Source organism: Chionomys nivalis, chromosome 3 (genome assembly GCF_950005125.1).
Source record: "Chionomys nivalis chromosome 3, mChiNiv1.1, whole genome shotgun sequence".
NCBI lineage: Eukaryota > Metazoa > Chordata > Mammalia > Rodentia > Cricetidae > Chionomys > Chionomys nivalis.
Window position 1 is genome coordinate 107,874,941 of NC_080088.1, and position 72,089 is coordinate 107,947,029.

The window sequence follows — 72,089 nt, forward strand, 5'->3', positions numbered from 1 at the left end:
TCTGATATGGAAACACCTCTGACTCATAACCTCTGTGTGTTTCCCATGTTGAAGGAGTATGGAGTTATTCCTTGCTCTGTATTGGTAGAGCTCTTCCAGAAAAAAATAAGAAGATAAGAGAGACAGAAGCAGTGCTGAAGCTGAGCTCAATCAGTAAAATGAATGCAAGGTAAGCATGCGACCTGGAGCTTGACCCAAACAACCCATGTAAAAGGCCCGGCATGTGCTGGAGAGTTGACTCAGTGTTTAAAAACACTTGTTGCTCTTCCAGAGGACCCAGGTTCAATTCCGAGCACTCGTGTGGCCATTCATAAGCATTTACAGGTCCAGTTCCACAGAATCTGATGCCGTCTTCTGACTTCTGTGGGCACCAGACATACACGTGGTATACAGACCATGCAGGCAGAACATATACAATAAAATTAAAAATAGTTGTTTTTTAAAGTCAGGCATGGTGGTGCAGGCTGGTAATCTGAGCACTGCAGAGCGGGAGCCAGTAGGATGGTGCCTTGGACTCACAGGCTGGCCAATCTAGCCTAGTTGATGAGCACCAGATTCCAAACAAGACTCTGTCTCGATAAACAAGACAGAGGACTCCAATGAAATGACAATACAGGTTGACCTTAACTTCGGTGTGCTCATACATATTCACAGGTACACATGCATACACACACAGGCACAAGCATGGGCACACACATACATGCAATAGGAAGAAGCCTTCCCAATTCTCACTGCATAGCAGAGCAAGTACGACAGGCTTGCTCCTACAAGCCATCATGGAATGACAGGTGCCTCCCAGCCCCAGCCATTTTCATTGGAGACATAATTTATCTCTAAGGTATTTCCCCTCAGATGCTTTGTGCTGCAAGTGCACCAGAGCAAGAACCTGAAATTCGCTGGGCACCGTGGTTGTTTACAGTGCTGAACGGTGCAGAACTTGCCAGTCCTCGAGGTCTCAGGTCAATCTGTACATAAATACAGGTATTTGGCACAGTGGGCACTTAAGGAAACAGTAAAACTGTCCAAATAAACCCAGAGAGCCTGCCTGGGTGTCATTTTCCCTTTCTTTCTTGCTCGGCCTCTTTTTTGGACACTGTCACCGAAGGGTGGAGAGGCAACACCCTTGGCCTCACCCTTTCTAGACACAAAACTTGGAGGCCACAGCCTCCTGTCCTGGCGAATAATGAGCATACTTACATGGCAGCTGCTCTGCTGGGCTCACATTGGCGGTTATCATGAAAAACTGATACTTGAAACACTGGGGAAATCCGAATGTGGCAACCAGTCTCCAAGCTCCTCCACCTTTAACTGATAAGCACCAAGCAGGTATTAATTGTCCTGCATCTCTTGACAAGCTGATGGTAATCTGGGGACAGAGAGACACACCGCTGAAGTCTGCTTTCAAGGACAGGAAAGAATGGCAGACACACTGCTGCTGGGAAATTCAGGGTTGGGAAATCGCTGGCGGTATTCATTTGTTTCTTTTTCTTTCTTTCCCTGGCCTCCAGATCATAAGAATTAAGTGTTTAACTAAATAGGATTCTTCTCAACAAGTCCTTAAGACATCGCTCTCTTCTTTAACCTCTGCGTGCCATTAACAAGTGATGGGAGGGACTAGGAGTCAGTCCAGTGGGTGAGGAATGTGCTTACAGTACAAACAAGAACCTGAGTGTGGGTCTCCAGCACCCACGTAAAAAGCCTGGAGTGATGATAATGATGACGTGTGTCAGTAGTCTAAACTGGGAAGGCAGAGACAGGAAGACTGGGGCTTGCTAGGCAACCAGGATAGATGGGTTGGCAAGCTCTAAGTTCAGTGAGAGACCCTGTCTCGCAAAACAAGGTGGAGGGAAACTGAGGAAGACATCCAACATTGACCTCTGGCTTCCACATGTGCACTCACATGTGCATGTGCAGAGAGAGAGAGAGAGAGAGAGAGAGAGAGAGAGAGAGAGAAGATGATGTGATACAGTAAGAATACCACAGCAGATTAAAGGAAGGATTGCACCTAGTTTATACATTATTATATCTAGGTACAAGAAAGGGGCTTATATAAGTAGACAGTCACTAAATATTCTAGAAAGAAATGAATGCTCTAGTGTTCCATAAAGATGTCCTTTCACCACAGCTGTTATTCCCCAGAAGGCCCCTGAGCGTAGCTGGCCTGGGGAACTACATTTCCCAGGAGCCCCTAGCATTCCAGGTAAAGGCTGCCCAGGCGCAGAACGTGGTGTTTGATGCACGTGCGTGGGGGACCCTTTAAAAGGCTGGACCGCCATCTGTTCGCTCTTTTCCCTTTCTCTCCCGAACGCTGCAATAAACCTCGCGTGCAAAACCACAGAGAAACCCTGTCTCGAAAAACCAAAAAATAAAATAATAAATAAATAAATAAATAAATAAATAAATAAATAAACCTCGCGCACCACGTGGATTTTGTTGTTTCTTGCTTGCATCCTCCTTTCGCAGCGAAGAAGAAGAAGAGGAAGAGGAAGAATAAGAACAACAGCAATGGCAGATATTTATTTAATAATATGTTGAAGGTGTTTTCCTTAGTAGATCATAAATATCAGCAAAGACCCAAGCTGTCTTCACCCATCAGGTCCTCCAACCACAGCACCTTATGGTAACATGATGGCTGCCACAAATCCAGCCATCAGCTCATCACAGGATAGGATAACACAGAACAAAGACAAATCTTCTTGCCTTGTATTTCTTTTTAATCATGTAAGAGAAGTCTAACAATTTCCAGAGAATTCCTTGATGTTTCTTAGAGGCCAAAACTAAGATCCACGTTCCATCCCAGACAGATCACTGACCCTAAGGAGCAAAATCACACAAATGCTCTTGACCAGTCATGACATGCTCTTTGGGGTTAATACTGTCTGTTTCTGGATGCATCCAGTGATGCCATAAATCAAATAGGAGAAACAGAAATCTTAGTGTCATATGGAAAACCAGACTTCATGGATATCTCAACCCATATAACTGGGGTCCCGGAACTCTGACTAGGATGAAAGAGGGGTAAAGAAGAGACTCGCGTGCAGGAAGCCTGGGTATGCCCTCTGGTACAGTGCATCTTCTATGGCCAGTAGTGTGGAACCTTGCTCTATTTATCAGGGATAGCACAAAGGAAGGGGCTAACTAGTTTCTGTAGAACGTCTCTGTGAGGGGTGGTCACAATCTGTGTACATCCCGGAGGAGGAAGTTACAGGTGCTAGACTTTGCACACACTGGCCACTTGCTTGCACTTGGACTCCTGAATAAAACCATTGCCATCCCTCTTGAGTCTGACCACATGGAGAAACAGCCTTGTCAACTCCCTAGGTGCCCAAGGCCTTAGAGTCCTCAAGTGGCTGTGCCCATATCAACAATATAGATTCACTCAGGACTTCACTCACTCAGGGATTTCCTCAATCCCTATAAGGGGAATTAAAATGACATAAGTAATGTCTCCAACCAGCAAGGAAGCCATAACTTTCCATCTCATGTTGGGTATTTTCCTTAATTTACTTTATATATTTTATTTATGTGTCCCTGTGAGTGTTTGTCACATGTGAGCATGCATCCTTGGAGGTCAGAAGCCATCAGATCCTCTGCACTTGTAGTTACATGCGATGGTAAGCTACCTAATATGGGTTCAGGGAGCAGAACCTGGGTCTTCTGCAAGAACAGCAAGAGCTCTTAACTACTGAGCCATCTCTCCAGGATGATTTGTTGAGATTTTCTAACTCCTCTTCCTGTTTCTGCATCTATGAAACCCATCAGACACTGCCTAGCCTTCCTTCTCTCTAAGAGGAGGCAGGATTCTGTTGTAGAATAATCTTTTTGTACACTGTGAAGACATGTCACTCTGATTGGTTTAATAAAAAGCTGAACAATCAATATCTACGCAAGATTTCCAGGCACCGAAGATGCTGGGAAGAAGAAGGCAGAGATGTCAAAGGGGACATGAAGGAAGCAGGAAAGTTTCTGGAGCAGAGTCAGTTTTCTTTAACGATGTGGCTCCTATAGGTCAAGTGACCTCCATGGCAGTCCCCACATACAAAAGTAGTCAGGAAACACAAACTGGACCCCACAGACTGGAAGAAGGGGGAGAAGGAAAAGAAGTTGGAGGAGGGGTGGTTGGAGGAAACTTAAAGCTGTGTGGGGAAGGAAGTGGAGGTGGATCTGGGAGGAATTAAGGAAAGGGAGACAAATACGACCAAAAGACATTGCATGACATTCTCAAAGAATTAGCAAAATCTTATTTAAAAATCACTCACACTCCCATCATGCTGATTGCAATGCTACTCACAACAGCAGAGAAGTGGAATCAACCCACTCATCAACGGATGAATAGAAAGAAAACATAGAACAATGCACAATGGGATACTAGTCAGTAGTGAAAACAAAAGAGGTGAAATCCTGTCATCTGTGACGTTAATGGAGTACGGGTGTCGCTTGAAAGAAGCCAGGTGCAGATGGGGGTACCCTAAGTGATTTAATTTAATAGCATAGGGAATTTGCACAACTGAGGCTTTGAAGTGGAGTAGAATGGCTGCTATTAAGGGTGAAGGAGCCTGTAGGGATTGGGGAACAGCAGGGAAGCCTTAGTTAGTGATACAGTGGTGGCCGGAGTGAATTGGAGCATCCTCCTATACATATGGTGGCTATGGCTCACACGTATACAGTACACTAATAGAAACACGTAGAAGACCATGAATGCTCTCACCACAAACAAGTGATGAATGTTTAAGAGGATTCTGAGTTCATCACTATAACATGTAGCATGGGGGCCGGGGCTGGAGAGGTGACTTGGCTAAGAGTACTTACTGCTCTTGCAAGAGTACAAGAGTTCCATTCCCAGCACCTATATCAGGAAGTTCACAATCACCTGGAAAGATACAGTTCCAAGGGATCTGATGCCATCTTGTGGTATCTGCCAATATCTGCATTCATGTGTATGTATAAACACACACACACACACACAAATAAAACTAAAATAAATTTAAAATGTGTTATACAATGTATGCCAAGCTATTACACTGTGGCCCATGGGTGTATGATTATTAGTCAATTAGAAAATAAATTTTAAATTTAAATGTAAATATAAGAAGGTATGATTAATTCCAGGCTGATGCGGGAGGATTGATGTGATTTGAAGCCAGCCCAGATTACAGTGTAAGACTGTCTCTAAAACACAAAATAAGAGCCAATCATGTCTTTAATTCCAACACTCAGTAGGCAGAGGCAGGCAGATCTCTGTGAGTTCAAGGCCAACCTGGTTTACATAGTGAGTTCTAGGACAGCCAGGGCTACATAATTAATTGCAGGCCATCCATGGATACATGGTGAAATTTGTCTCAAAATAATAATAATAAGAAGAAGAAGAATGTCTCAAAATAATAATAAAAAGAAGAAGAATGAAAATAAAAAGAGAAACTAAGATAGACAAGAAGAATCTAAGTACAGCAGCTTGCTAGTACTGGTTATAATGTGTGCTTAAATTCTTTTTTTTTTATTAATTAATTTATTTAATTATTAAAGATTTCTGCCTCTTCCCCGCCACCACCTCCCATTCCCTCCCCCTCCCCCAATCAAGTCTTCCTTCCTCCTCAGCCCAAAGAGCAAGCAGGTTTCTCTGCCCTGTGGGAGGTCCAAGGACCACCCACCTCCATCCAGGTCTATTAAGGTGAGCATCCAAACTACCTGGGCTCCCACAAAGCCATTACGTGCAATAGGATCAAGAACCCATTGCCATTGTTCTTCAGTTCTCAGTAGTCCTCATTGTCCATTATGTTCAGCGAGACCGATTTTGTCCCACGCTTTTTCAGTCCCCGGCCAGCTGGCCTTGGTGAGTTCCCGATAGAACATCCCCATTGCCTCATGTGTGGGTGCACCCCTCGCAGTCCTGAGTTCCTTGCTCGTGCTCACTCTCCTTCTGCTCCTCCTTTGGATCGTGAGACTTCAGTCCAGTGCTCCAATGTTGGTCTCTGTCTCTGTCTTCTTTCATCGCCTGATGAAGGTTAATATTCAGGGGGATGCTTCTATGTTTTTCTTTGGGTTCACCTTCTTATTTAGCTTCTCTAGAATCACGAATTATAGTCTCAATGTCCTTTATTTATGGCTAGAAACCAAATATGAGTGAGTACATCCCATGTTCCTCTTTTTGGGTCTGGCTTACCTCACTCAGGATAGTGTTTTCAATTTCCGTCCATTTGTTTGCAAAATTCAAGAAGTCATTGTTTTTTACTGCTGAGTAGTACTCTAATATGTATATATTCCATACTTTCTTCATCCATTCTTCCATTGAAGGACATCTAGGTTGTTTCCAGGTTCTGGCTATTACAAACAATGCTGCTATGAACATAGTTGAGCATATACTTTTGTTGTATGTTTGGGCATCTCTTGGGTATATTTCCAATAGTGGTATTGCTGGGTTGAGAGGTAGGTTTAAATTCTTACAGTAAATGGAAGGGACTTTCCATTTATAGTATAGTAGCCATTTCCTCTAAAAATACACATTTAAATTAAATGTGTATGTTGGGAGATAATTTAATTAAGTAAAAGTTCTGTTCCGGTTGCAGAATAACAAATATTGAGTTATCAAAAAATATAACCAAAAATATGGTGTCACATAAGGGGCCAAAAACGAGCCCCTATTTAAGAAGTTAGGAGTGGAAGTGTGGGAATGGCACAGGCTTCCCGGAGCCCTAGCACTCAGAGGGAGGATCCAGAGGTAGTATGCAAGGTAACTGCTCCAGAAGAAGAGGGACAGAGGCCTGAGTGACTGTATGAACTCGCTCCTCGCCTCGTCTCCTACCGTGTGAAGAGAACCCATTGCCAAATCCCCAGTCAAATGGACTTTCTCATTAGCAGACATTTATTATCTCCTCATTTTCAAATGTCACAGCAGCCTTTCCCACTGGCTCTCTCGCCGCTAGCTGTTGTCACAATTACACTTCTCTCAGAAAATGAGCTGAGCTACTTTAAGTCATGGCAGGGGGTATACTGATTTCCTGACTTGATGCTTGTGTGCGCATGTATGTACATTCCTGTATATGTGTATGCATATTTTTGTTTTCAAACGTTTGTGTAATTTGTCTGTGTGTGTTTTGTGAGCATGTGAACAGGTTTTTCTGCATGTGTGTTAGCATATACAAGTGTGGATATGAGCATGTGCATGCGTGCATTGTAAGCATGCACCTGTGTTTGAAGTCGTGTATGTCTATAAGAGTATGAGTATAATTTTCATAATTAAAACTCTGACCATTTGCCACTGACTATGGCACTATCTGTTAAAATCACCTGTCTGTACATAAAATGAGCATGCATGTCCTGGTATGTGTGTAATGTCCATTCATGTGTGTGCACATTTCTGCACGTGTGCATGCATGTTTATGTACATCCACATGAGTATATCTGTTAGCATATGTATGCACTCATGAATATGTCTGTGTGTGTGTTTATCTACATTTGCATGTATGAGGTCATGTGTGCATATCCATAAGAACATGTGAGGGTATGTACATATGTGTATAATTCTGTATGCTTTTGAGCATTTTTATATGTGTATGAGCATGTGTGCATCTGCATATGGGAGTCTGTATATGTGTGCATATGAATGTGTGTCTGCATATATATTTCTGTGCATTTGTATGTGTGTATACAAGAGTATGTGTGCATTGTGAGCATGCATCTGTGTTTGTGTGTGTTCATGTGTAAGTATAATTTTCTTAGTTAAATTTTATCTTTACCATTTTTATGTTGTTTACTTCAAAATCTGCTAAATCCTTTTGGCTTTGCTAAAGAATTCCCATGTCCTAGCGTTATTTTTTATGTCAAATCTTTTGCCTAGGTCATGTTATATCAATGTTAAAAATGTGAAGGTGCCCCAGGGGGCTATGCATGGGTCATAGGTGATCCCAACAGGCTTTAGAACACAGACTGAAGAATCCAATTTCTTTTGCACTTCTTTTTTCTGTCCTCTCTGTTCTAACAAGGAAAACAATTTCCACTCTGAGGGCATAAAAGCTTTACGGCCCTAACATTGGCTAATATCCATTCTGAACCCAGAAGGACTTGGCCTCGTGCCCAAACCTGTAGATAGGAATCAAATTCCAACCAGGAACACCCCTGTGTTCACTGCAGCCTTGCTTTGTTTCACTCCTGTTAGGCAAATCCAACCACCTATGCTATTAGGAAACTTTTCAATCCCCCACTGAAAGAGAAACCCGCAGAGGACAGCAAAGATTTCCAGCCAGGGGTCTCTATATCCCTCTGGTAGTGTCTGTCTGTCCCCCTGTGGCTTAAAATAGGCACCTGCAAAATTCCACCCTCAGGTATCCTCCCCCCGAACATGAAATGAGGTGGGTTGGAGCAGTTACCTTTCTGCACACAGCTCTCTCAGCCCTTGGAAAGAAGCTGCATTTCGCAGCAAGTGTCCAGCAACACAAAGAGACCCATGCCCCTGGCCAACGTGAAGAGAATAAGAGGCTGTTCGGGGATGCTCTGCCCTAAAATGGACGTGTGCATCACACCCCACCACCCAAGGTTCAGGGATCAAATCGGAAGAGGGCAGAGAACAGTTATAAGAGCCAGAAAGAACAGGTGACTGTGGCCAAACAGAATGTGCCAGACACAAAAGAGGCTTCACACATATGAACTCACGGCAGCTGTGACCACTTAGACACTGCCCAAGACCAAGGCAGCAAGAATTCCAGCATTCATAGGGAGGAGCTCAGAAAGTCTCGCCAGTTTAAAAAAAAAAAAAAAAAAAGCACATGAAGTTGGGAGGGGTAGTGGAGAGGAATTAGAGGGGAAGGAATAAAGGACGGATTTGATCGATACTCATTATATGCATGTATAAAATCCTCAAACAAAAATAAAAATTGAATCAGACTACATTAAAAGGTCAGATGATTGAAGTAACACTTGGGAGGTTCACCCTCCCAAGACTAAGGCACAGCTGGACAGCAGAGGGAATGCTGGGTGGATGTTTGGGTGAGCATCTGGTGACTTCTCTTTCTTCTCAAAGGCATGTTAACTGTTATATTATTACCACCAAAGACCTCATTGTCACTGTATTTGTTAATTTCATTGCTCTGTCTCTGGGACCAGATTTTTCCTTGGGTCACCAGAGCAACTCCACCCCATGATGGCCATGGTCACAATAAACCCTTAGTGGACAGCTACCCCACGCTCTCAGAAAACCACATGCCTGTACCTCACTGCCATAAGCAGGGCTAGAGAGGCAGCTCAGAGGTTAAGAGTGCACAGCGCTCTTACAGAGGACCTGAGTTCAATTCCCATTGTATGCTTGTAACTGCCGCTCTAGGAAATCCAGTGCCCTCCTCTGGCCTCTGTGAGTACTGCACTCATGTGCGCATACCCGTCCACCCTACACATACACATGCATAAAAATAGAATTAAATCTTAAAAATAAAGTGTAGCCATCGTATTAAACAAGTTCTCCATGAGAAACTGAGAAGATGCCATTTTTGCAGATTAAGCGATCCGAATCTGAGGCTTCTACAGGATTGACAGCAATGAACAATGTCAAACTAGATGGGAAATAACAAATGCCTCCCCACACACACACAGAGTTTCAGGAGTGCGTGTCTCCTCCAATAGTGGAAAAGCGACAATAGAACTGAGTTTCATTTAGCGTGATAGACAACTTGAGAACAAAAGGGGAAATGTGCCTATTTTTCAAATGAAATTATAATTTATTCAGAACTCACCCCCAAACTCTCCAAGATGCCCATGGGAATGAGTGTGCACTGCTATTCCCTTCTGCTTGAGACATCATACTGAGTGGTTGCACCTAACAGTGAGCTGGGATGAGAGGTCATGAGGGCTGACCTGAGGGTTGCCTCTGAGGCTCAGAACCTACTGCAGCATTACGACTTCCGTAGGTCTCAGAGCCTCTTCTCCACTCTCCTCGGTGGATGAGCCTGACGGTTCTACACTAGTCTTCATAGCTGTAGGCAGGTGTCGATGGGAAAATCAGATCTCACCTCAAATGAAACAAGAGACGGTTTATTCTGGAGACACATGGGAGTGACCATGGCCTGGGAGTCAAGACTCAGATTGTCTTAAAAGCATGTTCCAATGTGGTACGGTTTCATGGCATTATTATAATAAAGTAACAAAAGAAAGTCACAAATCAAGGCACTTTAAAAACACACGGATGGACATCAGGTAGGGTGGTTATGATAAACTGAAGGAAATCTGCTGTTGGCATCAATGTATCTGATGGGCATTCTTAGCTTTGGGGTTGGCTGAAGCTAAAGAGTCCATCTTTCAACTGCAGAGGGATTTACTTTGAAGTTACCAGGATGCTAGCTCACAGCCAGACGTAGGCGATAACTGGCTATTTAGGGGGCCGAATACAGCCCAAGATAACTTAGCTCCAGATCTGCAGCAGCCTAACTCTCCACACCCTCAGTGTTCTAAGCAATAAGTCTTGTAGAATGTTCCCTATACTTCAGTTTAGAGAAGACTCTGGACTCAATTCAAGATGTTGCCTATGAAGTTTTAATTAACTGGCATACTGAAAATAAGCCGTAGTCCCTCCTCCATCCACCGTTTCCTAGGTAACGTGTTGAATAACATGCAGCCTCAAACTCAGGACAGGGCAGCCCTCCAGAAACAAACAGGAGTGAGGGCTTTGTCACTTGATGCTCACTGGGGAAAGCTCCAGACCCAGGATGACTTCTGTCCTGACTACAGAGCCCCTGAGTTAGCTCAAGGCAGGCCTGTATGTGGCACCTTCTTGGCTTCATCGTCCCTAGGTCAATGCTATCTGTAACCTGGTCCTCACTGAGAGCTTTGAGAACATTCAAGGAGAGGAGATGTATGAAGAGTTTCTAAGTAAGACAAAACATGAACCTGCCATCCCCGGCAGACCCTGCCCCTCTCCTTTCTGAGCTCAGTACACAGGAAGACAGGACTGGGTAAGAGGAGAAGGCCGTGACAAAAGCAAATTTCTATCTTGTTCCTCTCTTCCAAGATGGTTTTCTTCCTAAGGTCTAAGCTGCTGTCTCGTGGTTATAAAATAGCCAATATTTTGGTCAATTTAGATCCTGATCACTGATCATTCATGATTAATTTCCAGAAGAGGAGCTGTCAGTCTCAGTCGTCACCTTGATATAGCTGGGAAGAAGAAACCTCTACTGATAAATTGCTTTTAACAAATTGGCCAGTGGCCTGTGCCTGGGTCATTTTCTTGACTAATGATTTATGTGGGAGGGACTGAATCACTGCGGGCAGGATCATCCCCTTAACAGGCGGGCCTGGGTTGGATGGGAAAGCAAGTTGAGCAAGGCTTGGGGAATGGACTAGCAAGTAGTGTTCCTCTATGGTCTATACTTCAGTTCCTGCCTCCAGATTCCTGCCTGGAGTTTTTGCCCTGCCTTCTCTCAAAGGTGGAGTGGGACACACTTTGAGAGAGCTCTGCTACTGACAGAGATTGGGCGCCATTGTGTGGAGAGTCCTAAACCTCCACATTGGTCACTTCAGTGAAAGAAATCTCTGGTGTGACTGGCACTGTCTGCTCATTCCTTCTGGGGAGCCAGATTCCTGTAGAGGAACTGAGCCAACAAGTTCAAAGGTCTGTGATAGTCTGTTTTTAAAAAGTCAAAATTTATATGAAATTATCTGAGATGAACAAAATCTCGGTATTTTAGGTAAGGACAGAGTAAGGTTGGGGGAGACCACAGCCCTAGAGACAGTGCTGAGGGTGGCTTGCAGGTCGGGGAAAACCCAGACCCATGGATATCTTCCTCTAACCAACTCTGTGAGCTGCTCGCTAGAGCAAACAAAGGCTTTGCTCAGATAATCACTCTGAATATTATTGCACTATAAGTTTAGAATTAGATGTGGCTGTTGATCCAATTATCTCCGTCTGCAATCAGCCTCTCCTACTGAGCACTGGAGAGCTACTCTGAGCATGCCTTGGTTGACATTCTAGTCGTCACAGAAAGGAAAAACTACTTAAAGTAGATTTCTCTAAGACACTCAGGGATATGTGGGAACCCAAAGCCATGGGAATCAAAGGAAAGTCTGACTGTTCATCAAGTAATTAAACTGTCAGTGTAGACATAGTGGTTATTAAGTACTCTACAAAATCAGTGTTGATTTTTGACCAAATGATAAAATCTAACCCATCAATTGAATATGGGAAGCTGGTTAGAATATTAATTCCAGCAATTTTTGTATCTTGTGATTGTCATACAAAGCCCACTACCATGTGTGTGAAGAGCTCCAGCTTTGTTCTTCCGTGGCAGATGCAGTTATCTGTTGCCTTCTGAGTCAGAGCAATAAGATGTGGAGTGCATGGATGGAGATGGCTCTGCTTGTGCTGGGAGGAAAGCAAAAGCAGGAATAAGAAGAAAGCAGTGAAGAAGACGGGTTCACAGCACCGAGGCCGATGTGGGGTTTTACGTTTGTGTTCAGTGGATCTGGTTTCTTTGGGGGAGAAAGCTCTACGGGATATGGCAAATACGTGGTAAGATGGTGCAGTAAGATGGTGCATACTGCAATCAATACACAAAAGGAGTCCTAATCCCAAGCAGGTGTGGTAGCTCATGCCTGTGTGTCCAGCTTCATGAAAAGACAGAGACGGACAGATGCAGGGAGCTCACTGGCCAGTCAGCCTGGAGCTCCAGGTTCAGTGAGAGACCTTGTCTCAGTAAATGAAATGTATGGGGCTGGAGGAATCGCTCAAGGACTAGAGTACTGGCTGCTCATGCAGAAGAGCTGGGTTCCATTCCCAGCACCCACATGACAGCTCATAATGGCCTGTAACTCCAGATCCAGTGGGATCTGAGGCCCCGTTCTGGTGTTGGCAGAGGCACACATGCAAGCAAACAGGTGTACACAGAAAATAAAAAGTAAATTTAATTATAAAATAAAATAAAAGATAGTGATTGAGGAAGACACTGATGTATACATGTATAAGAATGAATGTACCCCCACACACAAATACATGCAAGCACATGTACACACATGGACACACAAGACAACCCGTGCCCTCCCAGATATTTTATAAATATGACAAGAGAAACTCTCTGTGTAATGACCCCAAAGTAGAATCAATGTAAAAGTCCATCAACAACTAAATAAAAAGTTACATTACCCATGTACAACAGACCATTAATACCGAGAAATTTTTGGGAACCAAATGTTGAGACTAAGCTTCATTACACTGAGTGCATCCAGTCAGATTGAGACACTGTACTGTTCACAATAATAAGTTATGGACTCCATGAGGCATCTGTCAAAAGAGGAGTGGACACAGAAAGCATGTATCTGTGTAATGGAATTTTGTTCAGCTATAAGGAAGAATGAAACTGAGCCATTTGCTGGAAAGTAGATGCCACTGAAGATCATTATGTTATCCAAATTAGGTTAGACTTCAGAATAGAGTATCATGTTTTCTTTATTCATGGGTCCCAGATCTTATGTAGAGATAAAGCCATGTGTGAGTACATGACATGAAAGTAGAAAGAAAATAAAGTTGTTTAAGGGAACAAAGGGGACATCAGAAAGAGGAAGACAGAAAAAAAAAATGAAGGGTGCTGGGAGGTGGCCAAAGCATGGCACAGACTTGCATGAAAATGTCCGTATAGAACCCAGTTCTTGGGCTGGAGAGGTGGCTCAGTGGTTAAGAGCATTACCTGCTCTTCCAAAGGTCCTGAGTTCAATTCCCGGCAACTACATGGTAGCTCACAACCATCTGTAATGATGTCTGGTGCCCTCTTCTGGCCTACAGACATGCACATAGACAAAATATTGTATACATAATAAATAAATAAATAAATAAATAAATAAATAAATAAATAAATAAATGAATGAATGAATAAAGGAATAAAGGAATAAAGGAATATTTTTAAAAAAGAACCCAGTCCTTGTACAATGATTGCACACTGTGAGATAAAGCGAGGAGCCAGGAGGCTGCATGTGCCTTTAATCCTTTAAAGCATTTCAAGTGTCAGGATCAGGATCTCTGTGAAGTTCAAGACCAGCCTAGTCAAAATAAATAAATAAATAAATAAATAAATAAATAAATAAATAAATAAAGATAGAAAGGTGATGGAGGAAGGTCATTGGTTAATAGAGTAGACAGAATAGAATGCTGGGAAGAAGGGAAGTGAGGTCAGAGACTCCATAGCTCTGTTCTCTGAGGCAGATGGGAAGAAGCTCTGACCCAGGATGGACATAGGCTAGAATGTTCCTGGTAAGCACACCTCGTGGTGTTACACACATTAATAGAAATGGGCCAAGCAGTGTTTATATGAATACAGTTTGTGTGTTGCTATTTTGGGGCATAAGCTAGCCAGGCGGCTGGAAGCTGTGTGGCAGGAACGCAGCCCCGCAGCTCCTTCAACAGGAAGGAAGAATGAAAAAGAAAGTTTTGGGTAGCTGGAGAGGTGGCCAAGAGCACATATTGTAGGGTGGAGAGATGGCTCCGCTGTTAAAGGATAGGCTCACAGCCAAAATTATAAGAATGCATATTGCTCTCACAAAGGACCTAGCTTTAGTTGCCAGAACCCACATGGCAGCTCACATCTTTCCCCTCTAGCAGCTACATGGCCCCTCTTCCAAAATGACTCTAGTGCAGCAGGGACTCTTGAACTGCCTAAGAGTGGCACAAGGAAGCAGAGTGCAAGCAAACAAGCAAGCAAGTATGCATTTGTTTCTCTCTGCTCTTTCCTATGGATGTGATAAGACTAACTGCTTCAAGCCCTTGCCTTGACTTTCCCACAGTGATGGACTGTGGAATTGTGAGCTAAAATGAGCCCTTTTCCCCCTAAGTGACCCTCGTTAGGTGTTTTTTCATAGTAATGGGAGTGAAACTAGAAACAGGATGAGAATTAAGCCACAGTTTTTTTTCTTTATGTGCTGCACTTGAACTCCCCAAGTCACTGAAGGTAGAACTCTGTAGTAGGAGGCACATGGAGCCATGCTACTGATGTCTCTCCCATTCTCATTTAAGACTCTGGTTCCCAATCACCTGGACACATTAACATCTCCTCCCAGATGCTCGCTGACTTGTTTGAGGGCCAGGAGAGGAGGAAGGCAAGCTATTCTAATGTTATTTTTTAAACTCTATGTATGGTTTGCACATTGGTAAATCTTTTAAATTCAGTCTTCAGCAAATATTGAAAAGGCTAATACAAGACAGCCCACACCTAATAAAAAAAAAAGACAATTTGTGTTCCTTCATGTACCATGGTATGTGGCAACGTACAAGACACCGGCAGGTATTTTTGTGTGTGATCCATGCAACATGATAAGAGCAGGTCTGTCTTTTCATGAGAATGGGTTGAATTTAAGTTGTAAATAATAAATAAAATGTAACAAAGGAGTTGAGGACTAGAACTCAGTCGGCAGAGAGCTTGTTGGTGTGCACAAAGCCCTGGCATCCATACCTAGTACTACATAAACCAGGCTTGGTTTACCATCCCAGTTTGACATTGTGGATAAAAGAAGGAAGATCAGATGTTCAAGGTCATCCTTGGCTGTGTGGTGAGTTCAGTCACCCTGGGGTACTTAACAGCCTGTCTCAACAGCAGGGACCCACTGATTGCTCAGTAGCCAAAGGATTGCTGCTAAGCCCATGACCTGGGATCAAGCCATGGAATCCATGTGGTGGAAAGAGAGAACAAAACCCCACAAGTTGTTCTCTGACTTCAGTATGCACTCTGAGACATTCATATATGTACACACAAAAATCCAATTAATTAATTCGTCAATTAATTAATTAGCAAAGAAATGTGAGTCCTAAGAGCAGATTCTAGAGAGAATTGTCATGTCTGCTCAGCTTTCTTTTATGGCTCAACGACTACATGCCAGGACACACAGGCCTGATCAGAGGCCTCCCCTACATGCAGGCAACATGAACTTGAGCCTAAGGTCAACCTTCAGACGGTTGTGGTCCAAGGACTGGCATCACTGCCCTGCAGGCTCAGATGCAACCACTCGAGCAAACTGACCCCAAATCTGTTGACCCATGGACAATAACTTCTCATTATGTGTTATTGTTCTCAGCCTCTAGATGGAAAAAAACATTCAGAAGGTTTGTTATGCAGCAACAGGTAATTAATATATACATCTGGCCTGTCCAATTATTGGTTGAAAAATCAGTTTGACATCCCCCCTTTCTTTAACGCTTCATGGGACATCGCAAAGGAATCCTAAGGTACTTAGTAGAAAGTCACACTTGAGAGGACACTATGTCCATGATTTCTTTAGTGACCGGTGGCAGTTGTTGAGTATAAGGAACAAATGGTCACACAGACAGAAACCTCAGGATGTAGAGCTTCACTCCTAGCCACAGCCATACTGCTGCTGAGAAACTATACACAGAAGAAGAAGCAGCCACCCAGAGTTTATGCTGATGACTGCAAGGATGTGAAGGAAAATAAAATGAAGCAAACATAGGCACTGTTTGCTTTTGGTGGGACTGAACAGATCAATTAGCAGTCCACAGACATGCAATAGAGTCCTGGTGTATCCTAAGCAGAATGTCAGGATTGCAGAGAGATTGAGGATGGGGAGAATGACTCATTTTGAGAGCAGTCGATACATGGGTACTCTCTCATCTGAATGCATCACAATCCAGACAACTTTTCTTTTTCTCCATCTAAATAATGGTTATGTTATCCCTTCTCCATGTAGACAGTGTAAATGGCACTTAGCCCAGATAGCATTCTCCCCTGTGAAATGAGTCCTGTACTATGTCATATAGATCTTGTGTTTGTGAAGGGAACCATTTTAAAGGCACATTGAAGGGGTATGCTAAGATACAGTGTTCTGTGCATGTTATATAAGAAATAAGCTGACCTGTTGAAGGGCATGAGGTAGGACTCTGTTTAAATAAAAGTATGCACCAGTGAGAGATGACTGTTGTTTGAGACAATTGCAGGCAGTACCTGATGGGTTGCCATGCTGTAGTGGAAAGCCCTAAATTTACACACATGGGGACAACACTAGTGTGTCTCAGTGGGAGATGATAGATGATAGATAGATAGATAGATAGATAGATAGATAGATAGATAGATAGATGATAGATAGATAGATAGATAGATAGATAGATAGATAGATAGATAATAGATAGATAGAGAGATAGATAGAGAGATAGATAGATAGATAATAGATAGAGAGATAGATAGAGAGATAGATAGAGAGATAGAGATAGATAGATAGATAGATAGATAGATAGATAGATAGATAGATAGATAGATAGATAGATAGATAGATAGACAGACAGACAGACAGACAGACAGATAGATAGATAGATAGAAAGTAATATGAAGCAGGCTTAAACAGCAATCACACCCACTAGGCTGTCTCCTCGGACCTTAGGATACTCCATAGTCTCTATTTAACAGTTCCTGTTTTAAAAGTTTGCATTCATCCTGTGTGCTCTTTGCCCTGATTTGTCCATTCTTTGTGATTTTCATAACAGCTAAGTCTTGTCCTCTGGAGAAGCCAGATTTCTTTGTGTGTGTGCATGCGCGTGGATTTTGAAGAAAGCTACTGCTTTCATGCCACAGTGCACCTGATAGCTTTGTCTCTCCCAGCATCACAGCTACGACCATTTGATGGATGGATCTCTGCATGCAGGGAAATGGATTCATTATTCTCTGGTTCTGGGATATTGGCAACTTTGATAGAAAGTTGTTTCCCAGGCAATTTCTTTTTCATGCACATCAATGATAATTTCCAGGTTTGGTCTGGATAGTAAGAGGTGCTGGCTGTGAAGCACTTGTGTAAATTTAGGTTTTCATGCTGCTGTATCCATGTTTCCCAACTGTACAGGGATTAAAAAAAAAGTGAGTCTTCCTATGATTCACAACCGTTTTCCAAACCTACGAAGCTACACTCCAAAGAGAACGTATAAGCGATCCTAATTAACAATAAATGACTAGATTAATTTCTAGTTTTAAGACTATTCCCCACTGAGGTGTAAGAAACAGAGCCCTTAGCAAGCACTCTTCTATTTATATAAACTTCCAGTATGCATTGTGTTGGAAATTCACGCATCTGGTTACCTACTGATTACTGCACATCTGGGACGGCATGAGAGCCGCATCAAGTAGTCATAGACGTAGACACTGACAAGCAGAGGGAACTGCAGAGGGCTTGAGTGATCCTGAATCACCTTATTCCAACTACAACATTAATTCTAGAATTCCTACATGAGGTGGTTAAAACTTTATCTCTCTTCTCATTTTTTTTTCTCTTCTTTGAAAATTTCATGCATGCATACAATGTGTCTTGGTCATCTCTCCGTCTCTCCCCCTCTCCGTCCCTCAAAATCCCTTTGCCCCCCCCATATACATACAACACCAAATCTGACTTCCTATTTATTTATTTATTTATTTATTTATAAACCACTGAGTCCATTTGGTGTCACCCATATACACATGGGCATGGGATCATCCGCTGGAAAGAACAACCTACCCACGGCCATGCCCCTATAGATAAGCTACTCTCTCCTCATTCCAACAACCATTGACTGACAACAGCTTCTCATCTCACGGTGGAGCATAAGATGCCCCCCCCCGCCATCCTAGCTGGAATTTTTCACTGGTTTGATCTTGTACAGGTAACTACATCTTCTCTGAGTCCTGATGAAGCAATGCCATGTTGTGTCCAGAGGCTGTCATAACACCGCGTTCCTCCCCCACCCTCTCTTCTCTGATCCTCCCCCCCTTGATATTCCCAGCATTCCCTGAGCCTTATAGGCAAGAGGTGGGTGTGGGTGTTTGTACCCCTCTTGAACTTATAATAACTTTAAACAGTTTAAATGATCATCTTTGCCTCTACATTTGACGTGGCTGGATTGGACAGGGCAGAGTCTGATCTCACATTGTATGGTCTGTGTATTTAGCTGTAGTCATGTGGTGCCATGCATTGTAAGAACACCGGTGCTGCAACAATGCTGTCCTGAGAATGATTAACATCTGTGCTTGTAATTAAGTATAAGCACACAGTTTTAAATGTCACTACCAATGGCACTAGAGATTCCAAAAGGGCAAAAAAAGTAAGACCAATTGAAGTTAGGCTTCTTTTATATACTGTCCCAAAAATGTGAAGGACAAGGGCTGGAGAGATGGCTCCATAGTTAAGAGGACTGGCTGCTCTTCCAGAAGAAGCAGGATCAGTTCCCAGCACCCACATGGCCACTCACAACTGTCTGTAACTATTGTTCCAAAGGCTCTAATGATCTCTTCTGACTTCTACAGGCACTGGGCACAAACATGGTGCACAGACATACATGTAGGCAAAACCATTCACAGATAAAGTTCAAGAAGTAAATTTTTCAAGCAACCAAAGTGCAAAATAATAACAATAATAATAATAATAATGATAGATACCTTTTATGCTAAACTCTTTAGAATAATCTCAAGACCTTGCTATCTTCCCCTCTTTATGTTTAAATAACAATCATGGAGGCCAGGAGAAGCAGGTGTTGGGCCCCATGAAGCAATTGTTGTGCCAGTTTTATTTGCCTGGCAAAGATGCCTTAAAAGAGACAGTGCTTCTCTGAGAAAGCAGGAACCCTCTACTATGTTTTAATCCTTTTCTGATGAAAAATTTAAAACGGAGGGGAATTTAGGGTTGACAATGATTAAAATGAACAGCATAGAACAATGTGGCATCTATCCGTCAGAGCTATTAGGTATGTGAAATTGAGATTCCACAGTATCAAAAAGACAACTGCAGACACAAGCAATAACACCGAATCCTTCCATGCTAGTTACGTCCTCTGATTATGATAAAACACTGACCAAAACCAACCTGGGAGGAAAGGGTTTATTTGGCTTATGGCTCACAGTCTACCACTGAGAGAAGTCAGGGCAGGAACTCAAATCAGGAACCTGAAAGCAAGGATCAATGCAGAGGCCATGGAGGATGCTGCTTACTAGTTTGTTCCCTGTGCCTCGCTCAGCCTACTTTCTTATACACCATAGGACCACTGCCCATGTTGGCACAGTTTGCTGTGATCTGTGTCTTTCCACATTAGTCATTAATCAATAAAGTATCCTCATGGGCCAATTTGATGAAGGTATTTTTCTCAGTTAAGGTTGACCAGATGACCCAAACTTTTGTCAAATTGACAAAAATGTAACCAGCATAGCCAAGTTTTGTAGGCTAGACCTGGTGATAACCCTGCTAGACAAACAGTACAGGGATCGATGTAGAGACAAGGAGTTGTCTTGGAGGAGTGTGGACCAACCACCCTATACATCTCTCTCAGACAGGATGGATATGACCCAGAAAACAAACATGACTTTCCCTTTTTTTCCCCTATAATAACACAAACAGCTTCAAAATGGGGAGATGGACAGGACGGACATCATGGCAACTCTGTCTTCCTAGATGCTGTCCTTCCTGGGATTGCAAGGCGTTAATCAACATAAAAGCTTCCCTGTTTAACTCACTCTACAGTTGTGCCACAGGAAGAGACTGCTCTGTTCCCATCTTAGCTTTCTGCCTGCCTCAGAAATCAAATTCCTTCCTTAGGCTGCTATCCTTCGTCTCATTTTGCTCCATGCTGGGGATTCATTGCTTCGAGTCAGTTGATTTCCTGAGCAGATAACGATTTTCAAAACTAAAGAGAACACTTACATTTGATGGTGTTTGCTGACTCTTTTCTTCCTAATGTGTTTACAATGCACCTCTCTTTTATGGACTCCTCCATACACTGGTGGAAACACTGTCATAAAAGTGAATTGTGGCTGTTTTATGGGGAAGTCGGAAAGGACAAATTTAAACATGTGTTTTCCGGCAGGGGCTCTGTTCTCTGCTTTGCAAATCACTCTGCTGGGTCAAGAGACTGGGGTGGGGGCTGAAGGAAGGTGGAGGGTGGTGGCAAACCACTCAGTTCTCTTCCTGGAGGGAAATTGTAAGTGTGATATCCTAAAGAGAAAGCCTGGGGTGTTGAGCCACCACGGTTCTCTCTCTCTCTCTCTCTCTGCTGTTTGAGAGGTGAATTGGGGAAAACACGGGAATAGGATCACAAAGTTTTCTATGTTTCAGAGGCTGCAGAAAACAAGGTACTTATTTTGTGAATAAGGCCTGCCTTGCCCCCATCTCCAACTTCTTTGAGTGATATAGATTTTTCTCAGGGGGATGATGCTCCGTTGCTACTGAGCCTTCTGGGAGTTATTTCATCCCAAGCTGTCAAGGTTCCATCTTCAGCATGAAAAAGCAGCCCAGCTACACCCCTACTCCCCAGCACACCCCAAAGCCCCTGTGAACATGGCATGCAGGGCCTGAAGCCCTGTGGGAAAGATCCTCAAAGGAGAAAGTTTCGCATCTTTGTTTTCCTGCCTACTCCTTCATCCCCAACACCACCTATGAAGACCCATGCAAACACATGTGTGCATGTGTGTACATGTGTGTGTGTTTCTGCACATGTGTGTACATGTGCATGTGTGTGGATGCAAGTTTATGTACCTGAATGTGTGTGTATGTTCCTGACTGAAGAAATCACTATAAAGTCTCTAGTATTTTTCCCTTTATTTCAGTTTTACTTTTCATATATCTTTAATGCATCTTTCTTTATATCTATGCACTTTTTCATATATATAATGTATGTATTATATATATTGTGCACTGCTAAAGGACTTACAGTGACAGTGAATGCATGGGCTCTGCATGGATGTCTTTTCTGAAGCAGTGTCCATCCCCCATTGGATTCACACCCTCCCCTAACACATTTCATCTTTGTAAAGTTAATTTCTTTGGGAAAGCTCTTTGGAGTATGTCCCAAGTGGGAGGAAAGGTCAAATTCATGGCACCTCATTCCCAGAGTTAAAGGTACATTGTAAAATCATACATCCATGAACTGGCACTCACAAAGACATTATTACTAATGTATTTATTTCTATTATATGATATGTAGATGTGATGTATTTGGGCTTTGAGAGGATTCCTATGTCAGTTATCCATTGACTTATGCCACAACAGTTTGCTCTTACAAGAAGCTAAAAATATTTACTTTGGAGCAGCTGATGTGATGAATGCAGCAAGCATGAATAAGACATGAAAGACAAACATGAATAAAACTGTGTGGCCTGGAAAACCACAATGTCCACATAGGAAGGGCAGGCACAGAAAAATTGTGTTGTAATGAGGCCAGCAGGTCTGCTTTTCATCCTCCCCAGCTCCTGCATGGCTAGCTTAGCCCTGGAAATAATAACACAGAAACTGTATTCATTTAAATACTGCCTGGCCCATTAGTTCTAACCTCTTTTTGGCTAATTCTCATATCTTGATTAATCCATTTCTAATAATCTGTGTAGCACCACAAGGTGGTGGCTTACCAGGAAGATTCTAACCTACATTCATCTTGGGCCAGAGCTTCATAGCTTCTGCCTGACTCTGCTTTCTTTCTCCCAGCATTCTGTTCTGTCTACTCCACCTATCTAAGCTGCTGTTCTATCAAAAAGCCAAGGCAGTTTCTTTATTAACCAATGAAAGCAACAGATAGACAAAAAACGCTCCCAGAGATGCAGGGCTGGTTCAACATATGCAAATCTATCAATGTAATCCACCATATAAATAAACTGAAAGAAAAAAAACATATGATCATTTCATTAGATGCTGAAATAACGTTCGACAAAATTTAACACCCCTTTATGATAAAGGTCTTGGAGAGATTAGGGATACAAGGGTTATACCTAAATATAGTAAAAGCTATTTACAGCAAGCCGACAGCTAACATTAAACTAAATGGAGAAAAACTCAAAGCCATCCTACTAAAAACAGGAACACAACAAGGATGTCCACTCTCTCCATACCTCTTTAATTTAGTGCTTGAAGTTCTAGCAATAGCAATAAGACAACATAAGGGGATCAAGGGGATTCGTATTGGAAAGGAAGAAGTTAAGCTTTCGTTATTTGCAGATGATATGATAGTATACATGAGACCCAAAAACTATACCAAATAATTCCTACAGCTGATAAACACCTTTAGTAATGTGGCAGGATACAAGATCAACTCCAAAAAATCAGTTGCCTTCCTATACACTAAGGATAAGGAAGCAGAGAGGGAAATCAGAGAAGCATCACCTTTCACAATAGCCACAAATAGCATAAAATATCTTGGGTTAACTCTGACTAAGGAAGTGAAAGATCATTTGACAAGAACTTTAAGTCTTTGAAGAAAGAATTGAAGAGGATACCAGAAAATGGAAGGATCTCCCTTGCTCTTGGATTGGGAGGATCAACATAGTAAAAATGACAATTCTACCAAAAGCAATCTATAGATTCAATGCAATCCCCATCAAAATTCTTCACAGACCTGGAGAAGACAATAACCAACTTTATATGGAAAAACAAAAAAACCCAGGATAGCCAAAACAATCTTATACTATAAAGGATCGTCTGGAGGCATTACCATCCCTGACTTCAAACTCTATTACAGAGCTACAGTATTGAAAACAGCTTGGTATTGGCATAGAAAACAGAGAAGTCGACCAATGGAATCGAATAGAAGACCCTGACTTTACAAACCTATGAACACCTGATTTTTGATAAAGGAGCTAAAAATATACAATGGAAAAAAGAGAGCATCTTCAACAAATGGTGCTGGCATAATTGGATGTCATTCTGTAGAAGAATGAAAATAGATCCATATCTATCACTCAAGACCAAATGGATTAAAGATCTCAATATCAGTCCTAACACACTGAACCTGATAGAAGAGAAAGTGGGAAGTACTCTACAACACATGGGCACAGGAGACCACTTCCTACGTATAACCCCAGCAGCACAGACATTAAGGGCAACATTGAAACAATGGGACCTCCTGAAACTGAGAAGCTTCTGTAAAGCAAAGGACACTGTCACAAAGACAAAAAGGCAACCCACTGACTGGGAGAAGATCTTCACCAACCCCACAACTGACAAGGTCTGATCTCCAAAATATATAAAGAACTCAAGAAACTAGACTGTAAAAAACTAATCAACCCAATTATAAAATGGGGCACTGAGCTAAACAGAGAATTCTCAACAGAAGAAGTTCAAATGGCCAAAAGACACTTAAGGTCATGCTCAACTTCCTTAGTGATCAGGGAAATGCAAATCAAGACAACATTAAGATACCATCTTACACCTTTCAGAATGGCTAAAATCAAAAACACCAATGATAGCCTTTTCTGGAGAGGTTGTGGAGTAAAGGGTACACTCATCCATTGCTGGTGGGAATGCAAACTTGTGCAACCACTTTGGAAAGCAGTGTGGCGGTTTCTCAGGAAATTTGGGATCAACCTACCCCTGGATTCAGCAATACCACTCTTGGGAATATACCCAAGAGATGCCCTATCATACAACAAAAGTATATGCTCAATTGTGTTTATAGCAGCATTGTTTGTAATAGCCAGAACCTGGAAACAACCTAGATGCCCTTCAATGGAAGAATGGATGAAGAAAGTATGGAATATATACATATTAGAGTACTACTCAGCAGTTAAAAACAATGACTTCTTGAATTTTGCATGCAAATGGACGGAAATAGAAAACACTATCCTGAGTGAGGTAAGCCAGACCCAAAAAGAGGAACATGGGATGTACTCACTCATATTTGGTTTCTAGCCATAAATAAAGGGCATTGAGCCTATAATTTGTGATCCTAGAGAAGCTAAATAAGAAGGTGAACCCAAAGAAAAACATATAGTCATCCTCCTTGATATTAACCTTCATCAAGCAATGAAAGGAGACAGAGACAGAGACTCACATTGGAGCACTGGACTGAAATCCCAAGGTCCAAATCAGGACCAGAAGGAGAGAGAGCATGAACAAGGAACTCAGGACCGTGAGGGGTGCACCCACATACTGAGACAATGGGGATGATCTATCGGGAACTCACCAAGACCAGCTGGACTGGGTCTGATAAAGTATGGGATAAAACCAGACTAGTTGAACATAGCGGACAATGGGGACTGCTGAGAAGTCAAGAACAATGGCACTGGGTTTTGATCCTACTGCACGTACTGGCTTTGTGGGAGCCTAAGCAGTTTGGATGCTCACCTTACTAGACCTGAAAGGAGGTGGGAGGTCCTCGGACTTCTTACAGGGCAGGAAACCCTGTCTTCTCTTCGGGCTGATGTGGGAGGGGGACTTGATTGGGGGAGGAGGAGGGAAATGGGTGGCGGTGGCAGGGAGAAGGCAGAAATCTTTAATAAATAAATATATATATATATATATATTTTTAAAAAAAGAATTGCTAGAACATATGATTCTGAGTCAGAGGTCTGTCTGGATTCTTACTTCCATTGCTAACTGCCTGGGACCTGAGCCAGATAGGTACCTGTCTGAGACTATCCAATTTCTGTATCTCACAAAAGTGAAGTTAACAATGACTTACAGACATCCACTTCATTCGGACCAGAGGCCTGTCCATGTGTAAAGCCATTCTGTGAACTGCACATAACCATGAACAACGCCATGCCCTTTACTGCACCTGGGACCTTAGTCACGCAGGAGCTATCCCAGTTGCTGTCTACCTGAGGCCATGGGTCTGCATCTGCATTCCAGGGCAGAGAGGAAAAGAGAAAATCAGGGAAAAAATCCAAAGGGAAAGATTGTCTCTGCTTATGGAAGGTTCTGTTTAATTTGAGTAAACTTCTGGCTTCTTTAATGCCATGGCTTTGAGAATGATGATCATCCTCTATTAATCCTGCATCATCACTTCAGTCCCTAGTCATCCCTTCAGTCATCCCAGTCATCCCCTTCAGGCCCCAGTCATCCCCTTCAGATCCCAGTCATCCCCTTCAGATCCCAGTCATCCCCTTCAGGCCCCAGTCATCCCCTTCATATCCCAGTCATCCCCTTCAGGTCCCAGTCATCCTCTTCAGATCCCAGTCATCCCCTTCAGACCCCAGTCATCCCCCTTCATATGCCAGTCATCCTCTTCAGGTCCCAGTCATCCCCTTCAGATCCCAGTCATCCCCTTCAGATCCCAGTCATCCCCTTCAGGTCCCAGACATCCCCTTCAGGCCCCAGTCATTCCCTTCAGATCCTAGTCATTCTCTTTAATTCTGACAAATGTTCTGATGACAGATCTGAGCCCTCCCTCTGAGTTTGTTCCTTTCAAATCCATCACTTACATTTATTTCCTTGACTTCCAGTCAAGGTCTTTTGAATATTGTCTCCTTCCTGAGTCAAGCTCTTTGTAAACTGTTTGTGATTGGCCAGTGCCCTCTTGTCTGGTATTTTAGAAGCCCTGAAATAATTAATCATTCCTCAAGGCTGTTTCAGCCTTCGATTCTATTCATTAATGCTTGATCTCTATAGAAACAAAGACAAGCTCTGCAGGCATAGAGCCTGGCTCCTCCTGGAACCACAGGTCATTTACTGCTTCTGAGCTGGAAACCACAAACAAAGCCACCATTTTAGGATAACCCTTTGCCCTTTTGAGGGATGTTCATGACCTTTCTCAGTGCACCATGAAACTCTGTCCTGCTTCTCTCTTTTGGACATAAACTACACACCTCTTCCTCCAAAACTATTGGCCCTACCTCCTCTGCTGAGTAATCTAAAAATCATGGTGAACACAAACTCAGTCTGAGAGCATGGAAATCGTGACAGCTTAATGCTGTTAAGACTGATGGACCCCATTCTGCGATATGCATCGTAAGAACCAGACCTGTGCACCACATAATAGCTACACAGGCTTGACTTGTTCAATTTTTGCACAAGACTTTACCACAAAGGGGTCAGTATTTTATTGTGCCTGTGCAAAAGGGATCAAGGCACAGAGAGGCAGGGTAACTCTTCAAAAGTCACACAGTTATCCAGAACAAGGTGAGCTCAAGCCTGGCCACCCCCTCTCCTTTGTTTATGCTTATCTCTTTTTTCCTTGCTTATTTGTAATGATTGTCTCAACATTGCTGACATACATATTATCCTATTAATACACAAGAAACTGAGTGTCAAATGGAGTTCTAATAACCATCTTCACATGGACAGCAGTTTGGAATGTAACTCTTCTTCACTTTCCTTCTTTTTAATTTTAAATTGGTTTTATTTTGAGACAGTCTCTTCTTATATAGTACAGACTGCTCTGGACCTTGCTAGGTATCCTGAGGTACCCTTGAACTCAGAGCAATCCTCCTGCCTCAGTCTACCAAGCATTGGCATGTGCACCACCATCAACCCACTTGGCTTTGAAACCCACATTCTTTCCATCACATGGCTCAAAAGCTGTCAGGAACCCTTGTACATTCCTCGGGAAGTTTGGCTATGCTTAATAGCAGCTTCTAAGGTCGCATAGCTGGAGGGTGGTAGACAATGATGCATGGACTCAGTGTTAAGTAGCACTGACTATCTGTGTGCTGGTTATCCCTTCCCTATTCTCCTTCCCTACATCTGATTCTCACGACCTGAAAGAAGAGCCTCTGGGGCTAGGATCTGCAATGCTGGCCTTACCCTTTCTTGGCGATGATGGTAGAAACCTGCAACCACAGAAGGCAGCACCACACAGAGAGAATGCAACTGCATGGCTTAGTCATGTGCTCTGATTTAATTCTAGTTTAATTCTCAGTTATGGAGAAAAATCTGACTGGTTATTTATGGCGCTGACAGAAAGTTTCCTTTAAATAAATCGATTAAAATTAGAAAGAACAGAACATGCTAAATATGTACAGCACAGGTGCATCAACATATGGCTGTGTAATGAAAGTGGTTTCCTGGCCACTTAGAAATGATGGAGGTAACTGGCTGAGGACAGCAAATATATGTTAGGGATTTTTGTGTCTTTGATACTAAACAGCTTCATAGACAACAACAAAAACCCAACCTTTTTATTTATGTCCACAAATGCAGGGCAGGACCTGCCTGGTACCAATCAGGGCATTCAAATCTAGGGTTCAGTCCTTGGGATGTGTCTTGCATTGCTGTGGGCATCTTTTCATAGAAGCAGTCCTGCAAAGCAAACGTTAGTAATTACTCTTTTAATTGGGTTGTAGTCATGCATGTATCTGCTGCCTCTTCCTCCTGACTACCACGAGGAGAGAATTGGACCACCATTTTCCTCGGCTGAAGACCCGCCAAGAGGCATCATGTATGACTCTGACATAGAATGGCACTTTTTTTGCAGCAGCAGCAGTTGCTGACTACATGAAAACACATGGATGTGCAGAACCAAAAGACAGTGTGACACCAAGTGGACATTCATGAACCACTCTGTTACAAAATACAAGTGCCATGGCCCTGGCATGGCTGGGGTTCTTAGGAACATTGTTGTCAGGAACAGAAACCAGAGGCCAGTGTTCTGCTTCCTTCCCAGGCTGGAACCATCCATGCTGGTTTCATGAATTCACTCAATGAACACTTAAATATCTACTGTGCATTAGAATTTGACTAAGTTTGATGCAAATAATACATATGGAATTAAATATGCCAATTCCAGCTCTTGTGAGTCATGTAGACTTACGGGAGAAAGGATAATCCTTCTGTGTTTACAAAAGCTCATTTTAATTTAATATAAAATTTGAGCATTTTCAGCTATCTTACATTGTTTCCTTTTGTCCTCTTTCTTGGAGAGTTTGTGAATTGAAATGTAATCATATTTCAAGTGTAGTGTTATTAATTTGATATTTATGTACATTCATGTAGTGTGCCTTCATATGTACTCTAGAAACTTAGGTTACAAAAGGCCAAATTCAAGTCCCTGGGAATGTCAAAGGTTCGAAGGTAAGAAGTAAATCACATTCCAAGAACATGTGTAGAGGGATGAACCTCAATCCATCCACCCAGACACAGACACCACTGTGAAATCCCAGCCTCAGTGTTCTAAGGACAGAGGACACTCACTGAATGACAATGTGGTGTTGGCAGAGACCACTTGTTCGTTTCCTGGCTGTCCAGACCTGGAGTAAGCACACAGGAACTGTATTAATTAAAATACTGCTTGGCCAATGACTCTAGCTTATTTCTAGCTAGCTCTTACATCTTAAATTAACTAATTTCTATTATTCTGTGTGTTGCCACAAGGTTGTGGCTTACCAGGTAAAGTTCCCACATCTGTCTCCTTTGGCAGCTTCATAGCATTTCTTTGACTCTGCCTACTTTCTCTCTATATCCCTGTTTGGATTTCCCACCTGGGTTTACTCTGTTAAGCCATTGGCTGAAAGCATTTTTTTTTATTAACCAATGGTAATAAAACATATTTACAGCATACAGAGGAGAACCCCACATCAATGTGGGGTTGTTGTGTCCTTTTATGTGGCTCCAGTTACCACTGTAAATGTTGATTTAAATTCTTATCTTTACGAAACTTCTGTAAAATTTCAAAACAAAGGGAATTTGAACACGGTGAATTACTAAATCTCAGAGCACAGTCTGCCTCTCAGCACTGAATACAGGCACAAACTTCATTGACTTAAGGTGTTAAGAAACTGGGGGTCATGGTTAAGAGCATTTGCTACTCATACAGATAATTTCAGTTTGGTTTTCAGTACCCACAAGGGATGACTCTAACTCCAGTTCTTGGGGATTTGGGACACACACACACACTAAATAAATGAATAAAAGCCTTAAGCTTAAAAAAAAAGATTAACAGGCACAAAGTGAAATAAATATCTTCGTATAATATGTTTTTATTTCACAGAGATTTAAATTAAACCTTAAAAAACTAATCAAACACTTTTTTTTCTTCCCTCTTTCTGGGCCAGACCCAATCCTAATTCTTAAACACTGCAGCGTCAGGACATAGAGAGAATTTACTTTCCTGGTCTTGTTAGGAACAAGCTAAATTAAGACGACTCTCCTCAGTCACAGACAGATTGTGTTCACCTAATAATTCCAGTGAGGCTTTCTCTTCAAGGTGAAAATATCGTTTCGGTTCAAATAACAAACGTATTTTCCAAGGCGTGCTCTTAATATATTTCACTTGAGGCAAAGTTGCTAAATAATGGCCCTGCTATGAAAACAAATCAGCCTGTAATATATATTTTATCTCATCTTTTTTTCACCCAGTCCCTGAAGATTTTGGCAAGAGAGTCTTGATATGACCCACTACATTAGAGGAAAGTTAGGCTTCATTAGGATTGTATAGGTTGGAGTTTGATTTTTTTTTTCTTATTGCTTAATATTACTTTAAAAACCCTTTTCCAGTAGCCATTGTAACAATGAGGAGCACTGTGACTAAATGCATTGGGCTATTTGTAGCCCTTAATGCGTCCTAGGCAAGTCACCCACAAGTTTGATTGGTACTTTTGGAGGGGGTGTGGGTAGAGCTTTGCCCTCATGGGAAGCATCACAGCAAGCAACAGAGCTCTGCCCAATCCACGTCAGATTACCTCCATTAGCATCTACAGATTAAACCAGGGTCACCAGCTTCTTTGGCATATACTTGGGTCTGTGTCAGATCTAGGACTTACACACTGACAACAAAGTAAGCCAGAAAATAGTATTCTGTTTCCAACTTCTGTTTCATCGCAATCTCAGTCTAGCTATTTTAACTATTAATTAACTATTAATTAACCCTTGGGCATGTCCGTTACCCTCCATATGCATTCATTTCTGTCGCCTCTCCTGGAGGCCCAAACTCTGCAAAATAGATCAGAAAAAAACTGCAAGATGTTAATGAATCATGGTGGCTCACTCTTCATAAAAATTACACCCAAATCAGTCAAGATGTGCTGCAAAAGACAAAAGACCCATACACACAGACATGCACAATATAGAAGACGAGAGAGGATACCACAGAGACACATAAACATGTACCCAGACAGAGACACACAGAGGAGAAAGACACACAAATAGAGACAGGCGCACACATACACACACACACACAGAGAGAGAGACAGAGACAGAGAGACAAAGAGGCAGAGAGAGAGAGAGAGAGAGAGAGAGAGAGAGAGAGAGAGAGAGAGGATGTTCACAAAACAGGGAACCAACTCTGTCACTCTTGCAGGAAAAAGGACATTTAATCCCATTCGTAATCAAAGAAACACACACTAGGCTGTTGAGATGTGATTTATCAAGTTGACAGTATGCTTTATTTTGTTTTAACATGGAGTTTGGGGAAAGTGAAGAGAAACATGTAGACTGGCAAAAATAATTTCAGAGTTTCATTTCAGCATCATGTTTCAAAAGCACTGATAAATAAATTGTCTCCTTTTATCGTAATTCCACATCTGAACATCAAAACTAATACTTACTTTGGGAAAGAGGCAAATGCAATTTATCAGAGCCAGGGCCACAGGGCAACCTTTTTTGTCTCCACAATGTGCAAAATTTTGACCAGAGAGAGTGTGAGGGGAAGGATGCTAGACATGGGGATCATTCATTACACCGTATCCTCAAGACTCTTGAGTGCTAAGAAACAATACATAAAGAGTTGAAAGACTTTAATACAAACACCCTGTCAAGCAAGCAGAGACTGTAGCCGGAAGAAACAGAAATGAACATATACAAAGTATAGCAACAAGAATATTAATCATAGAGCTGGTTTGGTTTAGAAAAATAAACTACAAACAACCTAAAAGCATAGCTGGTTGAGAACAAAGGAGAATATTATTTTCCCCTGTGATGTCCATCCACAAGGGTGGCAGGCCGTGATATCATTTGTGTTCTATTAAAACTTTACCTGATCCTCCTATCCTGACCACAAGGTCTTTATTATCGTCCTATCCTAATTTCCTGGGAGATTTCTGTGGCTAAGAGTACTTGCTGCGAAAGCAAGAGGATGTGAGTTCAAATCCCCAACATGTGCATAAAAGCAGAACATGCCTATGTCGGGGTCAGGTACAGTGGACACAGGATGCTCCTAGGAGCTCCCTGAACAGCCAGCCTAGCTAAGACAGCAAATGGTGATCTTCAGATCAGAGAGAAACACTGAAGCCCCCTCAAAAAAAAGGAATGAGAATAATATAATAATATCTGAAAATGACACTTACATGCCCCACCCACACATACATAATACATAAATACACATATACATAAATACACATACAATTGTTCTGGTGGAAGCTCCACCCCGAATCCCATATCTCTCCAAACCCTGCTGCATCTCAGAAAGCCTGCCAAATGATGACTACTTTCCAAGAGATGCTCAAGATTACTCCCCAGAAAACAGACATGTGGTTTTTCAGTCTCTCTTTCCCATCTCCACTCTGGGGGGTCCAGAAGATCATCCAGGAGCTTTGGACCCATTAAACCCAGGTTTTTTCTAATTCAGTTTGATTTGGTGTGGTTTGGATTACTGTGTCAGCGGAGAGGCTTATGGGGTGCAGAAACTTTTCAGCAACAAAACAAACAAACAAACAAATAAGTAAATAGAAGGTGGTATAAGAGGGTGACAAAATGCTGGGCTTAGTGTGGAAACATAGATGTACAAGGTGTGCAAATTTTCCTGATCCTGTGATTGACAGGCTTCCATAAATGAGTCTACAGTCAGGTGCAATCTGGTTTAGTCGGTGTGAGCTAAGGACATCCACGGACCCTTCCTACCCACTGAGACCTCCTCTGACTCCTCATCCCTCCTCTGACTGCTGCTGTCTAACAACAGAGGAGACGAATGACCAAGTGTCTAAGTCGTGCCTGCTGAGAAGGTCACACTAACAGAGTCAGCAGTTGCCTGGAGAAGCATGTTTGAAGGATTTAAAGCCTCATCCGCATGTCCAGGATTGTAAACTAGAAAATGATAAGAGAGGGCTGTCAGAAAATAAAAACAGAGCTCGCTGACCGCTTCTGGGAGACTAGCGGGGTGGTGTGCTCAAAGGCCCAGGCCTAGGAACTACAGAAGTGTGTGGAAACCCCTCACCCAAGTGCTGCCTACCTCTTCAGGGGCCCTGCAACCACACTTGATGAGAGCTGTGACCAGACACCAGCAAGGATGTCCACATAAAGAGTCTCAGGGGAAATGAGGGAAGCCGCAGGCTACTGTGGGTGTCTGAGCACCATGCACTGTAGGGGTGCGCAGGAGCCACCCTCCCTGTTGGGGGGGGGGTGCGTGGAAACTGGAGAAGCTGCCTGCACCCTGTAAACTGGGCTCAGAGGCCAGGCAGGCATCTACTGGGAAGGAGGTTTGCAGGGAAGCTAAGTGCCCTCTCAGACGCGCCTGTCTCTCTAGTGCCGTCTCCTGGCAAGGCTCAGCATTGGGCCCGCTCACACTGGAAATCCCTTCAAAGGACCCAGATGCATTTTCTCAATGCAGGTGACAGAGGCTGAATTTGAGGATGAGAGGAAATACACCAATCAATAGCACATTCTTGAAACCACTCAGTGTTCTCTAAAGATCTGAGAACTATCTCAGTGAATATGGAGAAAAGCATTCTAAACAAAATATACAGGGGTGTGTATGTGTATAATTATAAACCTATTATATAAAACATACACACTCATTATGGACGCATTAGCACTTTGCTTAATAGAAAACAGAAAAATTATTAATTAAGATCAAAGGTGATTGCAGATTTGATAGCCATTTTGAATACAGCACAGAAAAATGTCTAAGGACTGAGAATCTCTAAAGTAATTATACAGGATAAAATGCAACGAGTTGTATCTGAGATTCCCATTTGTGTTCATAATAATTACCATTGAGATAAGGGAGCATTCGGTGAAACAAAGCCGCGGGGATTTCAGTGCCTGGAAGAGGTCTGGAAATTGAAGTGTGGAGTCAAGACTCACCCTAAGGAATGTAATCAGGTTGCAGAGTGTCTGCCCATCCCAGATAAACTTCTTCAGTTTCCTTTTGCAGCAGTGGGGGTGTTCCTGATGAAGAAAGGGGTCTCTCTCAGGACATAAATTCCAAATAAAGGAGTAGATAAGTCAGGGTTCTCAAAGGAACAAAACGATAGAAGTGTGTATGTGTGTGCATGCGTGTGCACGCATGCTCGTGTGTGTGTGTGTTATAAATAGGCACACACAGGCTGCAGCCCATGTAACCCAATAATGAGTAATGAATGCCTTCCTACAGAAAGGCCAAAGCAGTTGTTCAGTTGTTCTCACATCCGAGACTGGGCCATCAGCCCCATTCTAACACTGGAGTCCCAGGGAATTCCTGGAAATGTGCTGTCTTCAGCCTCTTCTGGAATCCTGAAGAAGTAGCTTCTCACACCAGCAAAGGAACACCTCAGCAGCAGGATAGATGAACTAGCCAGCAAGAGTGGGGGCAAGCCGGCAAAAAGCAAAAGTTCCCTTCTCCCTTGTCCTTTTATGTGAGGTGCCACCAGAAAATGAAGCCCAGATTCAGGGCGTATCTTCAAATAACACAGACTTAAGGTGGATCTTCTCACTTCAAATGATCCAAGAAAGAACATCCTGCACAGGCATGCCTCTTGGGTTTGAGTTGATTCCAGATGTAGCCATCTGAAACCAAGCAAGATTAGCCATCACTGGTGGCATCACCCATGCTGGATGGAGATTCCAAGCTGCTTACTTCCCAGGCTTCTCTAGATTTACTGCCACCCTGGGCATTAATGGAACAAAAGACTCCTTTGTGTAATAGTGGTCACTTGAGTTAGACATCAATATATTACTAAACCCCACTCCTCCTTCTTTGGGGAGAAGAGAAAATCAATAAACATTCATCCTGAATGAGAGACTCGTGGAGGCCATGAGCATCATAAAGTGGTACTTTGGCCTCCAGAATGTGTGCCTTCCCATCTGTCTGAAGCCCTCCACGATGCTTGCTAAGAGGAAATCTGTGTTCCCGGGGCTTCCATTTAATCATACATTAAGCAGGAATCCTCAAGTCAATGGCAGCTTCGGAGAGATGGATGGATCACCCAGGGATGTGTCAGACGCTCTGCAAATTAACATATCATGTGCCTTCCAGACACAAATCACTGGAATGACTGCTTCCTCAAGCGTGGCCCATCTGGGGAAGGTTTCTGTGAGGATAAGGACAATTATCTTTTCTTATTGTGTAAACACATATTCATTTGAACACGGTTGCAGTTTGCTTTCTGTTGCTGTGAGAAAAACACGCTAACCAAAGGCAACTTGGGAGGGAAGGGAATATCTGGCTTACATTTCAGACCACAGGGTATCTATAAGGCAAATCAAGACAAGAATTGAATGAAGCCAGGGAAGACAAGACATAGCGCCACACTAGCCTACAATGAAAGACTCTACTCAACAGTATCAATAAACGCGTGATTGGCATCTTCTTGGTCAAGATCCAAGATGTCTTTCCCAGAGGACATAGGGTTCCCTGAAAACTTCTTACCAAGCATCTATTTATTAACATGAAACAAATATGCCACAAGAAATATCAAAAGGTAACCATCCTTGCCAGTTTGCAGTCCATCTGCAACCCGAGTCCCAACACTGAACTTCAAGTAAGTTATTTCTATTTGTATTCATTGTGTGTCTGTGTGTGTATATGTGTGCATGTGTTCATGTGTGCATGCATGCACATCCATGCAAATCACAGTACCTGTTGAAGTTGAAGACAACTTTCAGGAGTCAGTTCCATCCTTCTGTCATGAGAGTCCCAGAGGTCAGACTTAAGTCTCCAGGCTCAGCAGCAAATTTACCTTTACCCGCGGAGCCATCTCACCAACCCTTAATTCTTTTTTTAAAAAGATTTATTTACTTATACAGTATTCTGCCTGTAGGCCAGAACAGGGCACCAGATCTCATTACAGATGGTTGTGAGCCACCATGTGGTTGTTGGGAATTGAACTCAGGACCTCTGGAAGAGAAGTCAGTGCTCTTAACCACTAAGCCATCTCTCCAGCCCCCCCCTTAATTCTTTTTCATGTATGTTTACTCATTTTGTGTAACATTTTATCCAAGGAAATCGCAAACCCGTGACTCAGATGCTTCTCCCTACTCCAGTCAGAAAGCCCCGCCCTGCCCACTAGTGACAAGTCAGAGGTTAGCTCAGAGAAAAGCTGAGGTCCGTGGTGGAATGGGGAGAAGATGAGAGCGCCAACAGCTCTAGCCGTCTTCTGGAATCTAAGCATTCATGTGCTCACAGCCATGTGTACACACATCATCTTTCTTAATTCCAGGGACAGAAAACACATTTCCTTTGCTGTCATTAGCTAAACTTTGTACAACAAAATAACTGTGTCTCCTTCTTTCCTTTTGGGACTGGATATTAATTATCCGGATGCTTTGGATGATTAACAGGTCCTACAGGAGTTGACTCAGGCTTGTCGGATCCCCTATACTGGAGAGATGAGACAATGGCTATTGGTTCCAGGCTCTATTATATGTCCTCCTGTGACAGTCAAGGGGCTGTCTTATTTGAACCATCATTTCTTCTAAAACTAAACTCTCAAAGAGTATTCTGATAAATTGAAACCCTGTCTGTCTTTCCAGTTTTCTCAGGTTGGGGGTTAGTTAATGTTGGAAATAGGGTAAACCTTCTATTGGTTTTTCAAGCCAAAACCTTTTACAGAAGGATTCACATTGCTTTGTCTGTTTGTTTCCAGATGTTAAAGCCTGTTTTATTCTAGTTATGGATAACTCCGACCTCAAGAAGCATCCCTCACTCCTCAGTGAGCATCCCTGCCCCATCCACCCATTAACATAGGGACTGGGCTGGCAAACAGAGTTAGGCCAAAGATCCCTCTCGAAGGATCTCTAAACTTAAAGTGATAAAAAAAAACATATTACCTCCTCGTATTCCAAAGAAATACACATGCACATTCATGCACGCTCAAGCACACACACACACACACACACACACATCCTCCTGCCTGTGTTCATTGGAAAGTGGGTTAAAATGACCTTGCCATTTCTTACTAGAAAGCTGTGCCAATTCGCTTTTCCTTCCAGGTGGTTCCCTGAGGCTGCACACTGAAGCCAAATGTTCAACCCACTCCCCTGAGGAGAGTAAATACTGAGAAGAATAAAGAAAGGTTGAGGCCACACATCTAAACTTCCTGGGCAGGAGGAATGTGCTCAAGCAAATTGATTTCCATTTACACATTCCCACACTGGAGCAAAAGTCAAATGCATTTCCTCCATCCTTCTACTCCGTCCCTGTCCTCGTACTCATTGCATTCCTAGCTTTGTAGTTAAATCTCAGAACTATGGGCCCATTAGGCCCGACTGCCTGCTATAACTCTATTAGGGATTCATGTTTTATTCAGCCTAGAAATCTTGGCATATTGATTTAACTTTAAGTAGTGCATTATTTGATTAGACAAGATGTTTGCTTTTTCTTTAATTTGTGGGCTTCATGTGGCTAACAGACCTTGATCACGGAAATCCTATAGATTAGTGCAAATCTCTGCTTCTTCAGTGAACTGGTGAATAAGGCAGAACTGACTCAGTCTGAAGGGCACCATCTTCATCTGGGGAGGGACTCAACCTGAAGGGTACCATCCTCATCTAGGGAGGGACTTCCAAACCAAACCATCAAAAGTGACTATCCCGGGAGGGGATAAGTCTACTGTGTTCCTATGAGCCTTTTCTAGAGAAGAAGATTCTTATGGTTGTGTTTTCATTGACAACACAGAGGAACCACAATCTACCAGCTTTCCATAAAACTATGGTTCAGGGCTGAAGAGATGGCTCGGCGGTTAAGAGCACTGGCTGCTCTTGCGGAGGAATGAGGTTCAGTTCTCAGCACCCACACGGAGGCTCACAACCACCTGGAACTCCAGTTCCAGGGGATCAAATGCCCTTTTTACTTTCTCAGCTATCAGGCACACACATGGTACACAGATATACATGGAGGAAAAATGTCTATACATAACTTTTTTAAAATTAAGTATAGTTTTACCAAATCACCAGGTCCTTCCATCATCTACGTGCTGGAAGGAACTAGCATCTCCATCTCCAGTTTAATTGGAAGGAAAAGGAGAGAGGCGGTTTGGTGGGTAAAACACTTGCCATGCGGGAGTGAGGACCTAAGTTCAAATTCCTGGAAGAGATACAGGAACATACCTCTGGAATGCCCACGCTCCTGTGCCAAATGGAATAAGGAAACAAAATAATCCCTGTGAGTGTACAGGGAAAATGATCTAGTGTAGGCAGGTGTGAAAAATAGACCCTGACTCAAACAGGTGAAGACTGACAGCTGAGGTCACCCTCTGACTTCCACAGGTACACTGTGGCAAGTACATGCTCACATATACACCGTACTTAAAAAAAAAAATCTGAGGGCTGAGGACATAACACAGAAGAATATTTGCCTGGAATTCACGCTCACGAAACCCTCCATCTCATCAGCAATGCATAAAACAGGTGTGGTGGTACCCATTTCTAATGCCCGGACCAGAAAGACAGAAACAGACAAACCAGAAATCTGTTGGGTATATAGGAATTTTGAGGCCAATCTGGAATACATGAGACCCTGCCACGATAGACAGATGATATAGATAGATAGACGATAGATAGATAGATAGATAGATAGATAGATAGATAGATAGATAGATAGATAGATAGATAGATGATAGATATTCACTGTCTTTCATAAATTTTATTGGATATGGGTGACTTGAAACACAAAATCCAACAGAACACACATCCTGGCAAAAGGTCAACTCAAACTCAAGACCCACTTCCACTGGGAGCTAAAAACCCTCAGAGCTGTTACCTCATTGTCCATAAACTCGAGATGATGTTACCTGTCATAAAACGTTTAAGAGGGATGAGGGACAAAACCTAAAGAAAAGAAGGGATGGAGGGGACACTTGGAAGTGAGGTTAGTCTTCTGGATAGATGGTGTGGCCTTGGGACCTGGCTGGAGGAAAGAGAATGGTCATGGGCTCCCATGGGTTGGAGTGACCCTGTTCTCTCACAAGGATGTCCACGTAATGACAGTCTCCATGGTCTCTGTGTGCAGCCACGCGATACCACATGCATACAAGACAGATCCTCCTTGGCATTCGAAATATGATACAGGGTCATGGATAGTTTTGGGGTAAAGTAATAGGGCCTAAAACTACCATAGCTAGTAGCAGCGAACTGAAGCCAGAGATGCCACATGCCAGGTAGAGAAACTGAAATTTTGCAATTGCCCCTATCTCTCACCTCCCATTTCACCTGGGGTTACAGATGTGTGTTGCCATGTTTGACTTATGTTGGTTCTAGGGCGCCAAGCTCACATCCTCCTGTGTGCACACCCGTGTTTCCCCTGCTGAGCCACTCTCACTGACTGTCCATTGTGGAAACATCACAAAGCCTCTGAACAAAGAGTTCTTGTTTAATTTCATAATGACCTCAAAGATCAAGTATGGTGAGACTGCCTAGTTGGTTATCCCAAAGAGGAATAGGAAAGCATATCTTCCAAGTTAAAAATAAAATTGAAGTTTATCGTAGCTATGTCTAAGTCGGAACAAACAAGGTGTGCGCAAGCTTCACTTCTATCCAGTTTCAAGCACCGACAAGGATCGTGGAACTCAACCCCATGGACAGAGGGAGACCACTGCATTTATCATTTGAGGCTTGGAAGCATCTCTGCTTTGAAATGACCATGTTAAAGACCCCAGTAAATGACAACAGCTACTCTCAAACTGAAGCCTAAATAGTCAGGCGCTGAGAAATCAAAGGTTTAATTTGAAAAAAATAAAATCATTCGGAGCTCAAAAGCATGGCCTGAGGAGCAGTGGATAACACAAGACACTTCGTTTGGCTTATTTCCCCGGGCGTGCCAGTCTTTAGGAAGGTGAACACCACACTTGAGGGAGGCAGAGAAATTAAAAGAAGAAGCTCAGTGCAGTCTGAATCTTTTTCTTATCGAGATAGCTTAGACCATAAGTGGTGGTGCGATTTCAATGGCAAATTAAATCCAAACAGCAATTTAGGTGGTGTGGATAGAAAGGAGCAAAGAAGAATGGAAACAGAATAACGCTGATCGTTTCTGCAGGCCGCCCGTGCACTTGATGATGGAAACCGGAGACTCCCCCTGTTTAATAAGCAGTGAGCACAGGCGCTGAGTGTCCCCTTGCTTCGTAGTCCTTGTGCTCTTCTCATAACGAATGTGATTTGTATTCCTCCCTGCTAGTAGTGCCAGGAATAACGTCTTAGCTATGTAAGTGATATGTATCAATAATAATAAAAAAAGCCTTGAACTAACTGAATTACCTGCATTCATTCCTTGAAAAAAAAAAAAACACGACTTAATCAAGAGATTTTTCTCTCTCATTTCTGCCTCTATTGATGCAAATATCTCGGGCTGAAAGAAAACGATTTCCAAGTTCTATTTACAATGTTCTTTGCATAGCCCTTAATTCTTAATATAAAGAAATTCATATTTAGTCATTTGCACAGCACTGGGAGAAAATGAGAGCACGTTTTAATCTCTGAGAAGCAATAACTTCAAACGTCTCAGATCTTACTTAAAACAAGTCACTCTGTAGACAATTCAAAAGCAAGGGGAGGAAATCAAAGAAATGAAAGAGTCTCTGAAACAAACAGCTCAGCTCTGCACACAGTGCTGTGTTCACTGGGAAACTGGAGCCTCTATTAACACGATGTGTGCAAGCCCATGCCCAGGGCTTCCCACTCCTGCTCTGCCTCTGCCATCCAGGGAACCAGGGACATATCGCTGCTCTGTGCATCCCCGTCCCTAGCTGGAAGATGGGATCCTCAGGGTATTGCTCCCCAAGGTAGAGTGAGGTAAGATGCATGAGATGCATGAAGCACTGAGGTAGGAGCCTGGACATCAGTTTATCAGATCATACAAGCTGGCACGGGAGAAACTATGTAAAGGGCAGGCTCAGGTGCTCCATTCCGGAAGAGCATCACTTATGGTGTCTGAGACAGGGTGAAAGCTCAAATTAAACCATCTCTAAACCTTGTCCCCTTCCTGTGTCTAAGGCAGTTTCTTTCCTGGGATTAATGTGTTTCCCTAATGAACAACACTCTTTGGGCTCAAGGACTTCACCTATATTTAGCCTCACTTACATCTCTGCATCCTGGATGGGATATACACTGTAAAAGCATGAGGCATCCAGGACATCTGGGGAGGAAAGGCCCCCAGAGGTGGTGTAGTAGGAGCTGTGGGCCTCTTCCCACAGCCCGGCTCATGGCTGCCTAGCTAGCTTATGACCCGAAATAAAAACACATAAATTGTATTCTTTTTTTTTTGTTTGTTTTATTCTTTTTTAATTAAAATTTCCACCTGCTCCCCGTTTCCCATTTCCCTCCCCTCCTCCCAAATATTGCCCCCTCCCCCCACTTCCCTCCCCCTATCCCCACTCCTCTTCTCCTCCCCCCACACCATTCCCCCTCCCTCTCGATACTGAAGAGCAGTCCAAATTCTCTGCCCTGCGGGAAGACGAAGGTCTTCTATCTACTTCCAGGAAGGTGAGCGTCTAAACAGGCTAAGCTCCCACAAAGCCGGTTCATGTATTAGGATCGAAACCTAGTGCCATTGTCCTTGGCTTCTCATCTGCCTTCATTGTCCGCCATGCTCAGAGAGTCCGGAATCAACCCATGCTTATTCAGTCCCAGACCAGCTGGCCTTGGTGGGCTCCCCATAAATCAGTTCCACTGTCACAGTGGGTGGGTGCATCCCTCATGGTCCTGATTTTTTGCTATTCTTTTAAACACTGCTTGGCCCATTTCTATTCATGTGTGTAGCACCCCAAGGTGTGCTTACCGGGAAGATTCTAGCCTACGTCCATCCTGGGTCGGAGCTTTATTGCGTCTGCCGGGGAGAGGGGAGCATGGCGTCTGCTCCAGAGAGCAGAGCTGTCGAGTCTGAGCTCACTTCCTCTTCCTCCCAGCATTCTGTTCTGTTTACTCCACCCACCTATGTTTTAACCTATGAGGCCCAAGCAGTTTCTTTATTACTTAACCAATGAAATCAACAGATTGATATATGACACTCCCACATCACTTCCCCTTTGTCTGTTTAAACAAAAAAAAAGGAAGGCTTTAACTTTAACATAGCAAAATCACATATAACAAAACAGTTATCAAGCAATAATTACAGTTACAATATTTATATCTACTTTATCTTTTATCATAACAGTGGAAAACTATAACTATAACTAACCATTCTTCAACTCCATCAAAAACTCCAGAAGGATATAATATTACCTAAGTAAACAAGAAATCCAAAACTCTAGAAATGACAGAGACATCTCACTGCCTGGACAGTCACCCAAAGTTCCTCTGTACCGTTGGGGCATCCATCTTCAGCCTTCAGGCCCATATTATCCAGCAGACATTTCCATGAACCAGGAAATTTCAAAGACAGTTCAGTCACTATCTGCTGTGTCCTGCAGAATGTCTCGCAGACTCTTTCATGAATCAGGAACCCTGAAGGATCATCTCACATTTACGCAAGTTCAGCAGTCCTCTCTCTGCGGGTTCTTTGTGTCCAGTTTATGCAACAGTCCAGGCAAGAGCAGTTTCTTGCCCAAATGTCTATCAAACTCCATAAGGATCCTCTTCGATGCCCATCTTCAAAGTAGATTGGTGCTGCCAGGAGCAGACATGTCTCATTGTCATGAAATGCCCTAAGTTATTAAAATATTTTAAATGCCATAGTCTGCAGTCTTTGAAAGATATGAAGAATGTCTATCTAACTGAAATATATCTCTATATATCTAGAAAATCTAACTAACATGACTACAAGCTTGACTATTGATGATTATCCATTAGCAACCTATATTTCCTAATTATACATTACATTCTTAAGTGAACTACACAATCACAATACCTTATTCAAGAGCAGAAATACAAATACATATAACAAAATTGACCTTAAAATCCATACCAATGCAAATTATTCATACCTATATCATATCTCCCTTTAAATGTAAAAGAACATTTATAAACAATATTTGGGAATATGGGTGCAGTTATTTCTCTCCAAACTGCTTCCTGCTGAATGGGGGCGCTGTTATTCAGGTCTTTTATGGGATAACCTGTCTGCTAAGTTCATCTCAGTCGGCAGTTGAGCAAAGTAATTTTCTAAAGGTGTTCACAGCAACCTTTCAGGAGGGCGTGGTCTATCATACCATATTGAGATAGAAGAAATCCACAGGGTCTCATCCTCTGTGAAAACAAAAGAAGAAACTCTTTTCCAAAGTATCATATCCTTAGATCCAAATTCTAAAGTCAAGGCATTTTGAAAATATCTATCTTGGATTAGTTCAGCAGCATTTATAAACAAATATCTTTTAGCATCTGTTGCTCCTTCCTCAGCATTAAAACAATTCAAAGAGAGCATAATAGCATACAGTATCAAGGTTCTCTGTGTATTTTCCATCTTTGTGCACCTTTATTTTAACTCTATTTTGTTTACTTTTACTTTTATTTTATAGTTTCTGTATATCTTAGTCATGGAATAACTCTTTAGACCAGGCTGTCCTTGAACTCACAGAGGTCTGTCTTTGCCTCCCAGGCAGTGGGATTAAAGGCATGTGCTACCACACCTTGAAGTCTCAGAGGTCAATCTTCGTCTGCCTCCCAAGTGTTGGGATTAAAGGTGTGTACTACCACACCCAACTACTTCCTTATTTTTGTTTTTTTACTTTTAAGAACTTTATCTTTCAGCCTGCATATATTTTTAAACACACTGTAAATCATTTAAACTTTTCTTTGTCTTTGAATCTCTCTTTACTGTATCTCTCTCTTTTTCTGACCACACGAGCCTTTAAATTACTGAGCAATATGGGTAGGATTAAAGCCGTGGCTTTGCCAGTAAATCCAGGCCATTCCTTAGCTTTCCAGCCTCATGGCGGAGGTACCAGCTGTAGCCATGTTTATCACCACAAGTCTGTGGCGTTTCAAGGTCCTTGCCAACAAACAAGCTGCAATACTATATCCACAGACAACATTCAAGTCCTCTCTCTGTAGTCAGCCCTCCTGCCTCAAACAGTCAGAGTTTGCCCTGACAGGACAGACCAGAACGCCAGCATTTTAAAACAGCACAACTTTTTTCCTGCTATGGCTGAAAACAAACGAGCATGCAGTCAGCTTTTATCAACACCTTTTAAGTGTTTCGTGGCAGGACCTCTTAATGAGCTGCAGGATTTTGCAGCTAAAGCTGAGTCAGGAAGCCTCTCTTAGATGAGAGTGCTTGTTTGCATCTAGCAAGCAGAGCAGACCCAAGAAATTGCTGCTACAAAGAAAACATGCTTTACTCTATTCTTTCTCAAGCTTTCTCAGGCTATCTGTAGATTCAGTGCCCCACGTCTGGGCGCCATCTGTAGTAGGAGCTGTGGGCCTCTTCCCACAGCCCGGCTCATGGCTGCCTAGCTAGCTTATGACCCAAAATAAAAACACACAAATTGTATTCTTTTAAACACTGCTTGGCCCATTTCTATTCATGTGTGTAGCACCCCAAGGTGTGCTTACCGGGAAGATTCTAGCCTACGTCCATCCTGGGTCGGAGCTTTATTGCGTCTGCCGGGGAGAGGGGAGCATGGCGTCTGCTCCAGAGAGCAGAGCTGTCGAGTCTGAGCTCACTTCCTCTTCCTCCCAGCATTCTGTTCTGTTTACTCCACCCACCTATGTTTTAACCTATGAGGCCCAAGCAGTTTCTTTATTACTTAACCAATGAAATCAACAGATTGATATATGACACTCCCACATCAAGGTGGAGTGAGCCTCAACAATTAGCTTGTGTCAAAGTCGTTGCACCTTTGAGATTGGGGCAAGACAATCAATGTGACTCCTTTCTCTTTCATCTTGCTGTCCTCTCCCTCTCTTTAGGTCTTCTTCATTGTAGAAAGTCATCTTCTCTGCCACAGTGTCTCAGTTGGGATTTCTGTCATTGTGAGAAACTTCTATGACCAAAAGCAGCTTGAGAAGGAAAGGATTTGTTTTGCTTACGTCTCCACATCACAGTCCATCACTGAGGGAAGTCAGGGCAGGAGTAAGAAGACACCAAGAAGGAGTGTTGCTTACTGGCTTGCTCCTCATGGTTTGCTCAGGCTATTTTTTTATACACTCCAAGGCCACCTGTCCAGGGATGGTCCCACCCACAGCTGAACTCTCCCACACCAGTCATCAGCCAAACAAACAAACAAAAAAAAAAAAAAAAAAAAAACCTGCAGACCTATCTATAAGCCAGTCTGAGGGAATATATTTCTCAGTTGAGGTTCTTTATTCCTTTATGTGTTAAGTTGACCACTGAAGCATACTATGACAGGGGACAATTGTCATAATTGTCATTTTGCCCTCATTGTCTTCTTTTATCTCTCTGTGTGTGGTGTGGTGTCTGTGTATGTGTGTGTGTGCGTGTGTGTAGTCTGTGTGTGTGGTGTGAGGTATGCATGTGTATGTGCTGTGTGTTTGTGTGTGTGTGTGTGTAGGTCTATCATGGCACATGTGTGAAGGTCAGACTACAGCGTTATGGAATCTCTTTTCAACATAAAGTGGACATGAGGCTTGTATAGGAGGCTTATCAATCGCACTAGCCTTCTCTGTCATTTCTTTGTCTCTCTGGTATTCAAACAGAACCCTCATCTAGTTCCATATATGGAAGTACCGCATTTGGCTGGCTAATTGGTATATTTCATTTCACATCTACAGTGGAACCTGCTTAGAAATGGATCACACACCCAAGTGTGTTTCATCTGTATATTCTTGGTGAAATTACTGGGAAGAGACACGATCCCCACTGGCTGTGGAGCTGGGGTGGAACCCCTAACCCCTGCTAAGGTCACTGCACAAAAGAGCCTTCTGAGGATGAGGCTGACAGAGCAGAGGCAGGGTTGTAGAACACAAAACAACCAGGTCGCAGTAAATCAGTCCTAACTCTGTGGCTCTCCTTACAAGTCCTTCTCACCTGCATGGCTCAACCAGTCCCTTGTTTGGCTTACAGAAGGCTTGAGCTTTCATTATGCATGGCTCTTAGAGCCTAATTAATGTAGAGATGCCGAATAGACATGGCAGATGCTACTCCTTGCTATTCCTTCTCTACTGGAATCGTCAGCGGTGCTTTGACGCAGTTCATGTAACTCAAAGCATCCTCTTTGGGGACCCTTTCAGAAAACACACCACCTGCCAATCTCTCCCTCTCTGCAAAGCCTTCAGGATGGTTTGGTCACTGAACTCTTCCCAGCTGTTCTGCCTTAACCCAGGCTATGCTACAAGGAGGTTATTTCAAAGCCAATGCTTTAGAGCAAACAGTAGGATCACTTTAAATTTCCATGTGACCACTCAGTCGTGGAGAGACACATGGCCCTTAAGCACTTGTAAGCCAGATTCAGGAACAAAGTGCTTCCTTGGGGCAAGAAAGACTTGGACACACTAACATATTTTCATTAGGCTTTTAGCATCTCATTACTGCCCTGTCTGCAGAAGTCAGAAGCCCAGGCATTTAATTATTTCAAAGATGAGTTTCCTGGCTCCCTCCTGGTTACAGCATCATCTTATGCACGTTTCTTTCTTAAGAAGGAAAAGAGTTAAATACCATCTCACATCACATAGCAGGCTTCTGCGGCCCAGGAAGCCAATAATTTATGGGCAAACAATATAATTACTAAGCCATGAAAGCATAAATGCACCGGTTCTTCAGAGAGATGTGGAGAGATTAACGGTCCGCAAATCTATTGTTTTTCACATTTCCTGTGAAGACTCTTGGCAAAGAGAAGAAAATGTGGCTTCCTGTTGATGGGACTGAAAAGCCAGTTGTTACAAACATCAGGAAAAAAGTGGGCTAGGAGATAGCTTGGTAGATAGAGCACTTCATATACACATGTGAAGACTGGAGCTCAGATACCTGGCACCCAAGTGATGTGGGGCCTCCTTACAACACCCATATAAATGGCAGATGAACCTGCAGTTACCTGTAATTTAAATTCTCAGGGAGCAAAGACAGGGATTCCTAAGCCAAACTGAAGAGCCAGAGTAGCCTGGGTTCAGCTGAGAGACCATGACTCAGTATATAAGCCAGGGAGTAATGGAGGACAATTGCTACTGTCAATATTGGGTCTCCACCAGCACACATAGAGGCCGTGCATGCACACACAGACATGTCTGCCTATACACATTCAAACACTCATAAACCCACATATCACATTGTGGTGGCTTGAAAAAAAATGTCCCCCAAAGGAAGTGGTTCTATTAGGAGGTGTGGCCTTGTTGAAGTAGGTGTGGTCTTGTTGGAGGAAGTGTGTCACTGTAGAGGTGGGCTTTGAGGGATCATATATGCTCAAGATACCACCCAGTGTTGGAGACCACTTGCTGTTGCCTGCGAGTCAAGATGTAGGACTCTTGGCTACTTCTCCAACACCACATCTATCTGTATGCCACTGTGCCACACCACAGTGATAATGGACTAAACCTCTGAAAACATAAGCCACCCCAATGTAATGGCTTTCCTTTATCAGAGTTGCCGTGGTCATGGTGTCTCTTCATAGCAATAGAAACCCCAACAAAGACACACATGTACACATAAATATGGAAGGAAGGGCAGGAGGGAGGCTCACCTGGCAGCTGGCACCTCCATTAGGAAGCTGAAGAATGACAGCATCCTTTCATTCACAAGCTCCTCCCTATGACAAGGCAAAGTAAGAGAACAGGAGCCGAGAGCTCAGCTCAGAGGTTCTGCTAAGTAGGAGCCTGGACCCAACATCCACCAGGTGTGCGTGTGAGGAAGCCACCTGCCTTCCCAGTTCCTCTGACTTCTCACCCATAAAACACAGATGTTAGCATTTCCTACCTTTGACTATTGTAAATAGCACAGATAGGTTGATATAGTAACATCCTTCTGACAATGTGGCTGGCCAATAAGAAAAGCCTGTACAGGAACCACTACGGGCAGAGGACATATGCATCCCATCACTGTATCTCTCTAAGCACATAGCCATTCAGTGTGTGATATGTATGCTTATGAGTGTCTGAATGTGTATGCGCACACGTTTGCGGGGGCCTGCGCTGCATTTGTGTGTCTCTGTGGAGACCCAATACAGGCATGGGGAGTTATCCTTGGTTGTTCCCTGGCTTATGTATTGATTCAGGGTCTCTCAGATGAACCCAAAGCCCATTGATCAGGCTACTCTGGTATGTCAACTTGTCCTTGGAAGCCTTTGTCTCTGTTCCCTGAGCAAATGAATTATGGGTGACTGGCAGGTTCACTTAATGTACACAACTTGCTTCATAACAATACATGGATTAGAAGTAGGTTTAGAAAACACACATGGAACTGACAGTTAAACCTGACTTCTGAGGAAATAGAAAAGGGCTCTTAATATGTATCATGCAAGATTTGTAACTGAAAATGTGTTTTCTGAAATTCAAACTTAGCTGGTCACTGAGAGTCTCCTGTTTTATCTGGATTCTATTAAGTCTAGGTGCACACATGGCTCGTATGCTACTTCTCCTTTTTCCTTTCTTTTAGCCAAAATTTAATTTTATGAACCCTGGAAATTGGTCAGATCAACTGGCAGCTTCCCTGAGAATGATATTTTATGAAGTTAGGTCTCAAAAAATTACTATTTCTTTTCTTTCCCCCCTCTTTTATGATAACTGTCTCTGATTTACGGTACACCTACATTCATAACTCTCCATGTTGGGTAGTAGGCTAAGTCAGGTGCCATCTACTGTAGACCGCCTTGACGGGTTACTCTGTCTAGGGTCTATAACCCGCCTGGCTGGTCAGTTATTCCAGGGTCACGGAGAGGTACCACCTGAAAGACATGGGCTGATAAGAGGAAGAAGGCTAGGCAAATTTGTCGAAGCCTCCGTTTATTAGAGTCATGGTTGCAGCTTATATAGCCCCTGGATGAGGAGCTTGGGGGGCTGGGGCACGGGATCTTGCCACGTGGTCCACGCCGGTCACATAGGCCAAGAGGTTACGATCGGTCAGGTCACGATTCCTCTGCCAGGAGTTCACAAGTTGACACACCTAGTTCTCTAGATAGTTAGAGTGTGAGGCGGGTTCCGCTAACAGATAGCTCTCTATTAACAGACAATTTGGGTGTGGGATAGGCTTTGTCAATAAAACAATTCTCAATACAATTGGGATGTAGAGCCCTCTAGAAAACTCCTCACAGCGGTGATCCCTATAATAATTTGGGGGGGAGGGGGACATGGCTCCTGACAATCTACCTTCAGAAATCACCTGGACTTTGATTTCTATCTTAAAGATCCTGTGATTGGTTGGACATTGTGTGTTGTCTGCATATAGAACAGGCAAAAGACTCTTGAGGCAGAACTCACTCCTGCTGCCATTATTTTCAAGAAATTAGTGAATAATTTAAACTCTTAGCATCTACAAGGGGATAAATCTACTGAGAATCCCATGTGGTCACTGGGTCCCTTCACAACTCAGCTACTAAAGAGTGACTTCAGGCAGTGTGTCAAGGGCTTGAAGGACTGTTAATACACACTGAGTTGTTAAAGTTATTTTTTGTCATGTGTGTGGTATGCACATGACTGTCTGCACTTGTTCCAATGTGTGGGTATACCTGTTTGAGCTGGTGGTTGTGCACATGCAAGCGTGCTTGTAGAGATCTGGGGTAGACTTCAGGAATCTTTGTGGATCAACTGCTAACTTTATTCATTGAGGCAAGGTCTACCAGTTGAATTTAGAGCTTGCCAAATGTAGCTTTCTAGCTAGCCATGTTGCTCTAGGAATCCCCTGTCTCCTCAAACATGCATATGGACATACACATGTATACACACACATACAGGATGATCTCAGACAAATAGAATGTCAGATTTATATTTAAATATTGTGACTGCCACCCACCTAGAACAGATTTAAGTCTATCAAGGGTTAGGGGAATAACTCAGTTGGTAAAATTCTTGTCTCTCAAGTGTTCAGAATTTAATAACCCATGTAAAAATCCAGGCATGGGGCTGGAGAGATGGCTCAGTGATTAAAAGCACTGGCTTCTTTCTCATAAAATCCATGTTCGATTCCCAGCACCCGCAAGTTGACTCACAATCCAGTTCCCAGGGATCCAATACCCCTTCTGTTCTCTGAGGATACCAGGTTCATACATGGAGAACATGCATACATACAGGCAAAACGCTCATACACAAACAATATTTTTTAAAAAAAAGCTAAGCACAAGAGTGTGTTCTATAATCCCAGTACTGTAAGATGGCAGAAAGAGGCAGAAGTATCCCTGAACTAACTGGCCTACTTAGTATAGTTTGTGTCCAATGAGAGACTCTGTCTCAAACAAAAGGTTGAAGGCACCTGATGACGAGCTCTTGAAGTCTTTCTCTGACCTCCATGTCCACACGCATATATACCTACCTATATACATACATACATATATACATACAGAGAGAGAGAGAGATCAACAAAGACAACTGATGTCAGAATGTGTTGTTAGACACCTTTAATCCCAGCACTTCGGGGCAGACGCAGGCAGACCTCTGTGAGTTCTAGCCCAATCTGCTCTACAGAATGAGTTTCGGGACAGAAAAGGCTGTTACACAGTGAAACCCTGTCTCAACACACACACACACACACACACACACACAAAGGCATGTGCCACCAGCAACTGTTGTTGAACAGTACAGCATTTCATTGTAAACCATTTCCAGTCAGCCTGCCCTTCTGTGTAGTAAGTGGTAGATCACTGCAAGATATATGCAGTAAGATGTCTTGTGCTGTAAGAGCCTTCCAGAATAGGAGCTCCTTGAGCCATCCGTTCCACTTACACCCATGCATACGTCTCCATCTTCAAAGGGAGCTGTTAACTTGAGCAACGCTGCTTCTTTATGATAAAGAGTAAGATGCCTTTTTTTCTTTATTCATAAGAATTTCTTTCATGTATATAATGAAATTGATCATATCCACCCCAAGTTCCCTCTCCAGCTCTCCCCCAACATGAGCAGCTCCCAACTTCCTGTCTTTTGTTTTATAACTGGTTGAATGCAGTGAGGGCTGCCTTTGTGTGCATCAGTGTGGGGTCAACCACTAGAGCATAGAATCCTACCAGAGGCTACACCTTCAGCTGTTGATAGCTCTTCATTGAGGAGTGGTGGGGAGCTAGAGAGCTCCTCCCCCTTCTCTATGCTGAGGTTTTGACTGTTAATCCTGTGCAGGCCTCATGCAGGTAACCCCAGCTGCTGTGAGCACATAAGTGCAATGACCCCATCATGATCTGAAGACAACACTGTACAGCACCCACATACAAGTGTTACTTTTAATGAAAATATTAATATAGCAAAAAAATAGTATTTTGATTTCTACTTAAATATCTCAGTCTCTCTCTATATAAATACACTCCAAACATTTGTGTTTGTTTGTGGGATTTGCTTGCTTATTTGTTTTTTATTGTTTTTATTGAGCCATATATTTTTCTCCTCTCCCCTCCCTTCTCCTTCCCCTTCTACCCTTTCCCATGATCCCATGCTCCCAATATACTCAGGAGAGCTTGTCTTTTTCTACTTCCCATGTAGATTAGATCCATGTATGTCTCTCTTAGGGTCCACTTTGTTGCCTAGGTTCTCTGGGATTGTGAATTGTAGGTTGGTTTTCTTTGCTTTGTGTCTATAAAAGCCACTTCTGAGTGAGTACATATGATATTTGTCTTCCTGGGTCTGGGTTACCTTACTCAATATGATGTTTTCTAGATCCATCCATTTACCTGAAAATTTCAAGATGTCATTATTTTTTCTGCTTTGTAGTACTCCATTGTGTAAATGTATCACATCTTCTTTATCCATTCTTTGGTTGAGGGACATTTAGGTTGTTTCCAAGTTCTGGCTATGACAAATGATGCTGCTATGAACATAGTTGAGCACATGTCCTTGTGGTATGATTGAGCACCCTTTGGGTATATACCCAAAAGTGTTATTGCTGTATCTTGAGGTAGGTTGTTTCCTAATTTTCTGAGAAATTGCCATACTGATTTTCAAAGTGACTGCAGCAGTTTGCACTTACACCAGCAATGCAGAAGTGTTCCTTTATCCCCACATCCTCTCCAGAATAAGCTCTCAGTAGTGTTTTTGATCTTGGCCATTCTTACAGGTATAAGATGGAATCCCAGAGTTGTTTTGATTTGCATTTCTCTGATGGCTAAGGATGTTGAGTATTTCCTTAAGTATCTTGCAGCCATTTTAAATTCATCTATTAAGAATTCTCTGTTTAGCTCTGTACCCCATTTTTATTGGATTATTTGTTCTTTTGATGACAAGTTTCTTGAGTTCTTTGTGTGTTTTAGAGATCAGGCCTCTGTCCAATGTGGGGCTGGTGAAGATCATTTTGAGCTCTGTAGACAGCATCCCTTCATGACTAAGGTCTTGGAGAGAGCAGGGATACAAGGAACATACCTAAACATAACAAAAGCAATATATAGCAAGCCAACATCCAACATCAAACTAAATGGAGAGAAACTCAAAGTGATCCCTCTGAAATCAGGAACAAGAAGGTTGCCCATTCACTCTCTGCATATCTATTCAATATAGTTCTTGAGGTTCTAGCTAGAGCAATAAAGCAACAAAAGGAGATCAAGGGGATACAAATCAGAAAAGAAGAAGTCAAACTATCACTATTGGCTGATGATATGATAGTTTACATAAGTGACCCCAAAAATTCTACCAAGGAAGTTTTACAACTCATAAATACCTTCAAAAATGTAGCAGGATACAAGATTAACTTAAAAAAATCAGTATCCCTCCTGTATACAGAGGATAAATGGGCTGAGAAAGAAATCAGAGAAACATCACCCTTCACAATAACCACAATAACCAAAATATCTTGTAAGAACTCTAACCAAACAAGTAGAGACCTGTATGATAAGAACTTTAAACATTTGAAGAAATTGAAGAAGACACCAGAAAATGGAAATATCTCCCATGCTCGTGGGTAGGTAGAATCAACATAGTGAAATGCTAATCTTACCAAAAGCAGTCTACTAAGTCAATGAAATGCCCATCAAAATCCCAGTAAAATTCTTCACAGACCTTGAAAGAACAATACTCAGTTTCATACAGAAAAACAAAAAAATGTAAGATAGCTAAAACATTCATTTATAATAAAGAAACTTCTGGAGGCATCAGAATCGCTGACTTCAAACTCTATTACAGAGTTACAGTAGTGAAAACAGCCTGGTATTGGCATAAAAACAGACAAGAGGACCAATGGAACCAAGTCGAAGACCCGGATATCAATCCACACACCTTCAAACACCTGATTTTTGACTAAGAAGCAAAAAAAATATAAAATGTAAAAAATTTCATTCAACAAATGGTGCTGGCATAACTGGACATCAACATGTAAAAGAATGAAAATAGTTTCATATCTATTGCCACACACAAAACTCAAGTTCAAATGGATCAAAGACCTCAACATAAAACCAAACACACTGAACCCATAGAAGAGCAAGTGGGAAGTAGTACACTTGAATGCACTGGCACAGGAGACCACCTCCTAAGTATAACCCCAGTAGCACAGACACCGAGAGAAGCAACTAATAAATGAGACATCCTGAAACTGAGAAGCTTCTGTAAAGCAAAGGACACAATAGATAGAGAACATTTGCTTATTTGTTGAGACAAAAATCTAACCATGTTGCTTAGGCTGACAATTCTCCTGCCTCAATCTCCTAAGTCCTAGTATTAAGGGCATGCACCATTAGACCTGGGCTTAACAAATTCTAGGAATTTTTATTCTCATTGAAATTGTTTCTAAATTAATTCAAGACAGTAGAAAAAAATGTCAAAATTCTGAATCAACTCACAGACATTTTAGATTTGCCAGTTTTTAATAATAGAGTTATAGCATCAATAATGCATCTTATCACTGCCATGGCTGGTTTAATTAGTGTTTTCTGGGGTGGGGAAGAACTATATTAGCATCAATACCCAAATAAAAGTTCAACCAGAATACTAAAATATGGCTCAATAGTTAAGAGCATTTATTGCTCTTCCAGAGGACCTGAATTCTGATCTTAACACTCACATCACCAAAGGATCCAACACTCTCTTTTGGACATCACAGGTAAACACACACACACACACACACACTTAAAAATAAAGTTCTAAAGACAAAGGAATGCATCAGTTTTAATACAGTAAACTCTATTAATATTAGTCAGTTTCATAAGCCTTAACAAACTCCTATTCTTTGAAGGGAGACTCTGGGGGTTAAAGGAAGTGTGATTAAGAGGCTGAACAGCAGGAGACAGCAGATGAAGTCCCCACATACCTTAAACAGCCTTTATTCGCCAACATGCATTTTTGTAGACTCCACACAAAACCACAGAGTTTCCCTTGAGGATTACCACAACAAAGACTGTCCCAGATGGGACCTCAAAGGACAGTGACTTTCTTTGCAATGGCAGTTATTAAAACCTGGCCAAATGTATGATGTTCTAATTAGTCTTGCTTTTTTAAGTATGTCCTCTTAAGCCTGCCTTCTCTGTTTCTCCTGCATGTACCGCTTGCACTGGCAACCGCTCTTAAATCCTAAACCCTGCTTCTGCTCACCTTTGGCAGGATTCATTTAAATCAAATCTTGGCACAGAGGTCTCCAGAATCTTGGCCTGGTCAGAGACAGACTTTCCTTCAGCTCTTCATTTTGTATCAATCTGAGCTGAGGTCTTAGAAGCATGTTTATGTTCATTTATAATTACCAGTTGCCATCCTGGCTTTGTGTTTGTCAAAGACCCATAATGTCTTAGATGCTCCAAGCACTTGGCGCTCAGAGGCAGACAGCAACACAAAAGCATCCTCCTTCCTGGTATTAGCAATGAGTTTAACATTTGAGCTCTAGATGGCAAACCAAACACATGAGGAATGGAATAAAATCAGAGGGATGTTTTTTCAATCAGAATATCCACAGAGCCATCCAACCGGGTTACTTGGGTAACATCTATGACTACCTAAAATCTGAACAATATAGAAGTTAACCTTATAGTCTATGATTGCAATAGAACTCGAGATTCAGCATCCCTAAGAAGAAATGTTTCTGTAATAAAGAATTTAGTTTCTCCAAAAAAGATACCCAGATGATGAGTCGGTTTCCTATGAGTATCTCTAGGAACATCCATAGGTTGCCTGGCAACCATCATATACCTGCCTCCTGGATTTCACTGATTGGTTCCTACATAAAGACCTGACACAGGTCAGGAAGCATTTCCTTGTGGAATCTGAAAGGACAGAAAAGGGTTCAGTTTTGGCCTGTTTGCCTCTTTGCTAGAAAGAGATGTCCCCTCAGGCAGGGCTAGTAACCATTTCTCCCACATGAGCAGGGAAATGGAAGTAGGAGGGGATATGCAAATACATCAAAGATGATGGACAGAGAAAGATTGCCATGGACCCTTCAGCTTCCACTCCAGCTGAGCAGGACCTGCTTCCCTGAGCTTGGGTCCCACAACATGGCTATTATCACAATGAATCCCTCCTGTGGCCTAGCTAGCCTCAATGTCTTTCTCATATTCAAAATCAGAAAGGTGCCAACCATAAGTCAACATTCTGCATTCTGAGCTCACTGGAAGAGCTGCTAAGCAGAAAGCATCATGAACTTCACAGGACCTAACTCCCAACTGATGGCTTCCTCACCAGCATGTAGGCTTTGCTTTATCAGCTACAGGGATTCGTAGACCCCTGCATTTCCAGGGGCAAGGTGAACCACTGCAGGGAGAGTCAGAAGAGATGGTCCAAATCTGCTCTCTGCCACATCTGTCTGTGGTAACTGGACAACTACCCACCTACTGGTGTCTGTTTTCTCCTCTGTGAAGTTGGAATTACTAGCATGCGTCCTATGGGCTCACTCTGTCTGAATGATCAGAAATGGAGAATCACAAAGTCGTATGCTTGAGTAAAGAGAAGATAGTTTGGGAAACTCAAGGGGAGATGATCCAGTAATATAATGTGCACATGAGCCAGGGAGGTGGTAGGTAATAAGATCAGACTGGTCCAAGGGGGCACTGAGGCCAAAGCAGAGACTTTGAGAAAGAATTAGTATAAAATGCCTTTTTCCAAGAAAGATGCCAAGTCACAAAGTGCTCAAAGCCAGACCCAAAGTAAATGAATCTACACACTCAGACACCCAATTTTTAAAGCAAACATACTCACGTGTGCATGAATACACACACATGCACACATACACAAGTAGATGAAGTACCCGTGGAGGCCAGAATGCATCAGATTCCCTGAAGCTAGAGTTACAGGTGGTTGTGAACTGCCCAAACATGGGTGCTGAGAACCAAACTCAGGACCTCTGGAGTAGAAGAAAGCACTCTTAACCACTGAGCCATTTTTCTTTCAGCCCCTTAAACACTCCATTCTGAAGTGGACACTCTGCTCATGTCCCAAACCACTGAATAGAAACTTTTGAGAGGAAAAATGATTTCTACAGTTGCAGACACATAGCCATGTAAAGGATGGCTAGTATCTGAACAGAATCAGCTTGCCTTAAGGAAGAGAGAAAACTGCAGCAAGCACAAACAAACCACAGACCAAACCTCTGAATTAGGCCAAGTAACGATGACAGGGAAGTGATGCTTTCAGATTCTCCAACATCTGCAGCTGTGGAGGGTGCTGACAGCATCTATCAGTGTGTTAGAGGTGGAAGAAAGGAACTGATCAGGGCAGAGGGATGAGTGGAGGTAGGGATGAAGAAGAAATGAGAGCTATAATGATGTTGAGACAGATGCTGGAGAGACAGAGAGATGGAAAAACAGTAATACAGGACTTAGCTACAGAAGGAAGCTAATGAAAAGGAGATATAAAACAAGAGCATAAATCGAGAGAAGATGGCTCTGAGCAGAAGGAGTAAGCAATTAGCAGAGAAAAGTAAGCGTGATTAGAAATGGAGGAAAGGCGTGAAGCTCAAGGACAAAGATGAAGAACACAATATCAAACAGAAACACAGACAGACAGACAGACAGACAGACAGACAGACAGACAGATAGTAGCAAAAAAGCACCTTGAACAGCAACAGGCAGATGGAGACCGATTAATCAAAAGGAAGCCAGGTCCATTGAAGCAGACTTGTAGTTCCAGCTACTTAGGAAGCTGAGGCAGGGGATCACCAGTTCAAGGTCACCCTGAGCAACACAAGTACAGGATGAACAAAGGCAACTTAATTAGATTCTGACTCGAAATTTAAAGTGAAAAGTATGCTGTGGTGGAGGGGGGGCTGGAGAGATGGCTCAGTGGTTAACAGCAATGGCTGCTTTTGCAGGGGACCTGGGTTAAGTCCCAGCACCCACATGATGGCTCACAACCACCTGTAACTCTAGATCCCTGGGAATCTGTCGCTCTCTTCTGGCCTCTGTGGGTAATGCACGCACATGGAGCACAGACATACAGGTAGGCAAAGTTACCATGCACATAAAGTACAATTTTAAGATATCTTTTCTCTTAAAATAAAAAAACAAGGCTAAGGATACAACTTTAGTGGTGGAGTGCTCACCAAACATGTCTGTATTCTGTCCCCATCAGGAGGAATGGAGGGACAGACAGACAGTTGGGGAAAAGATGAGGAGGAGGAGAGGAGAACAGATGAGAGAAGAGGAAAGAGGGGAGGGGAGAGGGAAGAAGAGGCAATGGAAGAGGAAAAGATAGGGGAGGGGAGGAGAGGGGAGTGGAGGGGAGGGAGATAAGGAGAGAGAGGGCACTTGAGAGCCCAACTCAGTGGGAGGAACTGAAGCAGAATGAGAAACTAAAAACTAAACCCTTGTGTGTTTCTCCTGTGCATCCCTGTTCTATGTCTTCGGCTCAGGAATGACGGCTCCAGTGTGCAGTTAATTGAGCATGGGTCTCCAGTTTCCTCTGTGTACCTGAATGGGCAACACTGTAGCAACTTGTGCAATCCTGCTTGTGCCTCATTAGCAACGCTGCTCTGTTGTGCACCGAAATCTTACTCCACTTGGGCTAAATTAAAATTTAAGAAAGCACCAGGTTGCCACAGGACTAACAAGCCACTGGCAGCTGTTGTAATAGGAGCGGCGGGCTGCGTCCCCGGCACCCGGCCGCCCGCATGGCTAGCTTATGCCCCGAAATAATTACACGGAAACTGTATTCTTTTAATCACTGCCTGGCCCATTAGTTCCAGCCTCTTATTGGCTAGCTCTTACATATTGATCTAACCCATTTCTAATATTCTGTGTAGCACAATGAGCTGGCTTACCAGGAAAGATCTTAACCTGCGTCTGTCTGGAGTGGGAGAATCATGGCGACTCCTGACTCGGCTTCTTTCTCCCAGCATTCTGTCTGTTTACTCCACCCACCTAAGGGTTGGCCTATCAAATGGGTCTAGGCAGTTTCTTTATTAATTAACCAATGAAAGCAACAGATTAGAAAGAGATCACTCCCACATCATTTCCCCTTTTTCTGTTTAAACAAAAAAGGTTTTCATTTTAACATAGTAAAATTACATATAACAAAACAGTTATCAAGCAATAATTACAGTTACAATATTTATATCTACTTTATCTTTTATCATAACTAAGAAAAACTATAACTAACCATTCTTCAACTCCATCAAAGACTCCAGAAGGATATAATATTACCTAAGTAAACAAGAAATCCAAAACTCTAGAAATGACAGAGACATCTCGCTGCCTGTACAGTCACCCAAAGTTCCTCTGTACCGTTGGGGCATCCATCTTTGACCTTCAGGCCCATAGTATCCAGCAGACATTTCCATGAAGCAGGAAATTCTAAAGCAGTTCAGTCACTATCTGCTGTGTCCTGCAGAATGTCCTGCAGATTCTTTTATGAGTCAGGAACCCCGAAAGACCATCTCACCTTTAGGCAAGTTCAGCAGTCCTCTTTCTGCGGGTTCTCTGTGTCCAGTTTATGCAACAGTTCAGGCAAGAGCAGTTTCTTGCCCAAATGGCTATCAAACTCCTTAAGGAGCCTCTTCGGTGCCCATCTTCCTCTTGAAGTAGATTGGTGCTGCCAGGAGCAGACATGTCTCATTGTCATGAAAAGCCCTAAGTTATTAAAACATTAAATGCCATATTCTGCAGTCTTTGAAAGATATGAAGAATGCCTATCTAGCTGAAATATATCTATGCACATCTAGAAAATCTAACTAACATGACTACAAGCTTGATTACTATTGATGATTATCCATTAACAACCTATATACATTACATTTTTAAATGAACTATACAATCACAATACCTTAATCAAGATTAGAAATATGCATATACATATAACAAAATTGACCTTCAAATCCACACCAATGCAAATTATTCATATCTATATCATATCCCCCTTTAAACGTAAAAGAACATTTATAAACAATATTTGGGAATATGGGCGGAGTTTTTTCTCTCCAAACTGCTTCCTGCTGAATGGGGGCGCTGTTATTCAGGTCTTTCATGGGATAACCTGTGTGCCAGGGTCATCTCAGTTGGCAGTTGAGTGAAGTAATTTTTTGAGGGTGTTCACAGTAACCTTTCAGGAGGGCGTGGTCTATCATACCATATTGGGATAGAAGCAATTAACAGGGTCTCGTCCTCTGTGAAAACAAAAGAAGACCTTCTCCAAAGCATCATATCCTTAGACCCATATTCTGAAATCATAACACCCTTATATCCATTCTGGTTTAGCTTGGCAGCCCATGTAATGAAATGTCTCTCTGCACTTAGCTCCTTTACAGTCAAAAATTTTAAAGAAAACACAATAATACAAAGAATCCAGACTCTCTGTGAATTTTCCATTTTTACGTGGCTTATTTTTCTTTATTTCTTTTAATCTATAACTATCTGTACTCTGTCTCTTTAAAGACTTTACCCTTTTTTTAAGACATTAACTTTATTCTTTATATATATATTTTTTTCTCTCTCTCAAGCCTACGTACATTCATCCAACAGTGTCTGAATCAGTTCTATTGTGAATCTGTAATTTTTTTACTATCCAGGAGCATTTCTTAAAATGTTAAGCACTTCTTAAAAACTTAAGTTGCACCATGTACAGATAATACGGTACCGCCTGTGTCCTGCTCAGTCCAAACCTTAACTGCACTGTTATTATGGTAATTACGGTAGTTCCTGCCTGAGACCAGCACAGTTCAGCATGGCGGAGCTGAGCCCTCCTGCCTCAGAGCCATCTGGTGCCCCTGAGCCACACATAGTTCCAGGCACACAGCAGTCCACATTGCCATCAAGCAAGCCGTAGGAGCACTTTACTCCAAATGATCCATTCAAAGACTCTGTCTCCCACAGGAGCCAGACAGAGATCGCGATGGCAGCGCAGCCCAGAAAGCCGGCATTTTAAAACAGCCAGTTTTTTCCTGCTGCTGAGTCAGGACAATTTCTTTGCCGCACGCAACCCACAAACAGCAAAAAGCTGTGTTAAATTCTCTCTGTGTTCTTTTTAAGCCCTCTCAGGTTTTAAGTGGAGTTCATTAGCACGTTGGGTGCCACTCTGTTGTAATAAGAGCGGCGGGGCTGCGTCCCCGGCACCCAGCAGCCCACATGGCTAGCTTATACCTCGAAATAATTACACGGAAATTGTATTCTTTTAATCACTGCCTGGCCCATTAGTTCCAGCCTCTTATTGGCTAGCTCTTACATATTGATCTAACCCATTTCTAATATTCTGTGTAGCACAATGAGCTGGCTTACCAGGAAAGATCTTAACCTGCGTCTGTCTGGAGTGGGAGAATCATGGCGACTCCTGACTCGGCTTCTTTCTCCCAGCATTCTGTCTGTTTACTCCACTCACCTAAGGGTTGGCCTATCAAATGGGTCTAGGCAGTTTCTTTATTAATTAACCAATGAAAGCAACAGATTAGAAAGAGATCACTCCCACATCAGGCAGCTGTTTAATTAAAACAAACTCGAAGAGACGTCACTATATAGAGGAGCTTCAGAGGAAGCCATGAAGCTGCTAGCAGCCTAGCATGAAATACGGATTTCATAGGAAAAGAATGAGCTCTTGTATAGAAACACAGAGAGAGGGGGGGGAGGAGGGAGGGAGGGAGGGAGGGAGGGGGAAAGGGAGAGGGAGAGGGAGAGGGAGAGGGAGAGGGAGAGGGAGAGGGAGAGGGAGAGAGAGAGAGAGAGAGAGAGAGAGAGAGAGAGAGAAGCACCACTGGGGTAACAAGTGCACACATAGCCACACTCGTCTTTTTACAACGCTGCTGAGGATTCTGATTCATGTCTTTGTGCTTTCATAGCAAGCACCCTTCCATGAAGAGCTGTCTTGGCAGCCCTTGATGGTCAGCTTGAAATTGTAATCACCGAGGAGACACAGCACTGAGAGTACCTGGAAAGATATTTTCAGAGAGGTTAAAATGAAGAGGGAATATTTGCCCTGAATGTCGCCTGGCATCCTGAACTGCATAAAGATGAGAAAGCTGGGTGAGCTTCAGAGTTCATTTCTCTCTGTTTCCTGACTGTGGCTACAATGTGACCAACTGACACACTCCTGCCACCACGACTTCTCCACAATGACTGTACCCTCAAACTGTGGTCCAGAGCAAACCTTGAGTTACTTTTGCCACCGCAATGAGGGAAAGGCAGGGAATACATAGACAAAGGTGACTCTTTGGTTTTGCACAGCGTGTGAGTATTCAGCAACCTACAAGCTCTTAGGAGTTCTAAAGGTTGTACTACAGTTTCCAAAGAATTGAATCTGAAGTAGGAGGCCTGTTTTTGGAAGAGAACTGAGGCATTAATTCCAGTTTCTAAGAAATCACTCTTTCCTCTTGGATACTGCCAATTATTTGCTCTTTCTAGAAGGTGCCACCAGCTGGCATGCAGGGGTGTGTGATTCGTTTCATAATGACCTCACTGTTTGGCTCAAGTGGTCCCTTCTTAAAGGCTTATGATGTCAGGTGGGCAACAGTCTGTGCTGGCCTCATCTGTAGAAGGAAATCGGAAGAATTACAGTTAAGAATGCCAAGAGCGTTTCGGGGATTTCTTTCAAGTGCGCTGCTCCTAGACATGAATTCTTGCAAATTAAATTTCCAAGGAGGATCTCAGGAAAGCAATTTCAATAATTTTCTTTGAAATGATCCTGTTGAAGGATGAGGGAAACTATCTGCGCCCTCACCTTGGCCTTGGTGCAAGCTCTCATAGACCGCACTGGGAGGCAGGAGAAGCCTGACTGAAGGACAGAGGGGGCAGGGCTTCCAAACTGAGAGGTTTCAGTTGCATAATGATGAGAGGCCACTGATACCCAGAATCAAACTACTAACTCCATCCATATGTGGTACTGGTTAGATTTTGTCAGCTTGACTCAAGCTAGAGCCATCTAGGATGAGAAAACCTCAGGTGGGGAATTGCCTCCATCAGATTAATTAAAGATTGATGCGGGAGGATCCTGGCCACTTTGGCTGGTGCCACCCCATTGGAGACTGGACCAATGGAGAGCTAGAAAATCACAGAAGGCCTGTCAAGAGCTTGATGACCCAGGATGGGTGGCAGGTGGCAGTGACTTGGGCTGGGATAACGGCAGTGATGATGGAGAACAATAAGAAAGCTATGTTGTGTGGGTTAGACCCACCAGGATGCACTAAAGGAGACGGGTGTAGTATCAGAGTACAAGACAAGCCCCAGAGGCTGCACAATTTCCTTGGAGTTGAAGCATTAAATACTTCGGGAATCTCCTTAAGAATGAACAACTCAAAAGTCTCAGGAAGTCCCTGAAACTGACCAGATATGCAAGGCCCCTCCCTTCACATCATTTTCCAAACAGTGAAGACTATAGAGCAGAGACGATGCTCCAAACCATTGATCGGCCTGCAACTTGTACAGGGAGCTCTATCATTACAACTTGCATGCATCAGCACCCAGCCTGGAGTGGTTTGGATGCAGTTGCTTCTGTGTCAGCCATGCTCTTCTAGGTATGGACGCCCATGCTTCTGTAACTAACCCCAGCTAACTCGTTGGTTCTCCAAGCTGCACGTTGGTGACATGTTTAGTTTGGTCTGTTGTCAGTCCTCTGTCTGAGGTAACTGCATGTTCGTTCATATCTTCCCAGAAATAGTATCATACAACAGAGCCCCCCAGGTCCGTGGTCAGAATGATTCTATACATGCTGATGCCATTTTGCCAGGATGAACAAAGTCAGGGACAAATGAAGGAAGATGACTGCCCACAGAGAAAGGTCACGCCTCCTGGAATGTTCCAGAAGACTAGAATTATGCTTTATGATTAAGTCATTTTTAAGGGATGCTTCCCAGTCCAAAACAAATTCTGCTGTACAGTTCATCAGAGTTAATTGGTTGAAATTTCACTGTAACAGAGGCTTGTCCTCACGGTCACAAATGATGCCTATTTGAACTAAAGCTCATGCCGGAATGACTGTGTCATCAGCCATGGATTGGGAACAGAAGGCTGAATCAATTGGCAGTAAAATGAGAATGAGCCCCTGGTGAAAACGGAATGCTTCCTGCAAGGGACTCTAATTGTTAATCAATGGCAATAAACCTTCTGGTCAACCTCCAAGGATGAGCTGTGTGTCCTGCCTGTGACTGTGCTGAACTGCAGGCCATTTGGCTAATGCCATTGAGGTTTCTGAATAAAGGTCACATTCCCCATCCCTTCAAAGAGCTGCCCTATTGGAGGAAAGACCCCAAACAAAGCAGATAGGGGCTCTCAGATTGAGTCAAGCACCATCTCAATAGAGGTTACAGATTTCTCCCTGAACTAGGGTGCCCTAATTTAGCAAGCTAAATGCCCAAGTGAACGTGATGGTCACAAACCAAGCATCATTAGAAGATTGATCTATACTAGTTAGAGTTCAAGGTCACAACATATATGAATTACTTTTCTCATTTGTGTGATAAAATGTCCGACAAAAGCAACTTATAGAGGGTTTGTTTTGCCTCAAAATCTGAGGGTACAGCACATCGTGGCAAGGATGTCATGGTGGCGGGAAAGCAGAGAGATGCATACTGGCGCTCAATCACTTCCTTACCTTTCCATTTTATTCAATCGAGGACCTCATTCTATAGAATGGCCCTACCCCATTCAGAGTGTGTCTTCCCTCTGTTACCCCTCTCTGGAAATGTTATCATGGATATACCCTAAAGAATCTTCTAACTGGTTCTAATCTCAGTCAAGTTGACAATGGAAATGAGCCAAACCAAACCAAACACGATCCGGAAGACTTCAGGAAGAAAACAGCTGTGAGAGAGAAAGAGAGCGGAGGACTTTAATGGCTGACAGAGCCTGTCTGGTGAGGCCAGAGAGCATCCACACAGAAGTTAGGAAAAACACATCAGTTTCTTCATATGCTTCATACAGGCAGGTCACTTAACCTCTCTGTGACTCAGTGCCCTCATCTATAAAAGGTGTTTCCAGTTCCTGCCTCATGAGCGTTATGCAATCTAAATGTTCAACAAATGTCTTTGTTGGTATCTCTGTCCACTTAGCCAGAGTGCACACATCTGGTCTAGGTTGAAAGCACCATCTCAAGATTTGGCTCCAACAGGGTTCCACATCACTAACTTTCCCCATGTTCAAATATCTCAAGTCATAAATCTTAATGTTAAGTGAAACTCTTTGAAAATAAAATACCTAATATGTACATGTGTTGGATGGATCAAATAAAGCACAGGTACAGACCAAGACTGAGATTTCACACATCATTTGGGTGGGGCAGCATGTTATCTGTGCGCTAAGCTGGAGGATAAGCAGGGCTCCTTTTCTGTTCCTTATACACCAAGAACACTGACATGTCCTCAGGGGCAGACAGTCATGCCACATCGCAAATGGAAAGGTCAGGATCAGAGATGGGCAGAGATTTCCTCCCAAACCTCTAAATGGCAAGGCGGGGATTTAAAACCGGGATTCTATGAATCCAGATACAGTCTCCCTAACTTTGGTGTGTTTTCGTCACTTTTCTGTTGCTGTGATGAAACACCATGACCAGAAACAACTAAAGGAGGACAAGTTGATGTTGTCTCACAGTCCCAGGGGGAGAGAAGCACAGCAGCAGGTAGCAGGAGCAAGAAGCTGCATGGTCACATCTTCAACCATCACAGAAAGCAGAGAGAGTAAACTGGGAGTGGGGGCAGACCAGAAAACCTAAAAGCCACCTTTGAAGCCTGCCTTTAGCTGTGGACTTCTTCCAAGGGCTCCACATACTAAAAGTTCCATCATCTCCACAAAACACACCACTACTTGGGGAACTACGTATGCAAACAGATGGGCCAGTGGGGGACATTGCTCATTAAAACACTGCATTGTATTACATGCCACTTGCTGCTTCTCATGCAAATTTACTGCTCACCCCACCACACTCAGAGACGGGCATCAGCCAGTGGGCGGCGGAACTTGCTGCCTATATGCAGTTCTGCAGTATAACCAGCTTGCCTCTGCTTCCAGTGCAGGTAAGCAGGCAATGAGGAAATGCCTTAGCCTGCTGTAACTCATACTGGCCACATGACTGCGGTGGTAGTTCGAATGTAATTGGCCCCCAAAAGCTCATAGGGTGTGGCTCTATTAGGAAGTGTGACTTTGTTGGAATAGGCATAGCCTTGTTGGAGCAAGTGTGCCACTGTATGGGTGGGCTCTGAGGTTTGCTGTGCTTAAGCTATTCCTTGTGACACAGTTCACTTCCTGTTCCTTGAGGACCAAGATGTAGAAGTCTCAGCTCCTTCTCCAGCACCATGTTTGCCTGCGTGCTGCCATGTCCCACCATGATGATAATGGACTATAAACCTCCGAAACTGTAAGCCACCTGCAGTTAAATGTTTTCCTTTATAAGAGTTGCCATGGTCATGGTGTCTCTACAGCAATTGAAACCCTAACTAAGACATTTTATAAGTATTAAGTAGAAGCTGCTGTGCCCCTCTGGACATTTCTGTTTGCATTTATATACATCAAAGTGCTGGATATAGAAATCAAGTTTATTTCAACATTATAAGCTGGTTAGAAATATTCAAGCAGCTATGCTGTTATCTCCCACACCTTATCAAGCTTCCTGCTAGAATTTTGTAATGAGGTACCACCCAGGTTTATCCCCTACCCCGGTCTGAAGATGTTGTTAATTTCTGAGAACACAGGGCATAATCTCATACTCTATCCATTCATTGTTCATTTCTCCTTAATTGAATTAATAACAACTACAGAAAGGGTTTCTAACTATTGGCCATAAACATCAGAAGGCTCATGGTCATGTACTGGCACAGCCAAGTATCAACAAAAGATGCCCGCATGGCAAGGGCCGTAGGCTAGTTTGATTCCTATTTCTGTGATAAATTCCATTACCAAAAGTAATTTGGGGAGGAAAGGTTCATTTCAGCTTATATCTTACAGTTCATCACTAAGGGAAGGCAGGACAGGAACTCAAGACAGGAACTTGGAGGCAGAGACTGAAGAAGAGGCCATGAACAAAGACTGCTTACTAACTTGCTCCCCATGACTTGCTAGCCTGCTTTTTTAAGTACCGCAGGACCACAAGCTCAGGGATGGTATCCCCCATAGTGGACCAGACCTTCCCACATCAGTCATCAACCATGAAAACTCACCATAGGTTTGCCCACAGATCAATCTGGTGGAGACATTTTCTTAAATGCAATTCCCTCTACCCACATGCCCCAGGCCTGTATCATTGGCAAAGGTCCAGGCAGCCCAGGCAGGCTATCAGCATGGACTCCAGCACACAGTGAGGCCACATGGATCATACGGAGGTGAGAAGAACTGTGGGTAGAGCTGTTGCTGAGCTAGAGACACAGGCCCAATTTATTTTCCTGCCATGGTGCTGTCTTGGGAAAATTGTGTGGATTCAAATTTCTGTTATATTTCCCTTTTAAGAGAGTTGGAATGTCAACTAGAAATTTCCTTAATATCAAACTTCTTTTCTTATGGTAATATCCACATGTGATAAATAAATTCAAACAGTAGTTAAATGTTCTCAGCATAAGCTGTGCTCACATAGGCTGGAGGGAATAATAATGAAGAAAATACCTATGTTTGTTCAGCACAGATTAAGAAGGATGGACACAAGCAAGTGTTTATCTTTTTAAATACCATGCCACATTTGCAATTGCTTCTTGGGTTTCTCCCCACACCTTCTCTTTCCCTCTTTCTTTTTCTACAGATAAATAAATAACTGCCAAGAAATACTTCTTATTTTGAAAGACAGGGTCTTGCTATGTCGCCTCCCGCCTTAGGCTCCTAAATTCCTGGTGTTACAAGCATGAGACAGGATGAGTAACTTGGAAAGAAAGAAAAGAAATAGGACACAGTGGTACTTCTGTGGGGCTGAAGAGATGGCTCAGTGGGTGAGAGCACTTGCTGCCAAGCCTGAGGACGTCAGTGGATTCCCCAAATCCACGGGATGGAAAGAGAGACCCAAATCCTGCAAGCTGTCCTCTGACCTCCACACACAGTTTGCGAATCATGAGCATGTGATGGAGAACACACACATACAATAAAATGACTAAAGTATTTCTAAAACACACATTGTTTATAACACATTCCATGCTAGCTAAGTGTTCATTACTGCAGCTGTTGCCCATTTCTGTAAAGGTGAATGTGGGTCCCCCTGGGTCCCCTGTTTCAATGTCCCAGTCAATGATGGCTCTCAGGTGCATCTCTATGGGATTCAAAGTCATCATGTGACATTAACGCTTCGGGATCTTTGTCAACGACCCAGGGGAGACCCCCTAAACACTTACTCCACAGATGGAAGAGTCCATGAGTACTAGACACATAGGCTCTGCCATTCCATGGGGGTATATAAAGTATTTAGTTGTTGTTCGGGTTGTGGAGCAATAGACATTTTCTTCAGTGTTGTAGCTGTTCATAAGTTCCCTGTGTTCCTGTAAGCCCTTACCTACACTCCTGTAAACAACCTTTCAAATATGCTTTGTTATTTTATTTCTAGAGGTTTTTTAACATTTATCTATATTTTGCCAGCATGTATGTATATACATCACACATGTGCAGTTCCTGCAGAGGCCAAAAAAGGGTGGCAGATGTAACCAGTTGTAAGTCACCTTGAGGGTACCAGGAACAGATCCTGGGTCCTTTGCAAGAGCAGCCAATATTCTTTACAGGTGAGCTATCTTTCTATCCAGAGATTTTATTGATGTGTGTGTGTGTGTGTGTGTGTGGAGAGAGAGAGAGAGAGAGAGAGAGAGAGAGAGAGAGAGAGAGAGAGAGAGAGAGCACGTGGACACTCCTGTGTCTATAGATGGGTTTTATGCATGTGAACACAGGTGCCCATGGAGGTCAGAAGAAACCACTGCATCCTCTTGACTTGGAGTTACAGGCAGCTGTGAGCCTCAAAACACGAATGTTGAGAACAAACTTGGGTCGTCTGTAAGAGAACCAAGCACTTTTAGCCACTGAACCAATAGCCAATATCTGAAAAACCTTGGGGGTTCTGGTCAGTCAGGGCTCCAATCCCACACAGAAACACTTTGGAAGCAATACCCACACAATGTTCATTACAGGACAGCACTCTGGGGTTTGTCATCCTCTCTCCCCACTGACTTCCCTCCCATGTGCTCCTCTCCACTCATCTGTCTTACATGTCTGCTCTGTAATTGACTTCCATCTAATGTTTTTGGATTGTGTGAGGACCCTCAAGAATTTCATAGGCAGTTGGACATAGACACACCATCAGAAGCTAATGACATAGGACAAAACCAAAACCAGAACATCAGGCATAACCACAGAAAATAACGCTTTCTTAGAAGAATGGTCTTGCCCTTTGAAAACTGGAAATTAAGAATTAGGACATCCTCTCTGGGAAAACCATCTCATAAATTAATACCAGCTTCACTTACTAAAGACACACCACCAGTGAGTTCAGTCATTTATCAGCACCTGGTTACAAAGACAAAAGCCTGTCCAGCTGGATAGTGAGACAGCTGAGTAGCCAAAATGGATCGTTAGAATCCGTGTAAAGTTAGCAGAGAATACCACTACAAAACAATTCTCTGATCTCCACAGGCACACTGTGGCACTCACACCCATTTTCATACAATAATGCATGTACCCCCATGCTTCTGCACACACATTCACACATAGTAATAATAATAATAATAATAATCACAATTCCTTTAAAACAAAAACCTTATACAGTCATCACTGGGACTTATGCAGGCAAACCTACTCCTCAGGCATTGACCAGAGAAAGGAAGAGAAAGGTCAAATTCAAAGCTAGATATATATCCAACTGTGGAGGCAGCCGAGTCAAACCTACACTCTAAACACATCACACTGATTTTGCTTGGCTGCATCTGGAATGTAACTATTAAAGAGAAGCTCTAGTGTGAACATAAACTCATAGTGTGGAGACACGGTACAGTTCTGATGACCAGGTCATGTCATATGAAGCTCCTGGAGCCTTGGCAGCTGGTGGTATTAATTTGCTGCATCCATTTCCAAGCTCTCCTCCTTGAAGGGAGAGTAGAGTCTCTAAATCATTACTCAGGAGTAATTTGCTTCCTTAGCCAAGGGTGGAACAGTCTATAGTCAGAGGTGGTTCGGAGGAAATTGGGAGAGTTGACAAATCTGCCTGGAGCACCATTGAACTCCCTGCCTACAGTTCTTAGAAATGCTGTTGACTCCATTCATCACAGAAATCCTCCACACACAAGGATAGTATAGAGTTTAGAAAAGAGTGCACAGCTGCCAGTGAGGATGTCTATGAACATCATGCTGAAAGATGAAGAGTGGCTGGGTGATGGAGGAGTTAATTTCATTGGTTAAATAAAGAAACTGCCTTAGCCCTTTAATAGGACAGAAAATTAGGTAGGCGGAGTAGACAAAACAGAATGCTGGGAGAAAGAAGCTGAGTCAGAGAGTCGCCATGATTCTCTCTCTCCAGACAGACGCAGGTTAAGATCTTTCCTGGTAAGCCAGCTCGTGGGCTATACAAAATATTAGAAATGGGTTAGATGAATATGTAAGAGCTAGCCAATAAGAGGCTGGAACTAATGGGCCAGGCAGGGTTCAAAAGAATACAGTTTCCGTGTAATTATTTCGGGGCATAAGCCATGCGGGCAGCCGGGTGCCGGGGACGCAGCCCTGCCGCTTTTATTACAACAGCTGGGTACTGGGGATGTGCCTCAGTTGACAAAGCACTCATCTAGCATGCACCGTGTCCTGGGTTCAATCCCAGGGACGCACAAACTAGACATGGTGGTGCACACCTGCAATACCAGCATTGAAGAAGTAGAAGTAGGAGGACCAGAGGCTCAAGGTGAGTGTCACACACACACACACACACACACACACACACGTACTATGTTCACACACATATGTACTATGTTCACATACACACACACACACAGAGGTACTATGTATATCAAATTCTGAGATCATCCAAGACTACATAAAACCATGATCCAATAGATAGATGATAGATAGATAGATAGATAGATAGATAGATAGATAGATAGATAGATAGATAGATACAGATAGCTGAATTCCTCCAAAGTAGGATACAGAGAAGAAGTTATGTCTGGCTGGAGTCTATAGAAAGATTTCTCAACTTTTAAAATAGTTTTAATTTGCTCTTTGCCAATTTTATAATTTAACAATGTGTTTTGTTCCTGTCTATACACTACTAGCTCCCTTCAAATCCCCCTAGTACTCCCACACCCCTCCCAAATTAATGTCTTTTCCACTTGGGCATGGGTATGGGGCTGTCCACTGGGGCATAGGCAACCTAACAGTGGTGGTATCTCCCAAGGAAAGTGCTTTTTCTCCCTCAGCAGCCACCAATTCCCAATAGCACCATAGCTGCCCCTCCCTATCCACATTGAAATCTTGATTGGCTTGGTCTGGTGCAGGTGACCAGGGCTGCTGTGAGCTGAGGTGGGTGTCAGCCACATGAGGTCCAGAGGACAGCATTTCATAGCTCTCCTTCCTATCCACTGGCTCTTACATTCTTTCCGCACCCTCTTCCTTGTAGAAAGATTTCTTCAGGCCCGGGGAATGTGTGAGCCTGCTCAGGGATAATTTTCAATCTTTATTTTTGCTAAGCTCTGGTTGAGATTGAATGTTCTCTTTTGTGACATGTGGAAACAGACTGAGCAGCAGTGGGAAGGTGACATCATCAGCCATATCATGTGATGGAGCAAATGACCTGTGTCTTCATTGGCTTTTTTGTTGCTGTGATAAAACACTGACCTAAAACGACTTAAGGGAAAAAGATTTTATTTGGTTTCCACTTCCATGTCATAGTCCATCATCAAGAGATGTCAGGACAGGCACTCAAGGCAAGATCCCGAAGGTGGGAACTGAAGCAGAAACCCTCTCGCCACCTTGCTCAGCCTGCTTTCTTATAGCACCCAGAACCACCAGCCCAGGTATGACCTCATCCATCAATCATCAATCAGGCGCCCCACAGACTTAGCCACAGGCCAATCTGATGGAAGTGATTCCTCATTTATGGCTCCCTCTTCCCAGGTGACTCTAGATTGTGTCACTATCCCCATCTATATTACTTCTTTCCTCATTTCTATGATAAAAATACCTTGAAAAAAGCAACTTAAGAAAATCTAGTTTTGTTTGTTTGTTGTTGTTTTGGGTTCAGATTTCAAGAATATGGTCCATCATTAGTTCAAGAATACGGTAGGTACATCATTATGGGGAAGGCATGGCACCAGGAACGTGATGCATCTGGCCGTACTGTGTCTGTAAGTCAGGAAACAGAGGAATGAATACTATTTCTTAGCTCAAATTCTCATTTGCATTCATCCCAGAACCCACCCAGTACAAGGGATGCTGCTACCCATAGTTAGGGTGTTACCTCAAGTAACCCGATCTAGAAAGTCCGTCACAGATATACCCAGATGTTTGTCTCCTGGGTGGTTCTAGATCCTGTCAAGCTGAGAATCAATAAAGATTATCTGAAGCCTGCAGTCTCCTCTGAGGATGCTGTCATGGCTCCATAGTTAGAGGTGGGGATAACTGCTATTTCATACCTATTTGATACCCATTAACTCTTTCTTGTTCACCAAATGCCTTCTCTGCAGCCTATCAGGAACACAACATCTGTTAAAAAGAAGCTGCCAGCCAGGCGGGTGGTGGGACACTCCTTTAATCCCAGCACTCGGGAGGCAGAGGCAGGTGTATCTTTGTGAGTTTGAGGCCAGCCTGGCCTACAAGAGCTAGTTCCTGGACAGGAACCAAAGCTATAGCGAAACTTTATCAAAAAAAAAAAAAGGGGGGGGGGGCTGCAGGAGGTGAGTGTGAGAGTGTGAGCACCAATGTGCCAAGGAGAAGCCAGGGAACATCCCTAAGAGTCTCCGGAGAAGCCAGGGAACATCCCTAAGAGTCTCCGGAGAAGCCAGGGAACATCCCTAAGAGTCTCTGGAGAAGCCAGGGAACATCCCTAAGAGTCTCCGGGACTGTCGCTGCTTT